The sequence below is a fragment of the Strix uralensis genome, chromosome 2, assembly GCF_047716275.1.
Source record: "Strix uralensis isolate ZFMK-TIS-50842 chromosome 2, bStrUra1, whole genome shotgun sequence".
In the NCBI taxonomy this organism is placed as follows: Eukaryota; Metazoa; Chordata; class Aves; order Strigiformes; family Strigidae; genus Strix; species Strix uralensis.
Genome location: NC_133973.1, coordinates 69,398,256 through 69,470,344, shown reverse-complemented (window position 1 = coordinate 69,470,344; position 72,089 = coordinate 69,398,256). Strand labels below are relative to the sequence as shown.

At 41.8% G+C, this 72,089-nt stretch overlaps 1 protein-coding gene across 2 annotated transcripts; it reads left to right on the top strand.

Annotated features, from left to right (window-relative positions):
- Positions 1 to 43,424: 43,424 nt before the first annotated feature.
- EDAR (ectodysplasin A receptor) lies at positions 43,425 to 68,720 on the top strand. Of its 2 annotated transcripts, none has more exons than XM_074860967.1 (11): positions 43,425 to 43,487; positions 44,196 to 44,318; positions 45,426 to 45,607; positions 50,738 to 50,823; positions 61,153 to 61,239; positions 62,386 to 62,514; positions 62,603 to 62,677; positions 62,978 to 63,050; positions 63,775 to 63,934; positions 66,850 to 66,910; positions 68,311 to 68,720. In XM_074860967.1, the coding sequence occupies exons 1-11, from the start codon at positions 43,437 to 43,439 to the stop codon at positions 68,628 to 68,630; spliced, it is 1,347 nt and encodes a 448-aa protein (XP_074717068.1). In that variant the 5' UTR covers positions 43,425 to 43,436; the 3' UTR covers positions 68,631 to 68,720. The 2 variants fall into 2 exon arrangements, with proteins under 2 accessions (XP_074717068.1, XP_074717067.1); XM_074860966.1 differs by having other exon boundaries at positions 43,437 to 43,487; positions 62,389 to 62,514.
- Positions 68,721 to 72,089: the final 3,369 nt, after the last annotated feature.

The window sequence follows — 72,089 nt, the reverse complement described above, 5'->3', positions numbered from 1 at the left end:
GAGTCATTTGTGAGGAGCTGGGGGTAGATCAGCCTTTCCATTCACTCCTGTTAAAGGTATCCCATTTCTCCCTCTGGTTATTCTCCAAACCAGGCCTTTGCTTCCTTCTGGTGCCCTCCTGACCCTCAAGAGACACTATATTTTTATGATGCATCCAGAAGATAACAGGTGCCCCTTTTCACTCAACAGCTCCTGGAGCAGCAGCTCTTGCTGGGGAAAACCCTTCCTTCCTCATATGTAAAAATGTTCTGGCCAGTGTGTCATTATGGCAGGGAGTTGTTTGCAAAAAAAGAGACACTTTCTTGCCATGTATATTCCAAGAAGGTAAATCCCTGTAAAGGATAAGATAATACTGAACAAGGATGGAATTGTGACATTTATGACTGTCGACCTTGGCAAGTATTATTGACCTGTGCCGATGGTAACCCTGTGGACAAAGTGCTTGGCCATACTTTTCCCAGAAAACTAAGAACCTGGCTTCGTACAGCAGAAGACTAGGACCTCCAAATATTATTTGGAGGCCAAGTAACTTGTTCTTTTGTTTGATTTATCACTCATCCAATTCTATAACAAACGAACTGAGATCCTGGGCCCACGCAGTCAATGGCAGAGCTCCCACAAGGGTGGTGTGCCCAGCTCTTGCTGGCACTGTGGTAACATTCAATGATCAAACACTGCTTCCTGAACCTTGTTAGCTTTGCACACATTTCTTCTGACTTGACGTAGCTCAGATCTTTCAGTTTCTTCCCACCAGGGAAATTAGAACAAAAGTAGAGAGGAAGTTATTTTCAGATTCAGAAGGAGTCCATTAGAAACAAAGGGATAAAAGATAAACAAAGCTATTTTAAAGCATTATCTGCTATTGTCTTTTGAAGAAGTTAAAGCTTTGCCAGTGGGTTTTCAAATCTGTGGAGATAGAGTCAGGGCCATATCCTCCTGATCTGACACTAACAAGTGCTGGTTTTGAACTGTCAGAAGTGGCATTCTGTGAAGTTAATCCACAATGCTTGAGCTGAATCACCCGCCATGAATCTCGCAACAGGTTTTACATTACCACATCACCATAACATCTGACCATCTGCAGTGCAAAATCAATAGCAAAGTCCCTGGTGGATTTTCATAGAGTTTCTGGCATTTATTCTTTTTTCAGACTCAGTTCTGCAGAGCTGAGCTTTTTTTGGATTCGGTGCCTTAAATTCTGCTCATTTCCTTTTTGGGAGGGGATGGCTGGTAAGATTTTATGTGGCAGAAGGGACTGCCAGAGCTGTGTCAGTTTTATAGCAGAAAGGCTCCTTCAGGAGGTTGATGTTGCCTCGTTCCGTGCTCCACAAGACACCTCTTCAGCAGTTGGTGGTATCTCAGCTGACCCTTGCCTGACTTGCTGTGCACACAAAGCTAGAAAGGTCTTGAACAGACTATCCAGGGGCCTGCTCTGATAATAAACATGTGCGGGGTAAACTGTGTTTTGGGAATGTTACTTAGGCATGGTCAATGGCCACTAGGGAGATGGGGAGGAAAACTAAAAGAGTTTGTAACGCTTAGCTTGACTACAATTGTGTCATCCTGAAATACTGACAGACCTGAGACCCTTTTCATCTTAAAGGCCAAGATCAACCTAGTTGCAAACATCCATCATCCAAACCTTCCCAACCAATCTTCAGTGAGATGTTTGCTTCCCTACTGGAGCCTGGCGTAGAAAGATACATGAGCTCCAGTTTCTCACTGTCTTTGTCTCTGCTGTGCAAATGCTGATGAATGTACATCCCCTGCAGATCATGTTAATGAGCCTCTGGATCATTAGTCTTTATGGCCAGGACATAGTGCTGCAAAACTTGGCTGAATCCAAGTCCAAGCCAGTTCTTTGGTAAGAAGGAACCCTGGAAAGTTTTGCTTTTTTCCCCACCTCCCCTGGAGGTTGTGTTGTATATGAAGCTCTGTTAGACCAGCCTTTATCCTCTGTTCAGCAATGTAACAAGCTGGGGACCAAAGCAGAAACATATGGCCAAGTACTGAGAGAGCTTTTAATTCTGACAGTGCATCCATCTCTTCCTTCAGACATATCACAAAGGAAAACTACTGAAATGACAGTTTAGCAACATACAATTATTTGCAGATTGTCAAGATTTTTCTTTTCATTTTAAGCAAGAACCATTTTAATAGTTTGGGATTAGATACTTATCATTACCCAGGCTAGAAGGATGAATTCCAGTGATATGCTCTATTTTTCTCTCACAACTGTATACACACTCTACTGCTTGGGAGAAGGACCAGGGAGGGAAAGAGATCTGTATACTAATAGCTGACAAATCGAGGGTTTATAGAAATTGGCTTCTGTCACTGAAAAGAAGGAGACGAAAAGGCCCTGTGTATCCAGATTCCACATCTTGGAAGAGAAAAACTGGGACTGCAAAAGTATGTGGAACAGACGAGATCAAAGGCTAAAAATGGCAGAATCTGTTAAACTACCTGGTGCTGGTTTATAGCCTGCTATAGTTAGGAACTATGAAACAGACGGCATCCTCAAACATGGAACTTAAATTTACCTCTTGTAACAAAAAGGAGTTTGAAATTACCATCCTAAAGTAAAGTTTCTCTTCCTATCAGAGTCAATAAAAAAAATTTGCAATAGACCTCAAAAGAACACAGTTTAGTCAGTGCTGAGCACAGTTTAATACCATCCCTGAAGGGCAACTGTAAAAGAAAAAAATCCAATCAACAACAAACCAAAACCCAAACCTCAAGAAAAGGCTGGGGATGTGTTCTCTTTTTGTCACTTGAGATTTTGCCATGTCTTCTCTTGAGGGGTAGCTGGCGATAATGGGTCCCCCAAGTTAGATGTGTTTGTATTTCCAAAAATAGGAGAGAATGATCCGTGGGCTGCCACCTGCCCAGTGGCCCATGACAGGGGGGCAAGTGAAGCAGCACCACCTTCAGCTGGCCACCCCCTTTCTTTCTGAGTCTTTTCCACCTGCACAGCAGGCATGGCTCAATGGCTGGCGGACTCGCCTCCAAGATGCAGGAGTTTACAGGTTCCACGTGAGCCGAGGCTGACGTGAAGTCTGGCAGTCTGAAACTGGATTCATGAAGCGTTCAGTTGTGCCGGCTGCAGGAGGGCAGTAATTTCCAAGAGAGAGGCAGAGCACACAGCTGAGGGCACTAACTATCTCAGCTGTCACTGTTTTATCCATCACCAAGTTTGAGTGTCAGCACCCTCCAAGAGAGACAAAAGCAGAACCAAGTATCCAAGCATTGTGGGATGCAGATTTATTTCATTACATTCAAATACTTCCCTGTGATGAGACTTGTCTCTTTAAATTTTCCATACAGAAAAAGCATGTGCTAACATATTGCCAATTGGAGGGGTATATTTTCGTGTGCATGTATAGATCGAGTTGGTTTCTTTGGGATGTAAAATACAAAGGCAAAAGCCATTGTTCTTTCCTTGCTCTGAATTTTCAAAATTACCAGTTCTCATAAGCAGACCAAAACAGATAACAGATGGCACTGGCTAGCAACAAGGAAACCTAGATGCAAATACAGTACGGTGTATGAAGAACATCTCTGATGTGGCAGGGTTATGTTTTCTATCATGGTTTCTAACCGGTTGTGAGAAAAATCCTACACTAGCAGTTTGTGGTATTTAATTGGATGTGAAAGGTGCAAATAATGCAGCTGGTGACCAAATGACAAAATCGGTAATAAATAAATAAATAAGCAAACAAACAAAACAAACATAGAGACACTTGATCCACTTCTCATTGAAGTCAACAGGAGACTCTCCAGTAATGTCAGCAGCTATTGAAATGGGATCTGCTTGTTCATTTCTGATTTTCATCCAAGGTCCAGATGTACACAGGCTATGCTACAAAAGAGAAATAAAAGGTTCTTGTCCGTGAATGCTTTCCTGGCCCAAGAAAGGAGCCACTGCTTTTCACAGATGTGAAAGTTGGGCACCATGTGGGGTCACTCAGAGAAGGCAGCAGGTCCAGCACATTAGCCACATGGGCCCCAAGCTCTCCCCAACCTGGTGATCTTTACAATGAACTGGGAGTCACAGCTGGGCTGCACTACAGGGATTTGTCCATAGCTGTGCAGCGTAGGTCTCTCAGAGCTTGTACAAGGTTGTTTTTAATTTAGCTTAGGTGGAAGTCAGACTAAACAGATATCTCTGGTGTGAGTATCTCTGCATGGGGAAACACCAGGAGCACTTTGAGGAGGCAGTGAATGGTGCCCTCGGGGGTTCAGCACATGGGTGAGGCACGTCCACATGTAGATGAGACATCTGGTTGCAGTTTGATGAGTGTACACATTTTCCACTCGCTCCTGCCCACAATGTCACCTCTGCCACAGCTTTTAAATTCCAGCCTCCAGAGCAGGGAAAGACAGCACAGGTTAAAAGAAACTAAAATCTTCTCTTTCTAAAAGCTTCTCTTTCCACCAAGAGTGAATCCCTTCTTGTAGTGAATGGATATTGTATCCACCTCCAGGAATGAACCATAGCGGTCTGAGCAGCTGGAAAGTTGAGGTCTGATGTCTTGGTCAGGTGAGACTACAATTGCATTCTTTCTCCCTGCAGAAATGGATGCTTGCCAAATCTTCATCGTAATACAGAGCAGTTGCTTCTTGTGCTGCAGAGCTCAAAGATATTAGGCCTTCTACGTAAGGCAACAGACAGACAAATGCACTCAAAACGACAGAGTGATTTCCAATATTTACTCTCTTGGCCTCTATCCTCAGTGCTTGTACAGGCAGATCCATGACAGTGAGCACAGCCTTACCTTATTGGTAGAAGGATCTGGTTAAACGCTCACTGTTTTTTCTAGAAAATGAGTATGTTGATGTGGTGCCAGTCAAATACTGGCAGAAATTCGAGAGAGCCTGTGTAGCTCACTCATTCACTGATGCTCTGTTTGTAAGCCATGTGCCCGTCCCACACCTTTGCTGGTAAAATACCTTTTCTCTAGCCCTTCTTCCATACAATACTGAATCTATGCCTATAGAGAGCATCAGAGCATCAACAGTTTCCTTCATTATGAGAGAAATGTATAAAATCCATTTTTCTTTGAAGTACTTCTTAACACTCCTTTTGCATTCAAGTAAAGCTGTCACTGAGTTCACTGAAGTTTGTCCACGCAAGGAGCAAAGGCTCTGTCCCCTTGGGAGTACGCAAGCCATTTTCTAGTAATTTGTCTGCTAAGATGACAGATTTCCTTATTATAGCACTGAAAACAGGAACTTCACTGTCTTCTAACAGAAGTGACTTTACATATTTTATGAAGCTAAGCCAAAGGCACTGCTCTTGTTAGCAGGAGTTGGTGGCTGTTTAGTTGGTCTGGACATGAGAATTATCTACTTCCCCTTCCTCTTTTTTGTTTTTGTTAATGAAGGCTTTATACCTGACTAAAATACATAGCTATATTTTTCCCTTCAGGTCATGTTATCGGAAGCTTTGAGTTGGGGGTGGGGGTAAAAAAGTTCACTTTCTGAGTAAGATTAAAGCAATTAAAGGCTAAGGCTCATATTTAATTTTCCCTTGTAGATGCAATTTTTCATGCAGTGACAGCATCAAAACCTTTTCAAGTTTTATAGCTATTTCACATTTGGCAGAAACAACAGGAAACCATCTGTAGCAAAGCAGGATTGTTGTAAGCATAATATTCAGTAATGAAAAAAAGATTAAAAGAAAACACTGTTATCTTTACGTGATAGCTTTGAAGACACAAGGAGCAGGATGCTTGCATTTGCCCATCTATCTACTAACATTATAAAAACTTTCTAGATGAGGCAGCCATGTAGAAAGTTGATTATTTCAGCAGAAGGAAGAAGTCCAATAGAAAATTTGACTTTTGGTTTCTCGTTGAGATTTCCATAATGACTGTACAGATGCTTGTGCAGAGGAGGCTGCATATGGCTGTTTTCTGTATATTGTGACTTCCATGGCAGAGCTTATAAGCACACACACAGTTTCAAATAAGCAAGTTGTCTCACAGAAGGACTGTAAGCTACTCATGTTCTTAAGCTTTAACTCCATGCTTGAAAGTGTTTTCTGGATCAGGGAAATAAAAATATATTGTGGGAATTCAGAGGCTCGTATTGCCCTCTGTTTCCTATGGCAAAGTGTATTTGTTCTTGTTTTGTTGTGTTTTATGTACTGGAAGGGAGACCTCCAGACTGAAAGAGTGCATACTCGGTTGCAGGTGAAGAATACTTGTTGCTGAAACCTAGTTTGTTAATCGGGGTGTCACATCCCAAGGCTGCAGTTTTAGGGGTGCTCATGGTAGCCACTGTGTACCCCTGAAGACCATGGTCAGTCCTGTAAAGTTTTTACAGTACTATAAGTATGCTCAAGTTTATGGTCATGCCAAAATGCTCATCAGTACGCCTGTTCAACGAAGGGAAAGAACCATTTTTTCAGGTGTGCTCTAAAATTTAGCTTGGACTCTTTTCTCAAAATACATTGAAATTTTGACTAGTGAATGAGAAAGAAATCAACCTGTCTGTAATTTCTTTGTCACTGACAGTGTTTCACATATTAATAATCAGACCTAGTTTTAAGATAGGATTTTGCTGTGCAAAAGTCAAAATATGTCAGGGAACTGCAATATCTTCTTGTTATTAATGTCTTAAATTATAGCTAGACACCCTGTTTTTCCAGTTTTCAAGGCAAGTTATGAAGGCTTTTTTTCAAGTGCTGAGCTGATGAGACATTAAAGGTTTCTTTTTCAAATAGTTTGGCTGTTGGGTTGCTCCTTTCACTCACACCTGCCCCTTGACTTAGAAATTGTCTCCGCCTCTTCAGCATCAAACACTGAATTTACATAGGCACAAAGAAAGTGTGGAAGGCCAACAGCTCGCGTCGTCATTAAGATGGGAATGCAAGAAGAACAAAGCAGCACAATGGTAAGAGAAATATCACAATAGCCTACCTTTCTGCTAGGCTGACTAACCAGGGCTTTCCCACAGGAGGGAACGGTGCTGAGGATACCGCAGGATTAGCAGATGCATGTAGGGCTGCTGGCAATGACTAAGCCGGTAACAGTGAGCGAGTTGAAGTTCTAGACATGAGTCAGGTTTTGAACTTGTTGTGGTTTGTAGCGGCTCAAAAGGCTTTTATACGGCATCACTGTACGAGTCTGCAACTGCAAAGTGATGGTTTTACAGCTGGTAGAGCCACTGTCTGCTTTGGAAGGGAATGCTTGCTTTCAGCAAAATGTTGTAGTCGAGCTCAACTCCACATGTTGCTTACCCACAGCAACAGCCTTGGTTGTGCCTCTCACTTACATTATTTTAATGCCTTTCCAAAATACTCTGGCTTAATTCAGTAAGTTCTTCCTAATTATACAAGCATCCCTTAAGAATTTCAGAGATGCACATAAATGTGGCAAAGCTATTTCTTAAAAAATATGTGAGAAAAATAAGAAAAAAGTGGTGGAATGATATATGTGTTTACCACCTAAAGTGAGTAATTTTTTGTATGTGCGCATGGCTTTTCTCTCTGGAATTCTAAAACACAGAAACAAAGAAAATGAGAGAGAAGTGTGGTGTCTGGATTTGTTTTGATCCTTCAGGACTTTCTGTTCATCCCTTTTAAAACAAGTTCGGTGGAAAGACTTGAGCAGAAAGACTTGAGATGCTCCCTCAGTCCTGATGTCGTGGGTGTTTTTGCTGTTTCTTTTAACAAACTGCTGATGTGATTTTATTTGCTGTTGCTATGCCTATGATGGAACTGGACAAAAATTTAAAGAAAAGGTACAATTGCTGCACGAGCTACCAAAACTGTATTAGTTTAATCAAAATGAACGAGAGAAAGGCATCTGCTTTTTCACTTGCAAAGCCGAGTGCAAAGGCAAGCGCTAACAGCTCAAGTTCCCCAGAAATATATACAGAAGCAAAGCTGCTATCTGTGGTATTTTCCCTATCATTACTGATGCTAGCTGGATTAATTTAACAAGCATTGCACACAGACCTTTGCTTAGCTTTATAGACATGCCCATTTTTGCAGAACAGGTGAAAATTCATAAACAGTTCGTTTAACTTTGCAATAGTTTTCATCTGGAGCTTTCACTCTTTTTCGTATATACAGATGAAACACTTTTCCTTAATTACAGAAGAGCAATTAGCGATGGGTGTGTGGAAAGTGGTAGAATATTATGCACTCTCTGAATCTGATTCGGGAGCTCTCTGAGGTGAGAAGCAGATACTTTCTGTTAGATCATCTTCATAGACTTAATCCCATGGAGGAACTTGGATGCCTAGCAGACAGCAGACCTGTCACTTCACAAGCTAAGTCTAAAAATTAGATCCTAAGAAAGCTTGTTCGCCTGCCCCTTCACCCCAGAGGTACCTACATTCCTTAACACCCACGTTTGCATCCACTGAGTTCCTTGCATGCCTGAACGTGTGCTTCTGGACATGCTTTACCTGGCCTGGCCTGTGATGGGTGAACAGATCCACACGCCACGCATTAAGTCCTGTCAATGAGAATGGCTGTACTGTTATGTTTAGCCCATGCTTAGGGAACTCAGGTGGGAAATCTGGACTCAATGTGCTCATCAGCCTGGGGAGACTTTGGCTGTTTCTCTAACAACAGTGCCCCCAGCCTCAGGTCTTGTGCATTCTGGAAGAGGTGTCCGTCTGTCCATCCCTCTTTTTTTGACTGTTACATTTTCCTAGGCATAACTGACTACTTGGACAGCAAAAGAAAAATAATGCTGCTGCGTGGTGGCTAGGGTACTTACTAGGGTGTATGGAGATGTGGGGTCTGGGGAATACTCAATATAAGATATTTAAATTTTCATCAGAGTAAGAACTGGAGCCCAGTTTCCAAACTCTGTCCCAGGTGGTGCCTCAGTCATTACGTTTGGGAGTCATGTGTTTGAATGAAAAAGAGAAAAAAGCTGTCTCATGCAAAGCAGAAGAGCATCAACAGGAGGGAGCCAGACAGCCCTGTAAGGGAGCCCCTGTAGCTGTGCTGTTCAGCTGGGGACTCGGGGTTGCCCCCTCTCCATGGAGCCCGCCCAGCCTGCCCCCAGCCACCGAGGGGAAAGATTTCCAAAACTATGTTCAAAGAAAGGAGGATGCTTTCTGCAGGCAGGCAGAGAGGTTTGTCCTTGCATCACCCCATGGATGATGGGGTTATTAACCGCAAAGATACGGAGCAATGGTAGGAGGGGTTCGGTAGGCTGGATTTTGGGGGAAGCGTGGAGGACTGGATGGCAAAGCCTTGCCAGGGTGATGGCCAAGGAATATCTGCTGGCTTTTGAGGATCTCTGTTTTGAGGTGCCTCTCTTTCCCCAGGCTCTGACTGTAGCAACGATGCTGCCAACTCCTGTGGCTTCCATGGAGCACTGGGTCCATCATGACACTGCTCCTGTTGTGAATCTGGCCTGATCCCTGATGAAGCAAGGAGCTTTCTTAGGAAAAATGTGCTAGAGATTAGCCCAGGCTGGTTTAAATCAGGGATGGCTAAGAGGCGAGTAGCTCCAGGAGCACCAGCATGGCTGACAGTTGATTTCTGATAGATTGGTGTCTTGTGGCTGATTGCCAGCTCCAACTATAAGCTCTCCCCGCTGGAACATTTGCAAAGACCCTGCTGCCATGTGTGTTTATCGGTGGCTCACAGGGCAGCTTCCTCCTGCTGCAAGGTTTTGCTCCAGAATACATTGCTACAGCTACAAGTGTGTTTTTTCCGCCGCTTACACAGGGTGCACCAGGCGCCCTGGCCTGGCCACCTGCACCATGAAACCTCTGGGGACTGGGTTTCTCCCTGCGCCGTGCTGGTGGGCAGGACTACTGGGGAGGGGGGCTGGGGACTGCACAGGTAAGCTTGGGGGATGGGTGGGAAATTACATCATGGCCACACAAGCACCATTTGCTTTGGAATCCAATTAAAATTGGGGTAAATACACCCAGTTAAAAAATAAAAAAAAAAAAAAAAAAGGCAAGCAGCCCTCCTGCAAATATCCAATAACCCCATGGATTTGGCACTCTCTTGAGAGGCAGGAATTGGAAGTTCAGCTCCCTGTTCCAAATTAAGCAGAGGGAGTATTTGATGTCCCATTTTACTCAAAGTGTGTCATCCTACGCCACTAATAAATTGATCTGTGGAAACCATATAGTTCTCTGAAATGTGCTTACCATACACTGTGTGCAAGCCTTTAGTGCTTACTAAGAAGAGTAGCAATGCTTTTTAATCTGTTCAAGAACAGCTATTCAGAGTGCAAGCAGAGAGCACAGCTGAGATTTAAGAGCAAGATACTGCAGAGGCAAACTTCAGTGAAGGGGTAATAGGTGGTATGAATGTCGTCGTCTGAGGTTTTCATTTCCAGGCTTTCGACTGGCTTTGAAGTAAAAATGGTCTATAGGAATAATAATATTTTTTGAACACTGAAGATAGACTTCAAAAAAATACTTTTATTGTAGACTATTTGGGTTTTTTTAGGAGACACTGCTAACTATGCTAATACACTTTTCACTTTTCTCTTAGTAGGCCCACTGATTTCAGCTGCTGATGCTTCTCCATAAGCAGGGACAGTACGATCTGGTCTTTAAGTTTTGAATACTAAAGTTAGTCCCTTTTGGACAACTTTATCTTATTAGGCACATAAATGAGGAAGAGCCCTTTTGTAGCTCTGTATCCACCCTTGGCTTCTTCTTACAAGAAGAATAAATGTGTGGGAGATAAACAGGACCTCAGGGATTCAGGTGAGGAGCTTTATATATGTAACAGTCTGAGCAAGGAAAATGTACAGAACTGGCTCCATGCGAACAGGCAAACTCAGTCGTTGTTTCCTTGAGGCTTTAAACTTACATCACTGTGAGGTGCCAAGAGACAGGGCAGTCTTATGGGTTTTTTTTTTACAGACTTGTATACCCAGTATGTCATGACAGGACAACAAAAATGAAACGGTTTTGACCGAAATATAATGTATGTGGGTTTGGGTCACTTTTCACTACATGTCATAGTGCAGAAGAAAAGTAACACACACAGCTTATTAGTAACAAACAAAAATACTACCCTTTCTATTGCACACTGGTGGGTCGAGCTTTGACGTAATTAAACATAACATAAAAATAACTCTTCTGTCAATACCATCATTTATCATGAAAGGACGAGCTCTCTGTAATGCATGGTTTTAATTAACTGTCACTTGCTGTTGAAGTTGAGATGCAGTATACACATTTGGCACTTAGGCGAGTACATGAGTTTTTGAAGATGTCTTAAAAGGCAGAGCCATGACAGCCAAAAACCGACTCTGAAAGCAACCTGAGCACACATGTGAACACAAGCACTTGCTATCCATCGAAAGCTTTGTCCTTTAAACAAGTTTTCTGCTTGCATCCTTTTTTGGAGAAGAATTAGTTTTCGCTGTTCACCATTTAAAGTACATCACTAAAACATGCCCTCAGGTCTCTGAACAGTGTGACATTTTAGACAAGCTGTAAAAGAAATGCAGTTGCTCAGTAGCTGTTGTGCACTTGATAGTTGTATCTTCCAGAAATGCCTTTCCTATAACCCTTTACTTACTTCATGTAAACAGTCATAGAAATAAATAATTTTCTAGTATAGGCTTTTGCTGCAGAATACATTGCTACAGCTACAACTGTGATTATTACAGAGGGCAACACATTTAGTCAGGATAAGCCTTCTCCTAAGAGCTACCCCAGACCAGGCCTGGGGGACTCCAAGGGACCACCTGGACCAGGCAGGCTGTCCTCAGCTCTTTGAGAGGAGAGGGTATGCCAGGAGGCAGGAAGGGGCTCTTCTCACAAGCCTCACAAGTCATAAACATGACTGTGTTGTTACATTTCACTTTGCAAGATGATCTTGACATTACCCATTGCTTTGCAGTCAGAGGCTGATTATGCATGATGCCACATTGCCTTGGTGGCAATGGGCCCCAAGCAGGTGAGGGTGAGTTGCCTGGGATTTCGCTCCAGGTGGGATTATCCTGATGCAGAGGCAGCATGTGCCCAGCATGTGTTTGCCACCTTCAGTTTATGGGGGAGTTGAACGGCTACGGAGAACGGTTGCATGAAGGGAGCAGGTAGAGCAGAGGATCAGCATTGCAGCACACTTAAGGGTCAGAGAAAAGGATGCTCAAATGTTGTTTGGGCTCCCAGGTGTATGACGAGCAGCAGGGACATGAGCAGTGGCTTCAGGAACAACACGGGGTGCAGGCAGGGGGAAGGGATACCTGCTGCTTTCCACCAATGGGCTGCCCCAGCTGGAGCAGAGTGAGGAAAGGCAGCAAGGCGGGTAATGCAGAGTTAAAGAGAAGGAGTCATCGGCACCACAAAGCGCGCCTGTTGAGGAAGAAGCTGAATTAATGCAAGACAAAGGTCTGAATGGGGACAAAAATAGCAAACATTTGGAGAACAGGGAGAAAGGTGACGTCTCTTTTGGGGCTGGAGAAGGAATTGCTGGGGAATTCAGGGCATTTGCTGCCTAATTCATTGCTGGTGCTCTCATTTGGCCAAGAGGCCCTGATAATGCCTGTAACTGCTTCTCGAAAATTGCAAGTTATTTTTAACAGGCAGGAAGCAATGGAGTGACTGCCTAGAGCCACATATTTCTGTTTTCCTCTCTTGCAGCTCCCTGTGAGATAGGGCAAAATGAACTGGCCTTGCTTATGCTTCTTTTTTTTGCAAAGCTGTGCTCCGTTTATTGTATTTGACTTTGGGTTCAAGCAGCATTCTGTAGCATGCTGTCAAGAGCTGAAATGTCAGAATGAAATACTGAATGATATTTCCTCAGATGCTTGGTGTTGGAAATTATGGAGGCTCCAGGCTAAGTGTCCGCAACGGATTCCCATGATTGCTGCTGTGGAGCCATGCTCCATTTTTCAATACATTGGTCATGGGTTGATGAAACTGATTTATCTGAGAACTTCCTGCTGGCACCAGATAGAAAACATCATCACCCAAAGAAAAAAAAAAAAAACAACCAAACAACAAAACACCCCACAGAAAAAAAAAAAAAGTATAAATGGTAAATCTTTCAAATGTGAAAATAGAACAAGATACCTGTGGCCAAGCTGAGACTGATGCAGCAGCTTCACAGGCAGTTGTGTCAGCTCAGTTCAGCTTGACTGTAGATGTTTCTCCTCCCATCCTAGTGGGTAGATGTTGAACATGTTGTACAGGCTTTCTTACCACTCTCCCTTTTGCCCTATTTTAAATCTGCTGCAAACTTAACATGCTTTATTCAGATTTGTAATGGCATGAGGTTTATGTGCTAGCTGGGACATGCAAGTACCTGGAGTCCTAGAAATGCTTATAATTTACATTCTTAATAAAACATAATTTAAAATCCTAAATATAGAAAGTGCTCTGTAACTGAAATGGATTAAACCAGCTCCTTTTTCCCAGATCTTACATCCCAAACATCCTTGTGAGCCCAGAAATTTTGGAAGAAGCCCTGTAAAGATCTGGCTCTGAACTGCTTGAAAAAGGAGAATCACAAAACCAAATCTAGAGCTTTCTTCTGGGTTAAATCCAGAACATGCTAATGGGTCCTCCCCAATGGCAGGGACAATCTATGATGCTAGAAAACAGCCCTTAAGGATCCTCAGTTTTGCTGCTAATCCCGTATTGCTTTCTGGCCCCAGGATCAAAGATAGGCATTATGAAATGCTCGAGGACAAGTTTTTCTGACTTTAAGTTTTATATTAACCACCTATACTGTCATTTTTTCTTCCTTCTTTTCTCTCTCAGTGTGATTTCAGAATATCTCCTCACAAACGCTTTTGAGTGCCATGGATTAATGCAACATTATTCCAAATGCCAGTGTAATTCTTCACCCTGGAAAATGCTCCTTAACTGGTTCTGCACCACGAATGGCATCCTTACGCCCTGACTTTTATTGGGCCTTTGAGAGATAGGACAATATAGACAATAAATATCTTTGCAAATTGCTGGGCATTATTCTGTCTTTATGACGGACATTTTCTGCCTGTGTCACTTCAAAGCCTTTGGTAATGAGCGCAACACCTGCTAATGCAGGAGTTTCAGCAGCCTGAGCTCTGGGATATTCAATTGTGTTTCTCTATGTTCTGACACTGTCCCGAGCACTCTCTTCTTTCCCTCCTATTGTTTACTTCGTATATGTCAGTGCTGTATGGCTTTGCCTTCCATCAGACGGGTTCAGTGTAAAATAAGTCCTTACTACCAAGGTTTTTCTTCCAGAGAAATTTAAGCGGCTGAGGAAAAGTGTCTAACCACAGCTTGCTTAGGGAGAGTGTGGTTATGCCTAAAAGGAGGAAACCGGGATTATCTCAGAAAACATGGGGACAACATGAGCTGATACTGCAGTCCTTCTCATCATATCCCACCAAGTCAAAAACCTCCTTTCAGTCCTTCACAGCAGTCCGCATTCTACCTCTTCCCTGGCAGTGCTGGTGGCTTAGGCATCCCGCCCAGCGCTGGGTCCCACAGCCTGGCTGCTGAAGGCGAGGGGAGGCTGTGCCCAAACACATATGACCATACAGGCGGCCAAACCTGTGTCATACTTGTGCCCCATGCCGCAGACTGTCAGCCGTCACCGGATTTTTCCTGGGCACACCCCCACGCACTCCATCATGTCTGTCTGTTTTTCCCTCCACCCACTACCTGCATCAGGGGGTTGATTTTTTTTCTTTTTTTTTTTCCCACCTCAAAGTGATAGCAATTCCTGGTGCATTTATCTTAGATGATGTGGTCGTTGTAAGATGAAGTACCTGCAGCAGCCAGTCTGCGGTTGATTTGAACGCAGGCGAGTCTCGACAATGAGCTTAAAGGAGAGTGTCAGGTATAAATCTTGTCTTCAAACAGCCAGGGTGCATTCCAGACTTCAGAGACACCTCTTTGTGTGGAAGGCTTTTTTTTTTTATGCCTCCTTTTTCTTTTTCTTGGACCTGGAAGAGGATGAAAGTGGCGGGGTGTGTGCATTCGTTTAGGCTGATAATGAGAGTGGGGCTCACGGGCATGGTAATTTGGCAGCCTCTTCACTTCCTGTAACAGTTTTAAAAAAAAATCATCCAAGGGCTGCTTAAAGACAAACATTTTTTGTTTAACTACTGGTGGTTCATTTTCTGAACAACCATGCAATTAATCTTATTTGTATTAAAGAGGCAGGCTGCTTTTTGTAAGCTTTTCTGAGTTATAATTAATGAAGATCAAAAATGTTACAGAGACATTTAACTTTTCATAGGTGCAACTACACAACATCTGCAGCAATTAGAGAAGCAAAAGAAAAAGGCATTGTGTTGGGTTTTTTCCCTTCAAAGTGTCTTTGTTAAGCCTCTTTCCTGTGCACGATTCTTTAGCACTCTATCTATGGACATAATTTTTGGTGAGGAGACTAATCAATACTAAAACCACAGATTTTTTTTTTTTTTTAATTGCATTGAGAGATAAACACATTGTTCAAAAATATTATCAGCTAGGTCAGACTTGCAAGGACTGAGCCCATGAAGCTAAGTGCAGAACTACCTTGCTCCTTGAAGGACCAGACCCAAACAAGAGTGTTTACTGCTTGCATAGTAGCTTTCAAGCAAATGGATGTGTGTGTTAAAACTTCAAAAGCATCACAGCAGTTTCATGATTTTACATGTAAAAAATCCTGGATGTCTTTGCCACTAGGAATTCTGTAGCACAGATTATCTTTTATCTGTGCTGCTTAAAATAAATAATTGTTTTGTAATAAGTAGCAGCTTATTTATCTCTGGATGATTAAATAAAGAACAACTCTGGAATGTATCACTTGAAGACATATGACGAGAAACATGCATAGTTTTACCTTGGCATTAGCTGCCTCCCACTCCACCAATGGTTCAGCTACTCTAGAAAAAGGAAAATCTGGTTTTCACTGGCCTGAAATCAAAATATGGATGGCTCCAAGTGTGTCACTCAGATTCACAAAACAACTGCACGCTTTGCCTTGACATCCAAACAACGGGTACATCAATTCATTATGCTGGGGATTGCTCATTTCATATGCACGTGGCATTTTGCTAATGCTTTGCAAAGAGAAGCTGCAGCTACATCATTCCTATTAGTATCAGAACTGCCCTGGCATTGCAAAGGCAAAGTTAGCACTGTCATCTGTGTGATCTGGGATAAGTCTGATCTCAAACATTGTTTGAGGAGCAAGCTATCATGTTATGATCCCAAAACCAACAAGGGCACCATCTGATGCATACTAAACCACATTAAGAATGAAAGAGGAATTAATCTTTGTCCTTTGTGGGATGCAAGTGTCATGTGGGAGGTGACATACAAAGAAGTTACAACCTGGGGACGTCCACCACACCATATCTGTACCCGAGAAAAGTTTGTACTACCTGATGCTGAGTCCCTCTGTCTCCAGTAACAATAAACTCCGCTTCTAGAAAGTTGGAGGCAAAAATGAGCAAGGGGTGCAGGGCAGCGCTGAGTACCCTGTTGCTGTGCCCCAGCAGCCTGAGCCCCAGGGAGAGAGTTGTCTGGTGCCCTTGTGACCAGGGGGTCCTTGCATTTAACCCATGCTTGATGTCTGAAGATAGATACATTCAGTTTGGAGAAATGTTTGCAAAACTGAATGATGAAAAGTTGCACATGCTGATTACATCATATTTATTTCTGTTTACATTGTGACTCATAACTTTCCTAAGTATATGCAAGCAAAAAAAGTTTAACAATTTCTTCTATTTAAATGAAAAGTCTTCCACCATATACAAGAGACATCTGGTCTTTAAAGCTCTCCCTCTAATCCCTCTCCCGGTCAAAACCCAACAGGTTCCTTGTGGGAAAAGAAGGGATGTCAGGATGCTGATGTGCGAGTGTTTCCCTCAGAGTAGGACTGGTGGTTTGAGTGAGATCGTTTGGCTTTGTGCAGAGACCGGCTGCAGCAGGGTCACACAGTGGCCTGCTTGAGGGTGTTGGGAGAACTAACAGCAACATGCTACCTAAGTCATAAAAAAACCAGGCACAAGCAAATGTCAACAGCTTCACCTTTTTTTCTTAATTGCGAAACTGTTATACATTAAAAAATCCACACTTTCAGTACCAAAATCTGTAAGTTCTTTGAGTGATTTCCAGGTTTTTATGTTTTAACTGAGGTGCACCCCTCCCACAGTCCCCCTCAGTTACTCATCTTCCCAAGCAGTCTTTCATCTTCTTATCTTTCAGACTGTAAGATCTTTGAGGAAGAGACAGTCTTTATTTGTGTACTGTACAACACCCAGCATATTTAACGCTAAACTCAAATGTTTGCCTACACTGTAAAATAGTTGCCAATGTGGTTTAAGAGGGTGTCAAGGGTGTTAATTTCTAACTGTTAAGAAGGGAGTGAGAAACAGTGTGAACATACTGTAGTTTTTGTTCAAAATGGAATGACAGAATATGGAGCCACCTGAAGATTTCAGAGAGCCCCAAGTACAGCATTGGTCAGTACACGGTTGAGGTTGCTCGTGCAATGACAGTTTTGCTCCTTAACTTCTTTCTGCCCCATGCATCTTGCACATTAATTGTAGACACCATCATGAAAAAGTTTTGATAAGGACATTCTCAGAAGAGTCGGAGAGATCTAAGAAGCTATAGCCACCGTACTCATACTTAACAGGCTCCATTTGCTCAGGGAAATGAGGCATTTTGGGGTTTGTCTTTGCCTCTCCAGCCTGTCCCCTTTTACCCAACAGACCTACTGTGCAAGGCCTCAGACTTTTTTATCCTGCTCTCAAAATGCAGGCCTGCTTTAAAGTCAGAGGAACAGTGTTTTTGATGTCTTTTATTTATTATACCATAAAAATCATGCACGTATGTTCAGTTTATAGATAAAAATACAGCTTGTTTGACTCTGTGGCACTTTGTCAAATGATGTGATTCTTTTCTCTGGTGACCTGCAAGATCAAAGATGAGGTCTTCCAGTGTCTCTTTTCTTCTGCTTGTGATTTTAAATGAGTAAAAGATCCTTCTGAAGAGCTGTATTCATTTTCTTGCTCATGTGTGGCTACTGACATTTAAGATGTGCTATGTAAAATGTCCATGTGAGGCTGGCAGGTCTGACACAGGACCTGGAGGGGACCTGCAGTCTTTTGGAGTGGCGCACTGGGGTCAGGCAGGGTGCCATAGGACATCTCAGATGGCACCAGGCACCTGTGTGTGGACAGTTGTGTTGAGCCCTCGCTGAGTCCAGCAACTAGAAAAATTGTTTAGCTAACAGCTCCAGAAAGCTCCTGATCATCTCCCTGGTCATGAGATGACTTCTTTTTCCCTAAGGACATCATGCATTTCTTCTTTCTTGCTCCCATGGTGGTTCCCAACTTTCCAAGTGACCACAACTTTTACACTTACTACTGCATATAGCTGATTCCTAGCCTGAATGAATATGATCACTTTACAACACCCTTGTAGGGTTTCAAAATTATGTAGATACTTTGACATCACAAATATGAACTGATTATTAACTCTTAACAAACTTTTAAGAAAATCGCAGTGAGAAGAGAACACCAGAAAATTGTCTAAGGGACAAGATCAAAGCAGGGTTTTTTTGAGTTCTAGCTCCAAAAACATTGAACATCCAAAAAGTGAGCTCACTCTATTTTAAAAAATTATTATAGATTTCCTATGCCTTGTGCAGCTTACCAAAGAAGCCTGGAACAAGATCAGGCCTGTGACATTACTGAACAAGTAATACAAGATTTACTTCAGCACATACTACAACTGCTAGATAAAGAAATTGCACCTAACTGGTAATGCAATATCCTTTTTTCAAGCCTGACCTATTGCAGTGGCTAGAGATTTAATCTAAAACTTTGTCCAAACCTTCAACTCAGTGTTATCATGGAGAGGAAGATCACTGGGAATTTCAGAAAAACTTGATCTCTTCTTTTAGTCAAAACCCTCTTCTCTCTGTATCCATTTCTTTAATAAAGACACATGACAAAGTGAAGATAAAGTGTATCTGCATCTGAGGCAGGTCACAGATTTGTCTCTTACAGTGGTATTAGGCTGGTGAGAATCAACATACAATATTGCTTGTGAGGAATAATTACATCTAAAAGTCTAGCAGAGAATTACACCTCCTGCATGCCTTCATGCCCTTGACCCCAGATTTCCAGTAGTTATAGAAACCCTCTTTGTCCCCATTATATTGAAACCAGGAAAAGCAAATTTGAGTGTGTGGTGGCATTGATCTGTAATAATGAAGTGTTTGTAAAAAACACTGTTTACTTTACCTTGCACTCAAAGCTAGAGGCTATAACACAAGGGCTGTCTTGAAACAGCATTCCCGATGCCACTGAGCCTTGGAGAGCCCGTGTTCTTGGGAACTGCCATCAGAAGTCAGAGAGGAGCTGTCATGCCAGTGATTCAATGTCTTTTCTAAATATAAGTTTAGGCTGGCTGGTAGTTCAGAGGAAGTTGTACGAGGGATGAAGTCTGGCACATCTGAGGACTGTCTGTATGTTGGTCTCAGCACCTTAAGTGTGTCAAGATGAGGACCGGTCTCATTAGCCTCATGTCCGCCACTGCAGAGTTCTCCAGGCCAGTTTTGCAGAGGACTTCGCATTAATGTTAATAAAAGTTACACATTTTCGGCCAGTAATTTGTTCACACACACGCGCAAACTCTGCCAACACTGTTTCTAAGCAGATGAAACTGTTTATAAATTCAATTCTAATTTGGAAAAGAGTTTTAGACAATAAAACAGAGAAAAGGCTTTGGAAAATGAAAACTGATTCAAATGTAGGATTTGCTAAGTGAATATGTTTATGGTACTTTACTTGAAAAAATTTCTTATTTATTCTAAGGGAAGCTAAAATCTTTCCCAAAACACCTTTAGCCAGGTCTTTCTCATATGTGCCATTTCACCCCATCTGAACTCAGTCTTCAGTTTGACCGGTAAAGCTCCCTGGAAGTATCCCTTCCAGTTGTGCCAGGAAAGCTATAGCTGTCCCAGAGGCACAGACTGGAGTGGTACCAGCAAGCCATCCCCAACCCCAAAGCAGTCATGCTTGGTCCAAAGGCTGAGGAAATTTTCCTCTCCCAGAGGAAAGGAGTGCTTGGCTCTGTGGCTTCCCATCCTTTCTAAATGGAAAGCTACTTTCTTGTCTCACCCCAAAGCAAAAAGAAAGGAGGAAAGCAGCCCAAATCACACCACCATAGCTTTAGGACTTAGAGTGTAGCAATCCCAATGTTTGTAGTGTCAGACACAGTACAAGACACCTGAGAGTGGCGAGGTGTCCCACAGGGTGTGCCTGATGAAGAACCCTGCAAGGTGTCCCAGAGAGAGTCTCCAACCCCCCTGAGCTGGCTGGGTTGAGCAGGAGGATGAACCGCAGAGAATTGCTTACCTGCTCCCTGGCATGTTTGGGATATGGTTCTCAGGGGGGGAAATATGGGCTTCCTCAGGATTACTGCTCAGTGCCATAATGGATGTCTAATTATAGGTCTTGCAGTGAAAGAAGCAGCCCCACGGAAATCTTAAGCTACTAGAATTTAAGCAGAGATGTTATTTCTAGGATATTATTCCCACAGGCCAAAGTACAATTACAGTGGCATTTTATGTTTCCTCACCAAAAAAAAAGTTAAATGAGCAAAGTATACTGTTTTAAATTAATCCTTTTATCAAGGAGTCACTTAGATACAGTGTTTCACCTTCTGCTTCCACCTTGTAACGCCACTGATGTCTGGGAAAGTCTCTGGTTTGAATCTTCGCATGGCACAGGGTAAAGGGACAGAGCAGGTACAGCTTGGCAAGCTTCATCATGCAAGCTTGGGTATCTTCTTTGAAATCACCAGAAAACCTGATCCTGTATACCAAACAAACAAAGAAGTTCTGTGCTATCCAGTACTCCTCCAAAACAGCCAAGGGAAAATAATGTTGCTCCCTCTACGTATAGGAGAACAAGTTCTTAAAAGTCAGAGGTCTCCTTTGTTCCTAATGGGAGCCTAGAAATATGGCTAGCTACACCTAGCCACTTTAAGGTGAGATACTGCAATACAACTCTTTGCACACATCCTAATAATGACCAAGAAAAAGGTTTTCACAGGTTGTCCACAACTGATCTCTCTCCAAAAGATAAGCCATATGAGGAAAAGATTGGGAAAAAGGTCTCAGATCTCCAAGTAGGTGAGAAGCCATTTTGCCCTCTCTAAAGTACCGCTTCCCTGGGCAAAGTGACAGAAAGATGGATGCAGTTTGAAAGCTTGGAGCTGATATGGAAACAGTCTTTGCTGGGGAGTGCGTACTTTTCCAACTTGAAAATAAAAATGGGCAGAGTACAACAGGATTAGGAGTGTTTGCAAGCTGTGCCTTGGGAATGGGCAGTGGAAGAGAGGCAGAATTAACCCAACAGAACTGAGGGCCATGCCTTTATTTGTTTACTGATGTGTCTGCCTGGGATATTTTCAAAGTCAGGTCACTGTTTAGAGGATTCTTTGAGTTTACTCAGGATATCATTTTAAGTGCCAAAGGCCAAAGTTTGTACGTGTCTGACACATTGTGTTTTACTACTGAGAAACAGCATGCAGTCGGATGGTGAAAGGTCATTAAAACAGATGGAAGACAATAGATAGGACTGTATTTTCAGTCTTATTCATATAATAGCTTCAGTCCCAAAACACATGGAAGGATTTTACAAAAGCATATACAAGTTGTACATAAGAGCAGGCTTGTTCATACCAGCACGCGACTCTCTTGATGACACAGGGTAGAAAACACAGCACTGTCTTCAGTGGTACCTTCCATTTCCATTTGGAGCATGTGAGTTTGGAGCATGTGAACAGAGGAGTAATGTTTTAAGTGTTACAGGAAAATATCAGCTGGTGAAATGTAGTTTCAAGAATGGGCTCTGGACTGTGCAACATGGAGGTGGCTCAGGTATTTAATCTGGAAAGATCAGTGGGACTTTCATTGCATGGCCACTCTGCAGGGAGTGAGGTGGTCCTTTGAGGTCCTGTGCTCCCCAAACTCTAGCTTGATAACACTCCCTTTTCCAAGCACCAAGGATCCTTCCCTGACCACAGTTTAAACAGGATGCCTGTTTACTGATCTTAAATAGCACCGTCAGCAGCTTGATGCTTCAAAGATCTTTGCTAGGTTTCTGGCTGGGCGCCAGCACCCTGAAGGAAGGGTGCCCACCTCACTTGGCATGGCAGATGGTGTTTCTCTTTGTCTTGCCTCCAGTCATCGGTGCCAAACCTGTCCCTTTGGTGAAGCCCAGGATCCTTCCTAATGCTGTGCCTGCTGACCGCACACCACACATACAATAGCCTTTGCAAACACAATTAATTTTCTCTGAAACGTACAGCAGCCTGGGGAGTAGCTCCATCTTCAGCAGAGAAAACCTGTTCCCTGAGATGCAGGTATATGGGAACAAAGAATGGATGTGGGCACTTTAATTACCAAGCCAGGTAGACTGTTGCAGAACTATCCCAACCCCCAGTTCTCTGAACACATTTAAAGGATGAAAGTGAGTGATTCATGAGCAAAAGAGGGATCTAGTCATAACCTAATATCCCAGTCTTAGAGTAAGCTGAGTATTGTTCTTAAAGCCTGTTGGCTTTCCAAAGATTTCAATTTGTGTGACAGGATGCTAGATGTATTGCCCAAATGGTCTGTCAAATCTATCACAGTGACAAGGAAATATTGTGCTCTCCTCCTTCCCTCTGAAATTCCTTGAATACCTGTGCCAGCAGTTCAGCTGATAATGCAAAGAGGGATGAAAGCAGACAGCCTTGTCTAGAAGAAGTGACTTTTCAAATGGGCTGTGACAGGCTCCCTTCATCTTTCTGTAACATGTCATTTTGATGCAAGCAACAAGACTACAAATAAGCCCTTTGGTACTGCAAAGGCTACAACAGTTTTCATATTTTCACTAATTGTGAACTATTACTTAATTGTTAATGTGCTAGTGACTATTCTATTACTCAGAATATATACAATGTTGTATTTCAGGCTCTGAGATAGGATTTGGCTATTTTCAAGAAAACTTCAAGGTTTCTGATCAGGCTGCTAAGTATGGGTTTATGTTAGGTTAGGTCTGTGGTGCTTGTAGTGGCATTGTTTTGATAGGGAAATTATACGACTCCTTCCTTTGAGCACAGTGAACACACACCGTTTTCATCTACATGATCCTCTTTTATTAATTCTGTCAACTACCATATTGAGTGCGTTCTTTGTGTGTCATGGCTCAAATCCAGATGCCGCCAGGATCACTGAGAACTTCACCGCAGACTTCTGTGGGATTTCACCTGCACAGCTGTGCCTGATGCTCCACCTCGGGGAGGGAGCAGTCTTGTTCTTCCCCAAATCCCAGGTTTTTCCTTTGAACCAGGGTTGTTCAGACAACCCGTGTTCTCTCTTGAGTGTCTCAGCCCCCATCTAGCATAAGGACAGTGGTCTTGACCCCCTGCAGGTCTGGAGGAAGGGACCTCAGTGACCACCCTACCCAACCCACCAGATGGAAATGTGTGCCGTCATGCAGAAAGCATGGGACTGTATGCAGAGATGCAGCCGTGTCCCTCAGTGCCTCCCAACAAACACTGCCGGACATGACAGGTTTTTGATCTCTAATACAACAGAAAAATCTCTAAAGGACAGGGAAAAAAGCCTACCTAGAAAACAAGACAGGGCTGACTGAGTTTGTTTTACTTAAGGCAGGCAAGCACCATGCAAAGTGTGACCAGAAGCTACTGCATGCACACCATGGAGTTAGCACAGCAGAAGAAATATATCCGTGTGTGGCAACACTGGCCTCAGCACAGAGGCTGATGTATGCCTTGGGCTTTGCCTCTCCTGGCTTAGCCCCAACATATATTAAAGTAACCTGAAGGCTGCTTTAACTTGTATCCAACTACAAGGGCTCAGTGGACCACTGAGGTGCACGGGCAGGGTGTAGGAATGGTTACAGGTTTTTCCAAGTTATTTGAAGCATCTATGGCAACTTGTCAGACTGATCAATAGGAAGATAACTGAAATCTACTCAGCTGCACATGAGCTCACCCTTCTGAGACAGGTCCAAGGCTTTACAAAAATAAGCATGTTTACATAAGAGAGCAAATGTTTCCCATATTTGCTGCTTCCAAACCGATCTACAGCAGTCAGTCTATCAGGGGAATCATTTTTCTGTGTTTCAGCCCCTCCCTTTAAAGCATGCTCCTACTATGCAACAGGGCAAACAAATTCTGCTAAACTACTTACATGTGCAGGCCACGCTCCAGCCTCTGTTACTGCAGTGTGCTTTCAGGATAACCTCCCTTCCCTGCAAGATGGCTTAATGGATAACCTTCAGTAATGTGGGGCCAAGAACAGGAACAGGAGCCGCACTGCACAATGGGGTTGGCATACTGTGTTTGAGCTACCTAAGAATATGAATCTGAGGTTTGCCTATGCCTCCTATAGTTAGAAAAGTAGTGTTAGTCCTTTCTGACACTGTAGAGCAATTTCTAATATACCTATGGACAGATGCTGTCTTTCCCAATGAGAGGAGACTCCTGTTTTCCAGCTGCAGCAGTCAGTGAGTTTCATACCCATACATCTCAGATAGAGTTGCAGATACAAGTGCTGCCAACATGCAGGACTTAAGCACAGGACGTCAGTGGCAAGTATGTGAAGCACGAAAGAACAATTACATTTGCGGCCCTCAGACTGCTTTCTTAGCTACACAGTGATGTAACTCTTAGGCTGTTCCAGGTTTCTTCATGCTGGATGTAAAGCTAGTTAAATAAACAGACTGAGAATGCTCTAGCAGCTATGTTCAGAAGAAGCTTTACAGGTTTAATGTGCTCTAACTTCATGGGTTTAGTTCATTCCCCCTCTCCAGTTCCTCTCCCAGACTCCCCCCATGTTTACGAGTCTTTAGTGTTATTTTAGCTTCTCGCTCTTGCATTCATCATAATCTGTGAAAATCAGAGTTGACATGATGACAAAAGTTGTCACATTGAATACATTGTTTACTCGGCTTGAACAGTTATTTTCATAGTCTCTCTGGAGAAAGTTTCTTATTCAAACTTGCCAGAGATACTCAACAAGTTTAACTAGAAACTTGGCATTTCCTCTTCCAAAAATTCTTCGAATGATATTTTCCAGCAACAGACTAATTGACAACATCTTGTTTCACAGAGGCACACATCCTTCTGCATTAGATTTTCTCAACACATTCGCACCTGGAGTTTGGGATCAGCAGTTCGGCACAGCATTGCACAGCCAGTAAATGGCTCACATAGGAGGCACACTGATCAATCCTCTAAATTAAAGTTTGTGTAAACATAGGATAAAAATCCTGCCAAATCATGACAAGAGTGGTTCTTCACACCCAGACTGAGATTTCTCCAGCGCTCTGCGCTGTACATTTTACATACTGAATCTCTCACCAATTTAATTTTCCCCAAGGCTTTCATATTGTTCTAAGGGAAACAACAGCTAAGATCTTTTCCAAACCAGTGGAACGAGACATCATGTTTGACAGGACAGGCCTAAAATTTATGTTTTGCTTGCTTCATGCTTAGACTTGATTTTACCAAAACAGCTTCTCCAAGGGGGGATAGTCCCTTGTTATTTGTATCCACTAAACACTGCAGTCACCTGTGTGATCCAGGACCGTCTGTGTCTGGGTTATTTCCATATCAATACCCACAGACATTTTAACCTGGAGGATGGGTAGACTACTTTACATTTTATTTGTGACCAATAAGGAATATCCAACCCCCTTAGAAATAATACCTCCCACAAATTTAGGCTATGTAGATTCACTAGCACCATAAAATACTTTAGGATATATGCCTTTGGCCTCCAGAAACGATGCACCAGTTTACAAAATCGCTGAAGCAATCAATATTAGATGCCTATAGGGTTGCAAAACAATACTTCTAGGTATAACCAACTGGTAAAAATCAGTGTGATTTGCAATCTACAGCATACTTAAAGTAGAAGGAAGTGAGGAGACATGGTAGTCCAGTGGCAGCAGCCATGATTTCAGGGTGGTCAAGAGATCTTGCCACAAAAAAGGAGCTGAATTCTCCATCATAGAAACATGTTTATTTAGATTAAGAAAAATTTAAGGCAAGATCACCGCTAACATCTCACCCAACTCTACAGCATGCAAAAGAAATGGCTAGAGAAGGTTAGCAGCTGGCTGTTCTGCCAGCCACCAGGGAGCAAACAAAGCTGTTTATAAAAGAAAAGGAAAAAAATCCCAAACTTTGTCATTCTACAAAGTCTCACCTATTCTGTTTCTAATTTGTATAATGTTTTAGGCTTTAAGGAGTAAACAATGTATTTCTGCTTCTGGCTCTTAAAAGAGCTATTCGATTTACCTTTCTCAGCTCAAAGACAGCGGGTTTACTGTGTGCCCTGCCTTGCCTCCTGCCTCCTCCCGGTGCCTGGACACTGAGCTGTGTGCAGGCAGCAGCACCAGCTCCTTCTGAGCCCACACGGTGCCCAGGAGCGCTGTAGCACCCAGCATTGGTGTCGTATCCTAGTTGGGCTGTTTATCTTGCTAAGCCACCCATGCTCTATCTATGCCATCCTTCTTCCCCTCCCCACTGCTGTAAATGTCTGTCCCTTCAGAGTTCACACACCAGATGTGGAGGCATTACTTTGCTGAGTGTAAGGGGTTTTTTCCAACTTGCCCTGCTGAAGCAACACAGACACATTTTTAATGTAAAATGTAACTAATTAAAATATATCAAGCTGATTTGGGAGGTAGATCTCACAATCTGTCTTGTTCAGGAGGGGAAGTTACCCCATTAACTAAACCTAAGCAGCATCTCAAGGTCCTCCAGAAAGTATTGAGGGAATTATTACTAGTATAAGCTAGTTTTGTGTGAACTAATCCAGCCAAAGAGCAGGCTTCCTCCATTTCAGATGAACCCAGAAGACTACATCTGGCTTTGATGTTCATACTAGCTTTCTATTCAGGATAAACTCAAAATGATGTGGTCCCATAGCAACAGCTAGGATTGAGAATAGCTGACAGATCTCAGACACACAGCCTTTCACCCCCCTCCCTATTTCTCCAAAAGCATTCAGTTAGCACTGGTTTGCTCATGTGATAGTGTCAGCAGAGCTTTGACCTGTTTGTTAGACTCCTTTCAAAGCAGATACTTGACTCCAGCAATTGCTTTCTCTGGGTGCAAACTCAAGCAAGCAACAACACACCTAAAAGACACTCCAGTCTATTTTTAATGCACTGTCTTTTGAGGAGACTAAAAGGAAGTTAAAAATCAAAAAGCATATTTTCATCATCCAGCTCTTTTCTCCTTGGGGCTTGATATTACTTCAACCTGTAAGACGGGGTCCTTTAAAACTTCACTACCTGTAGCAATGTGGAAATTTCACTCTCTGAATGCCCTGACTTTCTGTTTAGTAGGGGTCACATAGAGTTAATGATGGGAAAATTTTAGGGTTTGTATGAAGTCAAAGCTTCCCATGTTTCTTCTAAGTTGTTGATCTTCAAAGTACAGAGGAACTGGCTCTGCAGGAGCAGACACTGCTTTATACAAAACAAAGCTTCTGAGAAGTTCACTGTCTCCACACAAAAGCCATCCTTCAGTCTTCCATGCAGAAAAAAATACAGGCAACACTAAGCCACTGCAAGTGTACTCCAAAGAGACAAGATGTAAGCTTCATTGTAGCATCTTCTAGGCTCTACACATTACGCATCACTCTGCTTTGCTTTTATGCTTCAGGATGGCAGTTAAACACAATTAGTGATTTCCATTTTTCTACGGGCCACTTAAGGAATTAACAACCTAATTTTAATGTGGTTGATCAAAGAGCGGTTGAATATCTGCAATGTATATTTGCTGAGGTCTATAGTTTTGTGTTGTTTTATTAAAATAAACATTATCTATTAAGGCATCCTCCAGTAGTTTGAGCTCAGGGTTGGTCATCAAGTGACATACAAGATACTCAGAGAGGTTAACGGACAAAGGGGAGCAATTTCTTCACTCTGTTTAAAGCAGAACTGTTCTTGCCAGCCCTCACAACTGGATTCTCTCCTGACCACACAAGTGTGTTTGCCCGTAATACATTCAGTCCTCAGAAAGAGACGTTAGAATTTGAGGATGAAAGCAGATTTTTGTAGCAGAAATATTGCAAAGATGTTCTGCCAGAAAATTCTTTTTAAGCAACTTGAGCATCCAACTCAAAATAGCAGCTCATGGTGCTGGAGTCATTGCTTTCATCCAGCACCACAGTGAAAAGATTTGAGCTGGCATGGCTCAGCAGTCTGCAGGAGATATGATGACAGCTTTCTGAGGGTGCAGATTGCTTTTGTTCTCCAGATGAAAACACTCTTACCATGGCAGTCTCAACATCCCCTTCACCAACCTGGCAAAGCAAGGAGCATGGAGAATGAGAATGTGTTGCTATGGCATCATTGGAAAAACAACAAATTTGGTAGAGTTTACTCCAGCAGAATGAAAACCCCAGGGCTGTTGTTAGGCACAAAAGGAATGTATTTGCTGGAGCATAAATAGCAACATTGCAAAACTGATATATGTCTTACAAATGCAAGATATTTATTCGCATCTTGCTAGAAATGCCAACACAGATTATGGGGAAGGAGGGAGAAGAGCAAGTCAAAAAACTTAACAGCTTCAAACATGTAGTAGCTTAATAGATGAGATTTTATGGTCTCTAGTAGATCCCTAGCTGATTGTGGGACTTTTATTCTCTCCACAACCTCATGTGGGGATGTGTGAAAAAGAGCTTATAAACTCTTCAGTTGAATGCTCTATCCAGGAGGCCTTCATAAATATATTTTGTTCAGTTTTAGACGTTCACCTCAAGAAAGATAGGGGCAAGCTGGAGAAAATCCAGGTAGAAGCACAAACAGCCAGTGCTCTAGAAATAGTGGCTTAGTGGTGCAAGACTGGATGAGTTAGGACTGTTTTGCATAAAATATGACTAAGTTGAGACATGAGGTCAGACTCAAATACCTAGGAGACTACTGCAGAGCAGAAGGAAATAATCTGTTCTTCACATCCATGCTGGGTAAAACAAACAGCAACAGCTTCAAGTGAATGAAAAGAGACGTAGATTAGACATTCAGAGAATCTGCCTAATACCAAGAATGTCAAAGCACTGGAATAAATAGATGAGGGAAAATTGGGTAATCTCTGTCACTGGAGGTTCCTGAGACCCAGTTAGATAAATGTTTGTTGGGGTGACGGAGAATGATTTTGCCTTAGTGTGATACAGAAGGATAGATTAGATAACTTCTTGAGGTCCCATCTGGTCCTTTTATTTTGATGATTTAATTATTTGATAACTGATAAGTATATAATAAACACAGATCTCAGATTCATCATTTTTTTTCTAACAGAATACATTTTACTGTACTGATAGATTGAATTGGCAAAGGTCTATATAATTCTTTGTAGAATCTAATGGCTTTATAGTCGTGGTTTTGGTACTAGGTGTGCCTTGCAAGTACATAGACTTTTAAAGAAAGTAGAGCTGAGAAGATGCAAGAACCTTGTTTTAATGAGATTAATTTAATGTAGCTCTGAGATTTGTTTCAGTATAAGCTTTATTCTATTAATGTTACCTCATCATGGAAATCAGTCCTTCAAAACGAGGGAGATGAAGTATAGGAAAAACAACCATGCTGGTCTTGCAAAAGGAATTTTTATGTTAAAATACTTGGCCACAAATGTTGCGCACATAGACACAAACTAGAAAGCTGTCAGATGTGATAGAAATGAAATCTAGGGAGAATTAATTTTTTTCATGTTTAGTAATAAACTGCATGAAGGCCATAAGATCGAGATGTGATATCCAAACCAGTAAGCATCTATGATCCAAGTTTTCCAATAAAAGTTCATGTGAACTGAAGAAGTGTTTGCAGTATTATCTGAATTGCAGGCAAGTTTAATCCAAGGAGAGCCTTCAGCCTCTTATTGCTGCAATTACAGTGAGTTCTTAAGCACTAAAAAAGTAAAACAAAATACTTGAATTTACAGCTGTAAGCTATTCTTCTTCTTTCTTATAATCCTGATAAACATGAATTATCCATTAATTACCAAAATTATTTTTAATCTTCTTAGAATTATCTTAGCTAGTTTTAGCCAGGACTCCTTTCTGCCTTGCGCTTCTCTTCTGCCCACAAGCTGAGTGGAGTGAAATATCTCCAACCAGACATGTAGTATTTCCCCTCTGTCAGGGACTTACTGCACTGCTTTCCAACAGCACATCACCCCTGTCCAGAGCCCGATGTATGTGACTTCACCCCTCATCCTCCTGTGGACATTCTGTAGTTTATCAGCTGCATGGGACCTAGTGAGGTCATTTCTTTGAGTGCCTCCTCAGCCTCCTCCTCCTGCTTCAGAAGTCTCTTCCTTATAAAGTCCAGATGTGCTCCACCAACCTGTGGCAAGGTAAATTTGCATTCTTGGCCATAAAGCTCTTGGACAAAGCCATCCGTGACATGTCCGGCCCTGAAAAAAAAGCAAACAAAAAACCCCAAAGCAAAGCAAAACAAAACAAAACCCACAAAGCACAGTGAGAACCTCCTCCTCCACAAGCTCCAAAATCCAGAGACTGATGAGTCAGCACGAACTTCCAGTAAGTTCTGCCTCTTCCTAGCCTAGAGGGATCCTAAATAGCTCTAACACTTCTACCCAGCTCTGCTCCAAAACCTGTTTGAATGTACCCAAACAGGGACAAGAACAATGACCTGGACTAGCTAAAGCCATCATACATGGGTACAGTCCTGGCACAGATATTGAATATGTACTTTACATTTCTCTACAGCCTGAAACAAGACACAGATAAACACCTCTCTCCTCTCAGAGGGTACAGCTGTGCAACTGCAAAACCACTATGAGGGCCTCAGTGAGAGCAAATTAAGGCCTCAGTGAGAGAGGATTTACTTTAGCATGGGGAATGGGTTGCAGACAGCTCTCTCCCGAAGCACACATCCTGGGCAGCCCCAGTCCATTTGCCAGTGCAGGCTCTTCTCAGCTAAGCTGCTCCTCCATGTGCTAGGGCGAGGGCTTCGCTCAGAAAGGCACAACCTGCCCAATTGCCTTCTCTGCTGTGGTGAAATTCCTGTGTTTCACCTATGGTAGCTGCTCTGTGTGTATGTACCCCTCAGCTATCCAGCTCCTGGGTTCAGGCCAGAACACCTCTATGTCTTCCTTCAGGGTGGTGTGTACCCAAGGTTTTGTCCTACCAACTAATTCTTCGCTCTAATTCTTGTCACCATCCCAAGGCCCTTGGCACGGCGCTGCAGAGCTTTGCTGGGGCAAATGCAAGCAGCTCTCTCTGTACTGCCACAGGACAGACATCCCTGCCCTCTGTCAAGCAGTCTTCTCCCATGCCTTCAAGTAGGAGCTTGAGCCTCATCACAAGGATGGTTTAAGGCTCATCCTCTTCCCCATCCCACCGCTCGGCACAGGATGGCTCCAGTTCTGCTTCCTGAGGCCTCAGCAAGCCATGCCATTCCCTCATATTGTGATTGCCTCCAATCATGGAGGCCCTCTGCCATTTTCTGTGGTCATGTAACCCAGACCGCACAAGGCAACTGTCCCTGCACATTGCCATGGAGAAACCAGCAGATGGGATCCCACCAAAGGGAAACCACAGACTGTGCTCAGATCTGCTGCCTTCCAGTTACATCATGTTCCCCACTCCTCTCCTCACCCTTGGTGCCCTTTCTCTAGCCCAGGGGTCCTGATCCTGATGCCAGTCCTCCATGCCTCCTCCAGCTCTGTGCCTTGACTTTTTCCCTGGTTTCTGGTTTCACCCAGCTTCATCCCTCTTCCCCAGCTGCCCTTCAGTTTTCATTTCTCTTCTAACCAGAGAACAGGGAGCCCTGTCCCACCCAAACCCTGGTATACAGGTGTGGCAGCACCTTGTGGGGTTTAATGCTTAGGCGGTGCTCAGAATAATTAAGGGGCCAAATGGATTCCTCCCACAGCTTGGCGGCCCCAGGAGAGCAGGGATGTGCACACATTACCCCTGCAATCCTGCACACAGAGTTCTGACTCCACACGGCTCCTGTTTTCATGTCATTCCAAGCAGCCTTTGACGGATACAGGTTTGCAGCATGCAGACAGGACCTTTGCCATGTCAAAATGCCTCTAAGCAGCAACCACCCATGTTGGCAAGCTATTAAGTTTCTATAGAATTTTGACAAGCCTCCAGATGAACATCAAACCATCCCAAATCTCCTGAGGGGCTAAGAATTAAAAAAAAAAAAAAAAAAAAAAAAGAGAAAGAAAAAGAAAAAACCCAAAAAACTGACTTCACATGTCATTATTCCCTGCAGCTTTGTAGCTAATTTAGAATCTGTTGATCCTGGTGCCAATAAAGTTTGTCTTTAAACTACCTCTGTAATCAGACTTGGTTTCATTCTCAGGTTAATGTTGGCTGTTTAGCTTGCAAGTCAGTAATCTAACAGCACGTATAGGAGAGATATTCACCATATATATCTGCCTGTGCATATTTGTTCCATTAAGCAGAACCTCGCATGGCAGCTAAATACGTCTCTGGAAAAACTTGCTTTCTCAGAAGGAGCAGGTGAGTGCAGCATTAATGTATGTGCTAATGCACTGCCCCCCAGTGGAGTCGGGGTCAGGTTTAGGAGATAGAGCTTTGCAAACCTTCACTTGTAGGGTGAGTAAAGAAAACACTCATGGGTCATACATTAAACCAAAACATTAAATTAACCATTGGTAGGGCAGTGTTAAATCTATTCAAAGGTGTTTTATGGAGAGGATAATCTGCATCTGATTGTAATTTTGCAGTACAAACCATTGCTGCCTCAGAATACCTACCTCCTTTCTCAGCAAGTACTGCAGTCAGAGGGAGCAGAAGGTCTTCAGCAGCTCTGGATGACACTTCACCTTTTAGAGCTGCTAACAGGAGCTATAGGAAGTTCTCAGTTTTAAAGTATAGCCGAATCCAAAATGTGTCAAGGCTGATTAGATGTTACACATAACTATTAGAGCAGCTGGAAGAAGCTGTATTTATTCACTGAAACAGCCCTTATCATCCAGTAGGAAAATGTGTCACCTTCTGGTTTATTTGAGCATATTAAATGTTTCTGGGGATAACTTTAAACAATTTTTTTTTACTGCTGCATTTCCTTCTCTCACTGGCTCCTTGTCTTCCAGAATTCTTAGGACTGTCATTGCTTTCCAGAGGTCCCTTTTCTATCCTCATTTCATTTTTCCTACAGTAACACAAAATATTGTAAAAATTGTGGTTTGATTCACAGTTACAGTCACTATTTTGGCATGTTCGACGACTCTTGTATCAAACAGCAGCTTTAGATGAATATAAATTTTAAAAGTGCACACAACTGAATATCTAGATGGTAGAAATCAAGACCATAAGCCCATGATGTTCACCATTGCGTCAATCCTATTCTGGTGTTTTCCTTGTCATTTTTCCCACAGTGTTCTGCCATGTTTCTGTCACATCACCTCTGTGCCAGGACAGGGTAATGCTTCTGAAATTTTCTTGTGCTTGTGTCACTGCAATGGGATGAGGCAATAAATGTGCATAGGGATAGTAAAAATACCTTTTCCTGCTCACACTAGTTTGGTTGTAGCATTATAAAAGGCATCTGAATCAGTTAAATGAACAGTTGGGGGGGGGGGGGGCATGGGCAGAAGAAGAAATATAAAGCCAATGTGAAATACAGTGTATTTGCAGAGAACATGTAAGCTAGGCCTAGGAGTACTCAAGGCAGAAGCAGGCAGCAGCCCTCCCCAGGTGACTGGGAGAGGCAGTCATGAACACCCTTGTAGTGCAGGTGGGAAAAGCAGTGTCTCACACAGCACAAGCAGAAGGAGTTTAGCTTTGTTTCTGTATATATATTTTCCTAATACCCTACACTCTTGTCTTCGAGGGCATTAGTTTGCCACCCTGAACTCCCCCCTTTGCCTGTGCCTTCAGGGGTGCTTGCTGTCAGGTCAGCAGGTGGCAAAGCCTGACCCTCAGACATTGCAGGGTGGCCAGCAGCGTGGGCAATGGTTTCCAGTTACCCCAGTTCCCAGGCCACAGGCATCTAGGTTAAGGCACCAGCAGGACCCATGGGAGGCAGCCCCACACCTGCCCTGAGGTGGCCATCCTGGCAGGAGACTTACTTAGCTCCCTGCGGCAAGCAGCCCCTGGACACCACTGGCCCCTTCTCTCAAGATGGGTGCTAGTAACCTGCTCCCTCTCCTACTCAGCCTCTGCAAGCTCCTCTCCCTCACTGGACACCTCTCACAGCCAGGGAGGATTTGGGCAGGTTAGACCAGCAGTCATTCATCCTTACACCCTGCCTTGCTGCTTGCTTCACATGGTCTCAGCAGCCCACTGTTGGGCTTGCAGGGGGGGAGTTGGGTTTTGTAACACTTTTGGCTGGTAGTACCCTAATCCTGAAAATATTCTCCCCTCCCCATCTGCACTTGGGGTCAATAGTACCAATTGTTTTGTTAGTGGTTTTTGCACAAGAAATGCACTTATGTCTTCTGTAAAATCATAGAAAAAATAGAGACATTGTACAAATTAGATGTGCAATACAATACGACCTTGGTAGGTAATACCAGGCTCCTAAGTTATCCTTGACAGGAAGCTTTAATTCCTAAATAGAGTAGGTACCACGGACTGTCTGGAGCTATGGATGGGTCATGTCAGAAGAGCAATTACTGGACTGAAGGCTCCCACCTGGTCTCTCAAAACCAGTCTTATTTTAAGTGTCCTGGGCTGCAAGTTGCAATCAGAATTGGCTGACCATGCCAAGCTGGAAGGCAATATCTGTGCTGAAATGGCCAAGGTGCAGTCACAAGTGGTTACTCACACAAGCTTATATCTTGCGTGGCACTGCTGGTGGTGGTGTCTCAAAGTTCTCATGATGTGAGTGATGGTAGTGGTGGTGGAAGAAGCAGCATGGAGAGAGAAGTGATGTCTTTTATTAGACCAGATGATAGACCTAGGAAAAATAAACATCTCAGGCCTAGTTCCTTCAGCAGGCCCAGAAAGCAGCAGTAAAAGCCATGTTAACTGCAAGGTAGAAGCAATCACTCTTGAATCAATCTTGCTATGCTAATCAATCCCACCACATGAGAGAAGAAGGGTGGTTAACACCTGTGGAGCATGGGGGGGCGTTACCTGGGAGTGAAGTGACAGGCTGCAAGCTCTTGCACAGGGGAAAAAATGAGTGGGGGAAGAAAGAAAAAAAAGGTCATTAGCACCTGTGTTATATTTTTAAATACATTATTGCATTTCTGGTATTTTGTAATTAACCCAAGATAATTGCAAGCTCTTGGCTTGCACATTTCCAGCCCAGAGGATAACCAGTTTTTAAAACTAGTTTGCTCCCTTGAAAGGCTCAGCTTGACATAGCCTACTAACGTATTTATCAGATAAGGTACCAGTAGGCTTAATGTGCTTCTTAATTAGGAATGTAAACAAGTTCATTAAAAAAATGAGGGCCTCAGAGAAATTATGAAGAGATTTTATGATTATCAACTCGAAAGAGAAAGTATTCCAACAGAGAAAGCCATTTCTTTCTCCTTCCTTAGGACCAGAGGCAACCTACTTTCTGATTCTAAGCCTACACATCACATTAAGCACAGAGATCTCCCTCCACTGGGACATTATATGAGATTTGGGAGATCATCTAAGATTTGGGACATCCAGGCTAAACAGAGATGTCAGGGACAGTCAACCTCTCTGAGGGCACATGGCAAATAGATGCATTTGCGTACACATATATGTCTGTAAACACACAATTTTTATAGGCATGTCCATATAGTGGGCTGTGACTTCAGCCAAGATGGTGGTTGTTCCTCCTCTTGCCTGTATGCGTGGTGGTTGGCATAAATAGCAGCCCCAGCAGGTCGTAGCTCGCAACTACCCACAGATATGGAGGACTTGGTTGCTCAGGCATGTTCCTCTGCCTGGCTTTGGATCGGGAGCTGCGTTTTGGCCTCTAGGCCCCATCCCCTTGCTGTTCCCCTGGGGTGACCCACGCCCACAAGATGGGTGGTTGGATGGGGCACATGTGGGGCTGCTCCCATGTATCACCCCGCATCCCCCTGCTCGGGACACAGGGGCCCGCAAGACTGGTGCTGTGGGTGCCCCATGCTGTGCCCCCCAGCCACCTCTCCCCTCAGGCACCCCCCGGCAAGGCGCCCGCTCACTGTGTGGCCCCTGTTCCCGGCAGAGAGCTTCCCCTCCCCATTCTCCCTCTCCCAGCTCTTCCCAACAATGGTGGCCCGGGCAGCTTGGGATGTAGTTTTGAATTTAAATGCGGCCAGCCTTTAGTTTATAAAAATAATAAATCCCCTTCAAACAGAGTTATGTAAAAAGTAGAATAATAAAAAAACTAATGTTTGTTGGCAGTGTCTGTATCCCTTTGTCTGTAAGACGGAGGCCTGTTGACAAACAAGAGGCTTTTCTGGGACTCTAAAATCAAGTACCCAAGTATAAATGGCCACCACTTAATACTGACTTCATTACATTTGCCAAACACAGTGAAACTGCCTCACCGTTGCTTAATGCACTTGTGCAAGGAAAGAAAATTCGTGGCCAGGACCCTCCCAATGACACCCTGCCCCATGCAGTGACCTGCTCAGGGGAGGTTCACCCTTCAAAGGTACTACTGTGCTCTACTGCAGCCCCCTCCTGCAGCACCCCAGCTGCTACTCACTGTGGCTGTTAAGATGCAGTAATTCAGATGGTTTCATATAAACTGTGGAAAAACAGAACAGTGTGTTGGCTTCTCTAACAATTTTCTGGCTTTTAGCTAAGAAATGCAAATGTGCTGCAAAGAGCAGACATAATTTATTGGTGGTCACCATGGGATTTCTATTCTATTTACAATTTCAATAAATACTGTTGATGGTCACTGAAGGATTTCACCTCAATTTCTTCCTGTAAAGTATTTCTAAATTTCTCCACCTCTGTCCTGTCCGTCAACCATTCTTGTATTAAAAAGATGTCAGTCTCTGCACTGTGCTAAAAATCCTCTGCTTCTCAAATACTGTGAGATTTGAAGGTACCCTGCAGCTCACAAGATCAGACCCTGAGAAACGGAAGCAAAGTGTGAGCTCAAATCCTTATCGATCTTAGTAACGCAAGCCAAGACTCAGGCTGTTCTTATTAGGTTATCTGTCATCTAGAAAGCATAAAGCCCAGTAAAAAGGAAAAGATGTTAGAAAAACATCATTGTTGCTTTGGTGGTTTGTGTTTTTAATTTTCTGCTTTGAATGGAAAGTAATACTTTTCTTAGGAACTAAGGAGAGCTTCTGAATCTGAAATGAGTTGGTTTTGTACCAGCAATTTTACCTCATCCATGGAAGCCAAATGCCAAAACCCAGTTTCCTCTCACTTAGGTATGGGCAGATGGGGAAATTTCTTAGGAAGCAGTGATGGAGAAAGCACCGAGCTGATATGGCACTGGGATGACCCATTAGTCGGTTAATGACTGTACTGTTCCTTGGTAATTCTTGCCTTAGAATTATTAAGCTGGGGAGTCTAACATGTTCATTTGCAATTTTTCATGGTGATGTAAGACCCATCTTCCAACTATTTCCATGGAAAACTCGGGTGCCCTCCAGCAGCTGCGAGCTGGCAACAGGGCAAGCTCACCTGGGCAGCGGAGCAGGAGCTCTCAGGGGCGAATGGGGTGCAGCCCTGACATGCCTCCAGCATGCTGCTCCCACCGCCACCATTGCCAGCGCTTCTTGAAAGAAAAGCCCAAGCCCTCCTAAAACAAACAAGTAAGCAAGCAAACCAGAAGGAATATGTCAGTTGTAGCACTTCCTGGCAGACATTAGGAGGGGCTGAAAATAACAGGGAAGACTTCATGTAAATCACCTTAGAAAAATTTTAATTTTGGAGAGATGGAAAGAGAGCCTCTTCCACTGAGGAAAATCCTTATGGGGACGGGCCAAAAGGCTCAAGATTTTTTTTGCCCATTAGAAATATGATTTTTTTAATTGTGCGTCAGAACAAATCCCAGATTTTTTTTTTTTTAATTATAGAAAACAAAAGAGATCATGTGACTTAGCCTAAGGGTCAGGGCAGCCTTTTGACTGGGAGAGGTACAAGTCCCTGCTCACATTTTTGCCCTAATGGGTATTTTCTTGTCTGTATAAAGCAGCACCAACCACAGAAGTCTCTATGGCAGGAGGTCATGAGCATTTTTTTCCCTACAGCATCACTTCCCCACCAAAATATCAACCTTTCTAGCAGGAACATCACTGAAGTGGATGTGTGGTGATGGCAGGTTGTGAGATCAACAAATTACCATTTTCCTGCCCAAAAAGCCATCCCGTGCTCACTCCTCTCTCACCTCCCTGAGCAGCTCAGGTTGCTGAGGCAGCAGGGAGGGAGGTTTGCCTCTGAGCCGTGTGCCCTGGGAGGGCTTTGGGGTGGGGATGGAGACCACCATGCTCTTCTGGCAGCCCTGACCCAGGGGGCTGGGTTTTGGAGGGATGCTGCAGGCAGATAAGACCAACGTCAGCTTAGAGGATGGCTGAATCGGGGCCATGCCAGTAGCAAGGGGGCCGGGGGGCAGCTGGCTCGACACCAGCCAGCTCTGGGTGCCCTGGGGCCAGGCAGAGAGACCCCCGGATCCCCTCAGCCCCCGTGCCTCGTTAGTGCCCCCATTTCCACAGAAACCCATGCCAGATGCACAAAGTGTGTTAGAAAGAGCCTTTCCTTCTTTCTTAATTTTGCTTTGTTCCTGCATCGTAGCCTCTTTTTTTTTTTTTTCCCTGAAAACCTTTTCAGAAAGCTGATGGCCCATCTACATGAGAGCCAACACATGTCTTTACATAAAGTGAGAAAGCAGGTTCAAATACAGACTTCCAGATGTATTTTCCAGATAAGCAAGTCTGTAAGAGATGGATAGCTCTTCACTAGACTTGATTGCTCCTACATCCTCAGCATGCAGTGCCCCCATTAACAAATTAAAGAATCTTTTATGTCCCCTCTTGTCAACCTGGCTCCCACTGGTAAAAATCTTGTTTCTGTGCCCAAGCAATGAATTATTTTTCTGATGGAGTTGCCAGATCACAGGGGCAATTAAATTTTTATGTGTAGCTTGAGCTGTTCTCACTTCCTTTTGATGTTCCAGGTAAAAGGAAGAATGGAGTTGTATCATTTTAGCACTTTTTACATCTCTCTCTGAGATAATTCTTAAGGTATTTGCAAGGTCAAACCATTAAAAAACAGATATGGGAAACAGTGTAGTTTGTGTTGTCCTACAATGTAATATTGTTCTGTGCAATATTTTTTCACAATACAAACTGCAACCGAGGCTACAAAACAGTTTTCTTCATCAGCTCTGTGTTTCCATTTGCTTATACTTTTCTAAATTTATTCTCTCCCTGAGCTTGCACTGCCATCATTGTGATTCAGGGATGGGCTCAGAGAACCCTCTTTCCTCCTGAAAGAAAAACTCAAACCACATCTTTTTTCACAAGGCTCCAAGACTGAACTCTTCTGCTGAACTCTGAAACCTGTGAGGCCCCGCAGTGAGGTCTATATGCTTATCTTGGTTAAGAAGGATTTAGCAGCATCTGGAGCATACAGAGATTATCTACTGAGCCCATGCAAAAAACTGCAATAATCTGTGGAAAAGATGGTTTGTGACGTTCCTCTCATAAACCCTGGGAACTGCAGGCAAGTGCTGGGTTTGTTGGTAGCACCTGTGAAGTACATGCGACCTGTCCATCTTTATTTATATGAAAGCATTTGTCTTGCGTTCTGCTGTTGTTAGTAGTAGAGATCTTGGTTGTGGAATCGTGAGTGATACCAATTTGCCAGCTACTCAGGAATTGCATTCATAACCACAGACCTGCTAACCAAACTGCTTCTTAGAAAACCCTGCAAGAGAAATGCATATTTTGAAATATCAAAATGGTGAAGTTGTCTGAGACAACAGGTGTGCCTTTCCCTCTTGCAAAGTCAGGTTTTGTGTCCTTGAAGTATAACTACATCAGTGATGAAACTAAAGAAATGCAGAGACACCACCTCTCTACAACATTAAAATATACATATTTCCATTCTTTAATCCATGTGTTTGTTTTCCTCCATTTTTCAACTGTATTTTAAAAACTAAAAAGTCTAGGATAGGAAAATATCTTTTGCACTGCATTAATTACTGAAGCCACAGAATTAAAATAGCAGCTAAGGTCATCCATCGAAAGCTGTGAGCTTTAGCTTAGACCACCAGCTGTGGTAACCTCATTGTTTGCACATTTCCTATATTTACTCCATTTACTCATGGATACTGTAAATATCATGGCACTGCTACCTTATCATGCAAGTAAATTATCAAATTCAAAGGCTGACTACCATGAATGATGCTTTTTCTCCTTTGGACAGCATTTTCTGCCTGGTGATTTATTTATTTATTTGTATCTGCCAGTTCTTGGTAAGAAACCGCAAAGAATATATAGAAGGACCTTTCATCTGGGAGGAGAAATATTTGAATAATAGAGTCCCAGGTATCTCTTTTCCTATTCCCCCAGGCCAAATTCGTGCTTCACAGTCTACAGGAGAGAAGCTGAGACAAGGAGTCTCTAGCATTTCTTGCTACGATTGCCACTGGGAAAATAGTCTTCCTTTTCCTGTCAGTTTATGTGTATATTCTTAACAGCTATTAACGAATATGCCTCAAAAGGCAAATGTGGCTGTAATTAGCAACCCCCTCTAGTCATGACGAGGCTTGCTGCATGTTGCACACCTGATCCACAAAGACACAGGTCTGCATTTTACATCTCCTCTCCAGAGACACCCACATGGCCTAAACAAAAACACAAATCAGAATCTGCGGAAGGGTCGGTGGATGTGCTGCCAGAGATCCCAAATTGCTTAGGAGTGATGGCATGGTCCCAACAAAAATACACCTCCAGCTCCTTCCCAGTCGCCATTGCATGCCATCCCACAGGAGAGTCATTTGCTTTAGACAAAGCACAGCAGAATACAAAGGAAAGGTGTAGCATCTGTTAACTCATTAAGAACTAATTTCTTTTCATGATTAGGGGCCTTAATAACTGGTCACTCTTCTTCCTGCTTCTTGGCAGAAGCTGGCTGATTGTCCCAGCTTTGCATGTCTTCACAGATGTCAGATAGAGACAAAAGTGATTATAGCACTAATCCTTTGTTGTGTGGATGGGATTAATGCATGATACACAATAGGGTGCAGGTATAAATTAGCATGCCTGAAAATTGACAGCAAGCCCAAGAGCAGCCTGGCATATCTTGGTAGATCCCTTCAGGTATCACCCCAGCTGAGGAGCTACCTATGGCCTACTGCCAGAAGCCTCCTGCATCTGCCTTCCCCCACTCCTGCGTTATAAAATTAAAGTAAACATTTTGGGTTTTAACACCAAAGGAGGAAAAAAACCCCAAACTCAACAACAGAAAATAATACGGGGATGAATAATTAAATTTAACTTTTTGGTATTCCAATTTGGGGAAAAAGTCTCCCCTGCTGTTCTGATCAGGCCATATTCAGCACTTTGAATTGACTTCTTGCAGTTAGAAAAGTATTTCCCATATGCTTGATGTATTGCTGTGTATAATGATGGAATGCAGGGAAAAAATGTGTGTTTACATACAAGACATACCCCCACATGCATGTTTATATTAAGAGACTGAAAAATATTTTATGTATGTATGTATAACTTGACACTTTCAACAATTTATGTAAATAAATGCCAAATGGATGAAGAAGATTGGATTATACATTAATGGGCTCCACTTCTTCATTTCCATTTTTGAAATCTGGCTATGATTGCATACAAGTACCTCAAACAGCAAACATCTGGGTAGTTTGAAAGCAACTGAAGCATGCTTTTAGTGTAAGACATATTCTTACTGTAAAGTTACAGATTCAAGCTTTAGTAGTGAAATTTTTGGTCCTGAGCCACCTCAGACACGATTTGTAATAAATACGATCATTTTGCAGTATCAGTGAGGACACAGCCTTAATAATATTCATATTTAAAGTATAACAAGCTCTTTTATAATTAGGGTTCAGTTTAACAGACATATGCATTAAGACTATATCCTTGGAACTTTTCCAAGCACTGCACTGTCATAGCCAAAGCCTTTGTCCAACTTACATGTTTGACAGTTTATACAATTGCATGACTATTTTCCATCTCTTACCTCCAGATTTAGGACAATCTATCTCTGATTCTCTTTTGTTTCTAGGTTTCAAAGTTCAATTTCCTGCAGAAACAAATATACTCATAATTCAGGTTGTCCACCCACCCACTCAGTTACCTGTCTCAGCTAGCCCAATTGCTGGAAGGAACGTATAAAGCAAGTTTATAGTTTGATGCTGGAGTGATATAATCTTTGCTTAATCTACTTAGTGTTTAAAAATGTAAATGTTAGCAGCTATCTCAAATACTAGAGCGCTGCTCTCATGTAGGTTGTATGCCTGAATGTGACACAAAGCAGTAATTGTACTCTTCTGGGAGACTAAAAGCCTTGCAGTGTCTGAGACCTGGAAAATTTAAGAGAGTAGTTTACATCTGCTAGGACCAAAGTGTTGCAACTGTATCTCAAACATTTGCAATTTGAAGCTGTAAAATCCCTAGGGCACATTATGTGCTGTAACAATACCATTAAATATGTTGTATCATGCTAATGAAACAATTTGTGCCTCCTTTTCATGTTTCTTTTTTCTCCCTTAGAAAGAAATCTAGTACATGAATATGTAACATTAGCTCTTACTCAAAATTACTCATTTGAAGAAATGAAATAAATTAGCACTTGTGTTTATAACAGAGATTGCAGTCTTTCTTTTCCCCAGCCATTGTAATAGCACTTCAAATATAGTTTGGCTTCTTCCTTGGGTTTAACCTCTTAAATCTGCAGTTTTCTTACGAAGAACAAGAAGCAGCTGATGCTTCCTACAGAAGGCAGTTCTGGGCTTTGTCAGTGGATCCGCAGGAGCCAGCAAGGAAGGTGCAGCCCTGGCGTGCTGCCTGCCCACGCTGCTTGCTGTCAGTTCACTCCCTGGCTCTGCTTTTGGCTGCTCCATCTAGATCTTTCCTAGACAAATCTGATCTAGTGGGGTCAAGCACTAAGCAGAGTGGACACAAGCCAGGATACTGATCCCCAGCCCTCTTTCATTTAGCAGTTGAGACGTAGCCCTCGATTCCTCCATGGGAGGATTTCTCAGCAAACCGAGAAGTGCCAGGGCTCAGACCTGGTTCCTCATCTTTCACAGATTTTTATAAATGTTGCAAGACCAGACTCCTTCATGCCATCGGTCTTCTCAAAGACAGGAAAGAGATGTGCTGCAAGGGTGTGTAGTGCGTGTGTGTGTGCACGTGCACATCTCCCCCTCTCTTTGTTTAGACCTCTGGGCATCGCTCCCATGTAACCTTTGTTCTGCTTATGAGCCTTTCTGTTCTTATTTTGGCAACACACACAAATATTTACTCATGTTCATAAACAATCACCGGTTCTATCTTTTCAGGTAAAATATCAAGAGAGCATGGCTCACCTGGGTGAACGTAAATGGACTCACGTGTTCCCTTTCCTGGTGGTAGGTATTTATGCATGTATATGTCTCTCCAGTGTGCAAAGATAACTGGGTTCTGCTTGGGTCTTTGCAAATATCTGTGAGTTGTCCTGCAACAGCTACAGATGACTTAGGGACTGAACCCCAATGCAGCAATCAGTTTCCATTCAATAAAACACCTGGGCACATGCTGCTTAAACTGAGGCTGCTAGGGAGGAGAGGGAAGGAGAAGGACACAGGATGGACAGGGACAGAAGGTGCTGGAAGAGCTGATTAGCCTGGGTGTCACATGAAGCACAGCCCTATCCTGATTGAGGCCTCAGGCAGCACATTATCTCAGGTTGTTATAATTGTCCCTTGCAGTCACATTTATGAAGGCTCGTTAGAGCTGGGAAGTGTGAGGGTGCAAACTCAAGCATTTGCTCTGCAGGAGAGCGTGAGAATTAGTAGGTCAGAAATCACAGCCTTCAGTATTCTGAGGAGTAGCTGTGCCAACAAGCACGAACGTCAGTGCTCTGAGAAACTCTTAGAAGGACCAGGTTGCTGAAAACTGTATCTGTCTCCATCCCATGCAGTGGCACCACTTCTGTTTCTGAGCTTTAAGGGTGTTTCATGCTGCAATGTTGGCCCCACTGCATTCTGAGCCACAGCAGCTGGGCAAGGGGAGGGGGTGAGGCATGGGGAATGAAGGTGGTGGAAGTGACAGTGCTCTGGGATGCTCTCTGGTGACAGGTCTCCCTGGTGTACTCCGCCAGTGCCGAATACTCCAACTGCGGCGAGAATGAATATTACAACCAGACCACCGGCATGTGCCACGACTGCCCCAAGTGCGAGCCGGGTGAAGAGCCTTACATGGTAATTTCAGCTTCTTCTGCTGGCAGTGGGACACATATTGAACACCAAATGCAAAAAATAAATGCTTTGTTACATGATGGTAATATATGGATAAGAGAAAATGGGGAAGGACAGAGATGCTTAAGCAGGAGCACTCACGCCTGCGAGTGTGTTGTGAGGAGTGAGGCACTGTGCATGCACACCAGCAAATGACATCCCAGGAGCAGCCTGTTAAAAGTGATATTGTAAAAGTTGTAAGGTAAAAGTTTCGCACACAGTCTCTGCCAGTCCATTTTCATTTCAATAGTTATTTAAAATCTGATGCTGCTGTTCCAGCATGGTGTGATAAATCGGTTAGTCTGGCATGCTTGCTGGCCCCCCACACCGAGAATTTAATTTTGCTCTCCTGCTAAGATATTTTGGCACTAGAGGAACTTGGATGCTTCTGCAACATTTTAAATTATGGTTCCTAAGTAACCATTTGATTTACAGCAGATAATTGTTGCTTATTAAAAAAATAAATTACTGAAATCCTGTTTGGTTTTAATGGGATAAACATCCTATTGCAAGAATTTCACACAGTTGGTAGTCCTGAACAAGTAAGTTTGAATAATAACCAGTTGGTTTTAGTTTTATTTAATCTAAACATAATGTTCAGCTGGGACATGTGAGTTCAGAGGTTACGAAATCTCATCCAAACATTGCCTTTTGTGATGTTCCCTCTGGGCTCTCCTAGCATGAAAGCAAGACTGCTGATATCCCTGCTGCAGCCGTGTTTCCCCTGTAATCTTCTCTACTTGTCAATTTTCAGTTCACTTTCTATCTGAGCAGAAACTGAAATTCACTTCCATGACTTGCTGGAATATGATATAAATAGCTATGGGGGGGTCACTTTCAAGGAGTACGATGCTCCGGTTCCCCTTTTCCCTCTCCAGCATACAGTGTGCTGCATCCTTATATCCCTCCATGGCCTTTTTTAGGACAGACACTAAGGGACTAAATGACGGACTTTTTTCCCTTGGTATGACGTTGTGCCACAAAGCCACGGGCCAGGCTATGAACATTCCCTTTTGCTAGAAGCTGGTGTGCAGCGCAAGCCTGCTTGTCACTGACTTTGTGTTGTTGCAGACGTGTGGATACGGCACCAAAGATGAGGATTATGGCTGCATCCCCTGCCCTTCGGAGAAGTTTTCCAGAGGAGGTTACCAGATATGCAGGCGGCACAAAGACTGTGAGGGGTTTTTTCGAGCCACAGTCATGACACCTGGTGATCAGGAGAATGATGCAGAGTGTGGTCCTTGTCTCCCAGGGTAAGGACTTAACCACAGACCTTTGCCCAAGGCACTGCAAAATACTTTTTAAAGGTCAAAATCTCTGACATACTCTCTTCATGTCCTAGCTGACTATAGATACAATACTAATGAATCATGCTTTCAGTCTCTGCTAGAACAAGACACTTAAATGTTTCTAAAGCATCAGTGAATTTAGTAAATCAGATGTCGCTAATCTTACCGAAATCTCACTGAAGAAACAACTGTTGGGAACAATTAGAAAAACTGAAACTTCTCCTCTTACTAGAAGTACCCAAGCACAGGTGTGCAGTGCCATTTTAGATGCTCTCAGAAATCCAGCTTGGCCTCCATCTGCAGCTTCAGAGGGCCACCTTGTAAATCTTGCTCCATGAAGATGCCTTGAATACTCTGTAGGCTCCATGCTGGCACTACAGTGTGTTTAGAAACATAAAATGTCTCCTCTACAGATGTGACCAGCTGTCAGTTTTGTCAGTAGTTGACAGCTTTAACTAACACAGCTGTTAGGTGAGATTTACCAAGGCATTTTAGTCTCTCAGGGTCCTTTCTAGCCACCAGAAAGGGGTCTAAAGAGCTGCTAATGTGGTGTATGTGCTGTTGTTCAGAGTCAAAACAAGTTCCAGGTCTGGCTGAAGGGGCTGTTTATTCAGTCCATCTTTTTAACCCTCTCTTCTGCTCAGTATAACTCTGATAGTAATGGTGAGAAAGCAATTGCTATATTGAATATGTTAGCAATATATTCTTGACTATATACAGAATCACAGAATCATTCAGGTTGGAAAAGACCCTTGGAATCATCGAGTCCAACCATCAGCCCTACTCTACAAGTTCTCCCCTACACCATATCCCCCGACATCACATCCAAACGACCCTTAAACACATCCAGGGATGGTGACTCCACCACCTCCATGGGCAGCCTATTCCACTGTCTAACCACTCTTTCTGTGAAAAATTTTTTCCTAATGTCCAGTCTAAACCTCCCCTGTTGCAGTTTAAAGCCATTCCCTCTTGTTCTGTCACTAATCACCTGTGAGAAGAGACCAGGGCCAACCTCTCTACAATGTCCTTTCAGGTAGTTGTAGAGAGTGAAGAGGTCTCCCCTTGTCTGCAAACCCAAGCATATATTTGCTGCTCAACTTATTTTTTTTTTTGTAGGGTGAGTAAATACTGTAAAACACAACCTCACTTTACATACCTTTTCACTTTCTGCCAGTGTGCCTCTTTGGTTGAGAGAGTAATTCCTACTGACATTTGGCTTTTGTGCAGCTTGCAGACAATGTATAACCCACACTGCTTATAGTGCAGGAAGCCCTGTTAAAGGGGCCCTGCAAGCTTCCAGGTTTATTCTATCAGTGAGTCTGTGTGAAATTTTCACAGTTTACAAATAAAAGGAAGGACTTGCTTAGCTGCCAACCAAGCAGACTGATGATGTGATTTGCAAAGAGCTCCCTCTTGACTTCCCCTCATACATCATAAAGAGCAAGAAAGTTAAACAGTGGCCACAGTCGGTGTTTTGCAATTTTGTCAGGACTAATGAGGTCACCCAGGTGGGAGCGGGGTGCTAGCTGAAAATAATCAGCTTGCACAGCTGGTGCTTGGGGAGTAATCTCAAAATACAGTGTTTGCACAGGTGTAACCTGTAGCAGAAACTGGCCTACCAGAGTCTGGCTGTGTGCCACTGTGTGTGACTCTTAGGTCCTGGGACAGTTTGGCAAAGCCAGAAGTAAAGGAGAGACACTCTCTTACTCTGAGCTTGAAGAGATGAAATTCTCAAGATAAAGCAGATATGGGCTAAAACAAGCTCTGAAGCTGCTTTGAGTCCTCATGCTACTTAGAGACCCCAGAGGTTGCTCCCGGGTGATGGTGGGGGAAGAGCATCAGAGCAGAGAGCTGGCAAGCAGCTCCAACTGACCGGCCACCCTTTCTCATTTCCCTCAGTGGCCCAGGGACAGCCAGGCATGTGGGTGAGTGGCAGTTGGCAGAGTGCTCCCTGGCTCTGGCAGTTAAACCTCAAAGAGTCCCTGAGTCAATGGGAGGGAAAAATTAATGTTTCCATTTTCAGAGGAATGTGCTTCTGTAACAACACGCTGCAGACCTTCCCAAAGTAACAGCCCACATGCTGTAATCTATAGGGGCATTTCATCCCTTAGCTATTTTTCACCAACTCAGTAAAGCAGCTTGAGGAAAAGATGAGCATGTGACACTGACCAAAAGATTTTAGACAAAACACCATTGAACTGGCAGCCTTTTCCCAGTGGCTACAAGCGCCTTTCTCTATCATTTGCTTTCAGATAGGTGCTAGATAATTATATATTTGTCCTACTTTTTTGGCAATTACTGATGATTAGTTTTAGGGAAGGAGAACTTTGGTACCAGAGCATGGGCCATCCACTGCTTCTCTGTGTCCGGATTCCCTTCCATATAAAATAGGAATAACGCTAGTTGTCAAGCTCAAGGTTGCGAGACTGTGACCAGGGGGAATTTAAAGGCTTAGTTCCAAAGCTGTGATCCTCAAAACCAAAGTTCAGCTGCCAGTGAACTCTGGAGGTACCTAGTCCTAACCTCCTGGGACACTGCAGGCTTCATCCTCTGCTCCTGCCCAGAAGGTCTTCCATCATGGTAAATAAGACAGGTCAAGAATGTGGAAATTAGGTGCAACTCAGATTATTTCCCTTAATGGGATGATCCATTAGGTGTTCCTGGAGTGTCACTGAGATCACAGCCAACTAGGAGCAGCCACAGCGGGTCACAGCAAGGGTCTCTCTAGCCTGGTCATTAATCTTCAGTAGCATCCATAAGTGGAAACCCACAAATGAGTAAGAACAACCCAAGTATACATGATACATACCCCTCATGCTGTCCCAGCACTTATTTTCAGCTCGGAGCAAGTCTCTGGTCTTGAAAAGGTGTCATTTTCTTTTAAAATGTAGTCAGAGATGCCTCCACTACTGACACTTCCCCTTTTTATGTGTTTGTTCATGGTTGCAGCAAATCCAGGTTCAATTCTCTTCTCTGAGGTGTTTTAAAAGAAGGAATGAGCTCTTCCCTCTGCTTTATGAATGAAAAGGTTTAGCCAGTGAATTTATAACAAAATAAAGTCCCTTCCTGCAGTTCTGGATAAGGCAGCAGATGCCTTCACCGATGTGCTCATTACCTCCCTGTTGTCTCTCTGCAGACTGTCCCCTGCTGAGAACAGGCCCCATCCCCTGGTCCCAGGTGCCCTGGTCCCTGGAGGAGGGTAGGCCTAAATCTGGGGCCAAGTCTCTGAGTGTGACATGACACCACCAAGGTTAGCCCAAGATAAACCGCCATGGTCTTAAACAGGAAAACACTGAAGTCCATTTTTCAGTCTAGCCTTTACTCTTGGATTTTGCCTGTAATACTTCAAAATCTGAGCCTGGCAGATGCTAAGGAAAGAGAAATAATGAGGCTTGTAGTGGAAGAGTAACACCATGAAAATACATTATTTTATTACTGGGCCACTTCTTCTCCCCAGTTAGTGATATAAAGGGATCAGATATTTCCAACATCGCCTTTAGTATTTGGTGCATTGCAAAGTAGCCAGAAACACAAATCTGTTGCTGGTACTTCATAAGGGTGAAACATTAATGTTTGCAGCTGCAGAACTTCCTACTTATGTGGGTGAACAGTTGCTTACCATGAGCATCCTCTTCAGTTTTCTTTACACATCCTCCACCATTCTGCATTGTGGCGAAAACCAAGAAATATTCTACCAGCTTGATTTAATTAACTGTCAGAAGGGTTGTTTATCTTTCCTAAACCACTGTGGCTATTAGACTGTGGATTCTAACTGTCCTGTATTTTTCTTTATACATGTATCTTTGGCCTGCCATTCTTTTTTTTTTTTTTTTTTTTTCGTGGTTTGGTAGTCATTTCCTGCTTATTTATTAACTGCTTCACAATCTAACGTTATGCAGGCCCCCATAAGAGAGGAAAGATGAAGTTTCATTCCTGAGAGAAGAGTAGAGTGGCAGATGGGGTACAAGAGACATTTGAAGGGAAGAGTGAGAATGAATCTTTCAAAACCAGTAAGAAAGAAAGGAAGAACCATGTTCAGTTTACCTGTCCTCTGAGGTACCTCCAGCCCCTGTCCTCCCCATTGCATCTCTGCGTACTCTGTTTCCTGGACCCTTATTTGTAGGCTGGGTCATTCATTAGTGACCAACTGATTCTGATGGACACTTTCAGCAGTAATTGCCTAACAATGCATACATTTCCCAGAAAAAAAAACCATGCTGCACATCCATAGACAGGTACATGAGAGCAGAAAACAGATTCCCCATTGCATAAAGTGTTTATTATGTTGAGTACCTGTCTACATAGAATGGGTTATGAGTTTATTAATTTCTTTGTTAAAATTTGTAGTCATTTACAAGTGATTTGTAAAAACATATCCATAACATCAACTGTGTATGATTTTGATGTAATTTACTCGTTAGGTTGCCTGTGGATCCAATTTTTACATAACCAATTACCTTATTTCAACACTAACTTTATTAGCAGCCCAGAAGTTCAAATCATGAAAACCTTTCCTTCATGCTGTAATTCCACTATCAAGGACCTACTTATAAACTACACGAGGAAGTAAAAAAACCTCAACCCTGTAAAACCTAATCTGGCTTTCCCTCTAAGGGTGGTGTTTTCCTGTGTTTTTTATTCTGATTTGGATCAGATTTGGTTCTAACGTTAAGGAGATTATTCTTATGTTGTTTGTGAAGAAAATGAGCCAACCACATCCAACTGGTGGTCTTCTCTGAGAAATTACTGCTTCAAAAAATAACGTTCCCTTATTTTTAAAAATCTTATTTCAGGGCATTCTGTAAACTGTAGCTTGAACTCAGCAGAGAGAAAAATGTTGTTTTAGGCAATGATACTACTTCTTGTCATGTAAGCTTGATGGTTGATTAATTGCCTTTTAGGAGGAAAGGAAGAAGAGAAACACTGTCTCTATTCAGGCAGTTTAAAAAAAAAAGAATAATCTTTGCATCAAATTGCTTATAAAATTTTTTTTAAATGATTTTATCTCAGTGTAATTGGTTACTTTTGAACCCTGCTCAGTTGTAGCATATTAATTTACACTGTTTTGCCTTATCTTGCCCTTCATTTCAGTTACTACATGCTGGAAAACAGACCTCGCAACATATATGGGATGGTTTGCTACTCGTGCTTGCTGGCGCCTCCTAACACCAAGGAATGTAAGTGTTCTGCAATTTCGATTCTTTTCATCTGGTTTTGACTTGGAATCATCTGGAAGCTCAATATGAAGTCTTTCAGCAATGATTATTATGTTCAAACAATAAGTCCGTCTCCAGTAAAGCAATTGCTGTTTCCAGCTAGCCTTGCCAACAAAAAGAGCAAATGCTGAGCATTTGGGGAGAGATCAGAACCTTTGATTTTAGGACCTGCTATTGTTCAGTTGTGCTTCAGTTTTCATCTCTTAAGACATCCCATACAGGACTTATTATGGTTACTTAACCAGTAGGTACAGGAAGTCACAAATCTGTATGTTTTTGTAATTCAGTTTCAGTTCAGCTATGAAGAAAACATGGGACACTATGTAGATCCTAGTAAAGGTGCATCACACCTTTTCATATCCTTTGGTTTCGGACAGATACAAGTATTGATGTTGGTGTGTGGTAGTCAGCACTGATAAGAGAGATAATTCTGTAGATTTCATTGGCAAAAGAAGCTGTAGTTTGCTAACTGAAAAATAATGTATGTGTGCGTGTGTGACATCCTAGCAGTACCTGTTTGTTTGCATGCCACGTGTGTGCAATGGCTTACCCATCCTCATGCCATGGAGAGGGGGGACAGCCATGTACCAGCACTGTAGGTAACCTCCCAGAAGACTGTTTTCTCCTTTAGGGGGTAAAGCAAGTGAGAAAAAGAAAAGGAAAAATAAGGTTCTCTCTGAATGACCAAATTACTTCAACACCCTGTCAGAGAGCCTGAAGCAGATCATGAGAAAAAGCTTAAAAAACCCTCCAAACTACAGAAATGGGCAGTCCCCCAGAGAAACCTGGTGCACCTAAAACCAAAATCCTGTCCATGTTCTGTTCTTTTAAAAGTCTTTATCATGAAAAAGAATTGCAATATTTTGCCTGCTTGATCTGACAGCAAAGGTTGACACAAAAGTTGCCAAGCATTTATTTGTGTACATAAATAGCAGTTACTGAGTTCAGATGCTGCTGAACCGTGTGCCATTGGTGCTCTGCGAGCCCCTTCAAAGGAGGATAGGTCATCAACAGCTACCACCTTTCTTAAAGTGCAAGAGCTCTGATGATCTGGGGGATAATTATCACCTCACAGAGCTCCTGGTGAGCAGCAACAACCCGGGGGAAGACATCTCCCTGAACTGTCTGCATACAAATTGGCTGCTCCATACAGCTGCTCACCCCACTTGGCTGCAGAAACCCAACGGTCCTGAAATGTGCATTTCTGCCTGAGGAAGTGGGAGTGGGTGAGGGCAGGGTGAGCGTAATTTTGGTGAGATAATGTCTGTATTAGGGCATGAGGTAATGGTGCTAGGCAAGACCCAAATGTAAGGTCTTGGAAGAAGGTGGAGAGGTAGGTGAAAACATGAGATTACGAGTCTCAGTGGGAAATGAGGGTACATGGTAAGAGGAAAGGATGCAGACACACCTTCTCCTACATGCATGTGCTGGCTGGCTGCCCTGTTGGTGGGAATACATGCATGCCTGCTGCTAGCCGATAGCCAGAAATTAATCCCTTCCTCAGCTCTGACGGTCTGTCTCAAACACGTGCTGAAATGTGTTTTTAGTAGTATCAAACATGTTGTAGCTTACTGATTTGTCAAGGAAATACCAGAAGATCTTACGGCTATTAATCAATTCAAAAAACAAATCTTTGTCTTTTAAAAGATATCTGGCAGATACAATATATAATGTGCTTAGTTCTGAAAGGAAGAATGAATTACACAACTGATTAACCACATGCAATTTTTAACTTGACAAGCACAAGAATAAATATGTATTATATTTGGGAGGAATTTAGGCAGGTGCATAAACTGACAAATTGACTGGGTACTAAGGTAGGAGAAAACATTAATTCTAGAAAGAGTAAACATTACCATTTTAATCAAGTCTATGAAACCAACCATTTAATTACAAGTGTTCAAAAAGTGGGAAAGCTTCTTAAAATCGAAATCCCTCAAATCACTAAACTCAGGTAATTTGGTTTATAATGTGTAAACCTCTGGACACTATTTGGAATGGTAGCTCCCTAATCCACAGGCAATAATTTGTACTCCAGATGGAAAATCATCCTTGCTACAGGAACCCTCTTGAAAGGCTCACTGTTGTTGTGGCAGCCAGCATAAAATTTGGTATTAGCAAATGATCAAAAGTAAATACTTTTTATCATATTTCACTATCATCAGATTATACCAGTCAGAGCAAAGAAAGGGTGTCATGTCAGCATTGCACAACTACATAATTTTTTGAGGTTTGCAAATTCCGAACTGAGCACATACCCTTGATGTGAGTATGCAGTTTCTATCATAGGAAGGATAGTAGCTCTTTGGTAGGAATGGTTCCTCTATGCAGAACAAGTTCTGTTTAATGGTGCTCTGGCTGTCATGGTGGAGGACCCAGAAGGCCTTAGAGAACTCCAAATGGCCCCAGGCATTCTCCGTTCCTTTCTTGAGACTTCCAAATAACATTAAACAGTGTTCAGGAGCTGAAATTTTGCCAGGGTGCCTCTCCCCGAGCACTGCCTTTTCTTCAAACACTGCTGCATACAACACACCTCTGGAGAAAGGTGACCCAATGGGTTGCAAGGAAACAAAGGTGGCAAATTACTTAAAAATAGGAAAGTGGGAATGACAAGCTCTGGATTTACACTTCTAGATAGAAAAATGAGGACAGATAAATCCCATTTCAGGCCTTCATTAGGTTTGAGACAGGATTGGAGGGCAGTGGTGCTCTCTTTAACTGGAAAAATACCTTGCTGGGGAAGTGCCTGGCTTGCAAGTTACAGAGGGCCAGGAGAGTTAAGTAGGGGGTGTGTGCTGCCACATGGAAACCTGCTCAGAGAATTTGCCTGATGAGACATTTTAGCTCGCAGAAAAGTATTTGGGTTTGATCAAAGGGTAAACAAATAGTTTTCAACTCCAAGAGCCTGCTGTGCAACTTTCCTCTCCACAGTCAATAAACCTTGAAATGACTGAGGAAGCAAGATTAACACCCCGTGTCTCAGCATCTGGAAATTTTAGAGTAAAAAGGACTGGAAATGAGAAAGAAATTCCCTGATGGGCCTGTGTCACTTTTTTTGGGTTTTTTCTCTCAAGGGACTTGAGACATAAATAGCACAAAATAGCATGGAAAAGAGGGGGAAGAGAGGGAGACATTTCACTGAAGTCAGAGATTTAATTGAGGCAAATGTAATACCAGGTTATAGTGTTGAAAATCCCTCTCTGGACTGAGGGATGGGAGCAACAGTGTTCTGCAGTCTGGGAGGAATACCAGGCTTCAGCGGCAGCTTGTGGGCAATGAGCACCTATGGGGAAGGGGCTGTGCATACGTGAGCATAAGAAGTGTGTGTTGTATAGCAGGAAAGCTTTTTCTTACTGGGAAAAGGGTAAACATCACTGTAAAGACTGCATTTTTTCATATCTTGTGCACTGTGAAACACCTATGTAAGACTTCTGGGCTCTCAGCATGCAGCTCCCTCAAGTCTGCTGTGTAGGAGCCTCAGGACCAGTCTGCTAAGCACAGAGAAACATAATGCCAAAACAGCAAAGATGTGAGACCTTCAGCTGTGCATGAAGCAGATCATGAGCCATCAGTGACCCTTGCTGGCAGTAAACTGGGACATGATACCTCTGTGATAAATAGTAGCACTGCAAAAAGTAGGGGAGGCAGGTTTTCTATGCACATCAAATAATGACGGTAATGAGCACCAAACCACTTTAAGATGCGGCTTCCCACAGATAATGGTGCTGGATTTTCTGTCGACACCCCTGGAACTGGAGTCACTTGAGGCCTCTGTCTACATAGAGTGTTTTTGTTGTGTTTTTTTTCTTTTATCCAGTGTAAAAATATATGCAAAAGATAGATGATTTAAACCTACATGGAGTTTCTCTGGTACAGAGGTACAGTTACTGCTGGAAGAGATTTTGTCTTTTAGCAGCTGCAATTCTCTATCAGTTTATACATATTAACTCCTCTCTTCTCTTCAAACTTTTGTATTTGCCATTCCAGTTCAAAAATGATGGAGGAAAATGAAATCAAACCCCACTACAAAAGCCTGAAGAACATTTACTTTGAAGTTGTATTTACACAATTACATCTAATATGTAAATCCTTGTCCACTCACAAATTATTGATCTAGAGAACTTCAGCAACTGACTGAGAGTTTTCTTTTTTCGTCTGTTTATATTCATACATGTGCATGGGCACAAAATACTGTTATTTCCCCTTACCTTTTTTGCTGGTTGTATATATGAAAACAAATGCAATAATCAATCTGTGTAAGTTCTTATGTCTAACACCTACCGATGATAGCTTAGGAAAATTAAAAAAAAAAAAAAAAAAAAAAAAAAAAAGGAAAAACAACAAAGGAAAACAAATAGTTATTTTTTTAATTACCAGAGAATGAATAGCATCTAGAAACATAAAAGAGTATTTTTATTGTTGTATCATTAGAACCTGAAAAACAACTAAACAGATGAGAAAGAACAATTGACTAATGGGCTGATGGCTTCATGTAACGAGCTGTAATCAGGGGGTCACTTCCATACCCATGTACTGAAGACTGAGACCTCAGCCTCTTTAATTGAAATGCTTAACACAAACAAGCCTAATGCCAAAACCACTTGTATTAGTGAAAAATAATTATTTCAAAGATTTTTATTTTAACTCTCTGTTCTTTGTAATATCACTAATTTTCTTTCCTTGCCAGTTTTGTCCTTTTGAAATATGATCAACATCAGGACTTTTTTTCCTTCTGTTTCACATTATGCTTACAAATGAATAGGCTTGTTAGCTGGAGCTAACAAACTTTTCTCTTTTTTCCTTTTTTTGAGTTGTTTGATCTCTGAACACCCCATTCCTCTTCACATGTGGGATGGGAGAAATGTTAAAGGCGGTGCTTTATTGTTCACTGGTGGTATGGCCCAATTCTCATCCCCTTAGGGTTTGCCTATATTAGGAAAGGACAAATTTGGTCAGCCTCAGCCATAAACCTTCAATGGGAGAGATCTGAGAAGCAAATATGGGGTTTGTTGTCTTCAGCTGCTGGGAAAACTGGGCCCAGGTGTCACTCAGGAGGGCATCTGGTCCCAGTGCAGTTCTGAAAGAAAACCCCAACGACTTTGATGTTTTCACCTGTACCAGAGCTGCAGCTCCCACAGAGAGCACCACCCACCCATGGGAGACACTGCAGGTTTCTGCAGCATCACTCTGTCCAGGCTCACGAGCTGCAAAACCTGCAGAGGTGTGCAGCTTTCCACCACCTGTACAGGCTGGCCACCAAGGCACAGGGGAAATGGGAGGGTGGCTGTTTGCGGGTCCAGTCTCTTCCTTCCCATGCTCTGAAGTCACCGTAGTAAGGTTTAAACAGCAATTATCCCCTTCATGTTGCACAGAGGAAGAGGTGTAAACACTGAATTCCTGGACAACGTAGGCTTAGTTCCTGAAGCATGTGCCTGTGACCTTCCAGTACTGTTCAATGATTACAGCTCCCAGTGAATCCTAAACAAAACTTCACCAGAAGCAAATAAATCGTCAGACTAAGGCCACATGGCCTATAATCATCACCACTTCCCTGCCCTGGCAAAATGAGAGAGAAATAAAATAGTTAAAGACATTACAGAGAGCACAACAGCATAAAATATTTCCTTTTGCGTGTCTAAACAGTAGCGGTTACTTACAGTGAGAATGACCAGATTGAAAATAAAAGTCTGGGGGAACTAGGCTATCCCCATTTTTAGAAGGTTCAATCTCAGGAATTAATTTACTTCATGCTCTTCCTGGTTTAATAACTACTTACACTAACTGAAGTACCTACCTGTGGCTCCAGGAAACATTATAATAACTTGTCTCATACTATCCTTTATGTCCTCTGAAAACAAAAGACAGTAAAATAAAGAGCAGTCAGGCAATCCTCCATTGTCTAAGATATGCTCTGTTGTTAGTGATTTGCAATATTTTCAGAGTTGGTTAATGTTTGATTACTGAAGTCACATGTAAGATGCTTTAGAGAGTGGCTTGGCTTTGACTGCCGCTTCAGCTTCCATGACTTCAAGTGCACAGGGTTTCCACATGAAGTGTTGTTTCCTTAAGTTTGAAACCAAACCTTTCGTGTAAGTACCTGAATACAGATTTATATTAATTTGAAAATTTTGACCTCTGCTTTCTACATATATAGGTCTTTATTTATGACTAGGTTTAGTTATAATGCAGTTTTTGATTACTTTGTCAGCCATAAATTGTCTACCTTTATTGAATTTCAACTCAATATGATTTATGTTTCATCTCATATTCCAGGCTGCTAGTTATTTATTTGTGTGTGTGCTTTATCTTAGTTTGCTCCTGTAAAACAGTCCCAGTGATGGCACTTGCAGCTCGGCTGGCAGTAATGAGTATGCGTTGCCATTCATAAATGGACCATGGCTGTGAGAAGAGGGATGCATCGGGAGAAAGCAAGATGCACCCAATGGCAAAAAATAGATACATATACACACAAAGACATTTTTAAAACGCTTCTTATTTCAAGATCACTCTGACAGTCTGTTGTATACACACTTTGGGTATTTTTACAGTATGTTATTAAGTATTAAATAAACTTCAAAAAAAGCTGTTGCTAGCTATGCGCAGCAGTCCTTTGCATGGACCAGTAAGCTGACACCCACAGCAACATATGTCAGGAGCACATATGGTCTCCTACTGCACCAGATTTTATTCACTCACAAACACTTGCAAGGGGGCATGTTGGTAAAACCTCCCCTCCCTGTGCCCTCCTCCTCTCACAAATCTGGTAGGTTTTTTTGTTACTTCTTATCGTAAGTCTGTCTCAAGAGACATGAACAACTGTAATAGTCCTGTTACATAAAGCACAAAGGTTATCTGAAACCAACAAAAAATTATTTTGTTGTCCAGCATTTGTTCACTATGAGGACAAAAGGCTGACGGCATGGCAATTTAAGTTAAAGCCATCTTTTGAGTTAAAAACCCCACAAACATTCAAATGTGAATACAAATTCAATTGTTCTTTTAAGCAGTAAGTATGGGGGTTTTAATGAAACTGTATTTAGACTTCAAGGACGTTATACCTAAATTATAATTTTTGAATAAAAACATTTATAATGCAAGAACTGACCAACCTTCAGTGATAAACTTTTTTCCTAATGTCTTTATCACATTCCTACAATATTACTTACAGGTGTCTAGGAATATAAACCACGCTTTTGTACAGCTATATTACAACCATCAGTCTTTTTTTGTACTTAAAATAGAGCTGTTTCCATATGTTGTGCTGTAGCACCTTAGGATGTCTCTGCCTGAGCTATATGTAAGTCTTTATCAATTATGTGTCATCTATATTGGGACCAGAATTAATAATGTGATTGGGATGCAAAACTGGATGTGCGCAGGAACAACTCACATTGCAGTCATGGTGTAGTGCTGGACTGGGAAAAGGTGGCAGCTACGAGTTCTGTTCACAAAAAAATCATATGAACTGAACTTCTGCAGAAGCTGGCATTTTTGGTTCCTCTTGTAGTGCAGGTGCATGAACTGGCACTTTCTTCTAAGCCACATCTAAAGAAAAAATCTTGGCTCATAATGAATATGCCAAATTATTAAATTTGATAATAAGCTTAAAATATGCACAATGACTAACTTCCACCTAGGCATATGTAAAAGGCCATCACGTTCTAGCACCAGCCTTGATTTTGCCATCACAGGCACTACAGAACAAATGAGGTGGCCCCATTCCCATGCAAAGAAAATTCTGCACATAGACTCTGGAGCTGAAGGTGCTCACTCTTGTGCACGGGAGAGACTTTGTGTGTGTGCGTGTGTGTGTGTGTGTGTGTGCACATGGCGTGGGCAACATACTGTATCCTGATGTGGGCTAGAGCTAGGTGAAGCATGACAGTGATGCTGAGTGAAGGATCAATGACCTTCCTCCTTACCGTTCCCGTGCTGCTGCATGACTTCCCACCTTGGAAGGCTCTACTTCCTTTCACAGACAGCTGAAAAGCATGAGGTTAACAATACCAAACGATTGAAAGATGGATTAGGCACAAATACTTCAGTGACTACATGTTCCAGATGAAGGAAAAGAGAGAGAGCGGAGGGTTTGATAAAACTTGCTTCTGGAGGAGGCAAGCTGAAGCTTGTTAGATAAACTCCACGCAGACAAAGCAGCGTGGCTTGCCTGTGTTAACTGAAAGGCAGTGTAAGAAAAGCTGTTGTTGACTTGTTGCAGCTTGCAAGGAAGGACTGTGCAGAGTTACAATCAGCTGTAATTGGATTTGCCATGGGGACTGCAAGAATAGGCGTAAGCCTGGTAGCTGTGGACATGAAGGAAAGTATTAGACTACACCATTGGCCATTTACTGAATTTCCACTGTTGTCCATCCATGATGAGTAAATACAGAGGTTGAGACCAAGGATGATTCACTTCAGTTCTGTGAAGAATTGCTGAAAATTTAACGAATTACCTGTCTTTAATCTCCACTACATCCAGATGACATCTTCATCTACTGATATCTAGATGGTCTACTGCTGTATTGCAGTTTCTGGAGCTCATAACTAATTCTTCTTAGAAGGAAGTCTGTCCAGAGAAGGGAACCAGAGGCAAGACTTGCATAATCTGCCTGTCATTTACATAATATGAAAAGCATCTGAATTAACAAATTAGTATATTTAAAAGTTATGAAAACACTTCTTCAGTCTGGAAAAAAACCCCAATTATAATAAATGAATCCATTTCCTTCCAACAAATGAGGTTTGAAAGAAGTTTTACCATTGTTAAAGAAAATGTCTTTTGGAGACATCTGCAACTCATATTTTGTGGCCACTTTAAATGTACATTTCTCATTCACTACATGCAGCCATGCTTTATGTTAGGTAATACTTTTTTTTCTTTTTAGAAAACATTTCTCTTAATTTAAAAAGCATGTATATTGCTTTGTTTTTAACCATGGAACATTTCTCAGACCACTTAATTTCCTGTCAAGTTTACCTGGTGGCTTTAATTTCTCATTGGCATGGTTAGTTCTCAGCTGCTCTAGTTGCCAACTAGCTTGTGGAGCCGTGTGCTGTGTGCACCTTGCCAGATGACTGGGACAGTCTTTTGCCTTTAGGTCTGCTGAATTTAATTATCGCTGGACTTTTTCCATAGACAGCTAATACAAAGCAGGATGGATTTCATACCCTCCTCCAAGTCAGAAGATGTTTTTCAGTGTCTGTTGATAGTAGCTGTTTGCATTACCTGCTTATTAAAGTTTATTTGAGAATTATTTATTTGATATTAAAGCTTATTTGAGAATGAAGAGAATGTTTTCTCCCAACCCTAATGTTTTTATTCTGTTTTGGAGTGCTATGCCAACACCATCCTGTATGAAAGCATTCACATCAACAAACTTATTCCCAATAATATGCAGCATTGTCTGGTGTTGTCAAAATATGTTAATTTATTACTTGGTTTATTGATTTGAAAACTTGGTGTATGACACCATCTGGAAGATTAACTTTTAAACTTAACTGTAGAATTTAGACATGGAAAGCACTATTGGACAATCTCACTCCTCTGCCGGCCTGAAGTATTCCTTTAAATTCTTCACTTCACTGTTTTTGTGGATTTCCCTTCTCCCCAGAATATAGATTTGGACTGACAGGGGGAATGATAAGAAACGTACTGCCTAGCTAGATTGCAGGAAATTCTAATATTCCCTTTTATGATCGTACGGCTCCATGGAACATAAAAGCATTCAATACTATTATTTGTTACCTTTTCTAGGCTGTCCTGTGGGGTCATGAGGGCTTGCTTACCATCAGAGTTTCACAGTGATCCTGCTAGTGAAGGATGCTTGTGAGAAGCACTAATTTTATGAATCTACCAGCTGGGACTTGGGGTCTGCAGTTGCAAATAATGGAGTGGGGGTTGTAAACAGTTTGAGTCATCAGCTGGATCCTGGAAAACTTTCTGCTATTCAGGACAGATCTGTAATATGGGAATCTATGTATAACAGTTGGCCCTGCCTGTGTCTGAAGACGCTTGGGCTTCTTCTAAGTTCATAACCATTCAGGAGCTCTGACTTCTTCCACTCCCTCTAGATGCTATGCAAAAATGTAGCCTGTAACACAATTTTCAATGTGCCAGAAATGCATATTGGGATTAGTGACGTTTCAAAAAGTGACAAGTTCATGGGTTCTTTGCTAATAAATGGGAAACACAATCAAGCTGAGTAAAGGCTCTGTTTATTTGGGCCAAGATATTCCTTTGACTGGACAAAGTAACTGTAGAAGTTTATGGCATTTCTGCTTATATTGCAGGTGCAGGGGCTACCTCTGGCATTTCAGCCATTTTTCCAAGTACCTCTGGTACAAGCACTTTCTCACCTTACCAGCATGCTCACAAAGGTAAGAAAGTATTTACAGATTCAATTTAGCAGCTGTTTGTTTTGAAAATGGCATCAATAAAGTGCAATGAAACTGAATATACCTATTGTGAATTTCATGCCACTATTTTCACATTTCTAAAAATGTTATTAAAAATAATTCAGAATGAATTTTTATTGGTTAATCAACACCACTGTTTTAGTCAGATGGACATAAAATGGATTTGAACTGTACTTAGTAATGCCAGCAATAAATTCAGCTCATTATTTGTAGCCATACAGAAGTGGCACTATGCTACAGCAAAGCTTAGCTTAGACTGGTGAAGATAATTCAATCCACAAATATGGCCAGTCTCTTCTTGAGCTAACATAAACAGTTCTCCAGCACAGTTATTAGGTTTTAAAAATATGTGAACCTGAGAAGACACAACAGGAAAAATTCGGTTAATGAGGTACTGACAATGCTGATCTTCCTGGTATTGTCTGGAAACATGATCATGAGGATCATGTTTTCAGAAAAATTGAGTTTTCATGCATTTTAGCATATCTGAATTTTCTGCATCCTTTTGTGGCTTTTCAGCTCTGGTCTTTTGCATCCAAATTCTGCTTCTGAATACCTTTTCACATACCTTATTTTAAATTCACCTTCTAGCCATGCTGCGTTTTAAGTCTCTGTTAGAAAAACATCAGTTCTTCTACATGTGCATTGTGTTCTCCGTTTTACTGCAAGGCTTTTGAGGCAGCCATAGTTATCAACAGCCATTTTATCTCCTATCCCATGTGTTTATTGATTTTTTTTTCTTTTCAATGCTGTTTCCCAGAATACTGTGTTAGGAAATCTGCTACTCTTGCTTACATACAGCTTCCTATATTATTAGTAGATAATATAATTTCCTACATCTTTGTATCTGATGGATCATGTCATCAAATATTTTTAATGAATACTGTTAACTGGTTAGTGCAGCATAAATGTCATGATTTTGAAAAACTGTTAATTAGTTTGTCTTTGAGATGTAACACTAAGTTTTTCGATGCTTAACAAGTAACCAAGGCTCAGATCAATTAAATGAGTATGCAAAATGTAAGTTTAGAGCATACCACAAACTGTTAACTATTCTCTGATCCTAAGAGTTGCTCCTTCATGAAAACACTTTTTTGTTTATTCCAGCAGATCTTTCTGGACAAGGACATCTGGCTACAGCTCTTATAATTGCAATGTCTACCATTTTCATAATGGCTATTGCCATTGTCCTCATCATCATGTTTTACATTGTGAAAACAAAACCTTCTGCTCAAGGTAATTGTTCAGCACATGAAATTTTAACTGCAAATTATATTTTTAGATAGCTTCTGAGAATAATTAGTGTTATATTTTTATATTCTAGCCTGTTGCAAGAGCCACTCGGTAAAAAATGTTGAAGCTCAGGCTAACACACAAGAAGAGAAGAAAGAAGTACAAGGTATAAGTTGCTTTAGTTTTGCTTTTTCTGTCCAAGACAATGGGCTTAATTACTCTTAATGCATTTCTCTTAATTACAATTTCTCCTTTGAATTGTATAAAATCAACATCAGTTTACTAAAGAATTGTGTATAATAGTTTTTGTACTTCCAGAATGTCACTTAATCCTCCAATAGCAATTAAAGAGGTGACAGAGAGATTTATGTTTGCAGCAAGGTTGCCAGCAGAACCAGCTCCTGAGACAAAACACTGCTTTGGAAACTCATTGCCAATTTAAATTTCTCTAATTGTTGATCTACAGATAATGTTGTGATATTCTCTGAGAAAGAAGAGTTTGAAAAACTTACAGCAACTCCAGCTAAGGCTGTTAAAAGGTGGGTAAAAGATAAACATAGTTCTTGTTTGACTGAAGTGGGGGAGGGACATAGTCACCATTCATCCTGGTACAGAGGAATACAAGAAAAACAAATTAGATGGATATGCTAGTAGTTTGCTGCACCGGGGAAAATACCAGATGCCTTAGTAGGCTTTTCCCCCTCTGGTTTCTAAGAGAGAATGGCAGATGTTACCAAAGAGAAACCTGTGTCCTCCCCACTCCCTCTGTGACCAGTTCATCAGTTCTTGGGGCTCCGTCTCCCCTTTTGAGAGGTCCATTTTTGGGACCTAAGTGCTGCTCTCACATACATGCCCTTAGTAAGATTCCTCTTCACTTTTAGGTGGGAGGAGTAAAAATAGCTGCTCCAGGTCTTAAGGAAACTCCTTGTCCATAGCATCATCTGAGTGGCATGGTGTGACAGTTTTCCTCACCTTGTGTCTGCCTGGTAGCCAAACCTGGCTGCGTAACACAATTAAGGTGAGATAAACACTGCCCTCAGTTGGAAAATCCCTCTATAAAAGAATTCTTGCAAGCTGTGCAGGACTGTGTGACTTGGTGAGCATCATACATACACCCTGGACAGGTGATTGCAGTTACATTCACAGGATTTCAGAGGAAAGGAATTTTAAAAAACGGAAGACACTTTAGAATAGCAAAAAGGAGATGGTTGGAGTCAACCCATGAGAGGCTTCACTAAGATAACCATATCCTTCATTTTACAGTGAAAATGATGCATCCTCTGAGAATGAACGACTTTTAAGCCGTAGTATGGATAGTGATGAAGAAGCTGCAGTTGACAAGCAAGGGACTCCAGAGAGATGCTTGTTATCTTTAGTGCATTTGGCCAGAGAGAAATCTTCTACAAGCAATAAATCAACTGGGGTAAGGCTATTTCAAAATTTAAAAATTGAGAGCATTTTTGTGTTGTTTTTTTTTAAGAAAACAATATGCAAATTATCACCCCCTAAAATGCATTATAGCGCAGACTAGACTAATTTACAAGAGCTTCTTCAGACAAATTTATTGTAGAATCTCCTTTGCATAGCAACATATATATGCATATATGCTGTTCAGGGCTGAAAAAGCAAATTTCCTACATGAGTAATAACTTTGGTTTTTTGAGTATTACATTTTATAGTCTAAAGAAAGACAAAAACAAATAGCAGCAAACCCCCAGTATAGCTAATGCTAATATAACCAACCCGATGCTACATTTACCACAGAAAATCCAAGACAGAAACATAACGTAGCAGCATGGCTGGATTCATACAACAGCATAACATCTGAGTACCTTGACCCAGTAGCATCGGTATTTCCATGGCACAGACTTTTCAATAATATCCGGTGTTGTGTTGGTTTTTGTGTATAATTTTGAAAAACACAGATGTGGTTTGAAGGTCACTCCTGTGCTCTGAAGGACAGTGTAAATCCACTGTTTGTTTTGCTTTGCTTCTTCATGCTGAGCGTGTACTGCTCAGGGCATTTTATCTCACTTGGAGTATTTCAAGGCGTAGTTAAGGCCACACCTCACCCACACAACTTAGTTTATATGAACATGAAACTATCCTTAAAAAAGAAGGTGTCTCCTCAGATATTTTTAATGGTTTTAGTACTTCAAAAATAATTTTTAAATGGCAATAACTAGGACAAAATTGCATCATTAATATCAAACATCAGCTATCTTTTAAGAATAAAAAGGTTTGAAAATGCATCTTTTCATGTTTGCATGTTTTAAATTGTTGGGATGGTTCAGCTCAACCTTTCTAAAATAGCCAAAATTTTTGCTGAGACCAGACACACGAAGTCTCAACACAAGAGATGTTTTTGTAGTTGTAGACAGTTAGGACTATCTGAAATAACTTACTACTCACATTTTAAAATTCAGTTTTCTGAGGTCTCTCTAAATATTTATCATACTTCTGTATGCACTGGCTTGAAATTGGATAATACAAGTTGGCTAGGCATAAGAAGTGGCTTACCTTCTAAAGGCCATATGTAATAGATACGTTCTCCAGAACGATCTAGAAACTCGTAAGCACACCAAACACATGAACTATTTCCTCAAGACCTTCTGTTCTAACATACTGCTCATGGACTGAAGTCTGCTGACAAGGCTGAAGACAAACTTTTCAAATAAAAGTGCAGATTGCATCAAGATCCTCTGCTCCATACCTAGTATTTCACAATTAAGCCAATTGCCAGAAGTTAGAAAATCAGTAATTTGCTTCAGGCTGGAGATTAAGTAACATTTCTAGTACAAGAAAGAGTATTAAGTAGCTATTGGACAAGGGTAAAGAAAGTTAGAGGTTTGCTCTTAACCAAGTCTGCCCCTTCCTAGTTAAAACAAAAACCATTACACAATGAGCTACCACACGGAGGATCATCAGGCTCAACTTTACCGGTTTGCTTTCAGCATAAACTCTACAAATCTCCCTCTGGTGAAAAGGGGGAAAACTGCATAAATCTTTATGGGCATGGAATTATTTAACCACCCTCCTTGCCCTAAAAATGAGAGATGAAAATAAACATCCAATAGTTTGCTTAGGGGGAGTTTTAATAAACCCCATTAAAAGAAAATTTCCTGTTTATAAATTTCTAAAACAGCTAATTCAAGCCTACAATAGCAACACAACTGATTAAGCACATGTAAATTATATCAAGAATATGTGAACAATGAGTGTTTGCCTTGCGTTGCCCTGCGATATGACACAGTTGCACAGCATCTGTGCCTGCGAGACAGGCTTCGGGTGGGGCAGCCACTTTGTGGCCTCCAGCTGCAAGTATGTTAATCCAAGTCATTGATGTGCCTTGCCCTTCAGAGCCCAAATCAAATGAGGAAAATCTTTCCACAAAACAAAATACAGAAAGCAGAGCTTTTTTTTTCTAGTCTGGTTTGCAGTGAAAAGTGGCAAATTTGTGGAGATACTGCTAGAGTCCTATCAAAAAGGCATCTTTTCAGAAAGCTCAGTTCTAATGAGAGCTGGCAGAGGGATGACAATTCCACTCCTTAAGAACTCATGACATTTTGACATTTGTTTTCACTCCACATTGAATCCAAAGCCAAACCTTGACAATGTGTTTGCCAAATAAAACTATATCAAAATGTCCATTTTCAGCCTGGAAAATGTCAGGTTTTCAGTCTGAGTTTCTTTCTTGTCAAAAATTACTAGAGCACCCTGGGCCTCAAATTTTCACTGTCCAAAGCTTCACTGATTTTTTTTTTCCTATCTGTAAAATGTTTCAGATTCAACAAGGCAATATATCATGGAAGAAAATACAGTTAATTAGTAATGCACTAAGCAGTTCTACATCAAATGACAGAAAGGAAGATTCCCCTCCTCTACAATCCTCTTAGATTACTGGAAGAAGGCAATTTTAGTCTGAATTTAATTCCCTGCGGCCAGTTCTGTCCTGGTTTACCTGGACATCCCTGCATTAATTGTCTGGCTGCATGCGTGGTATTGGATTTGTCCTCATTGTCAGAAGTTTGCTTGGCTCTGAAAGAGAAATAAAACATATGAACACTTGGAGCAGAAAAGTAATTGATCTAAAGATCAAAGACTAGAAGATGGAGAGAAAGATATCTAGCAGTGGAAAGTGAAATCAGAAATAGGTTTATGCTTCACGGAATAATTGTTGTGTCCTTTTCTTTGAGTCTTCAAAAGGGACCCTTGAGGACATTATGTGATAACCCCTAGCGCCATGAAGTGAAGATCTCCCACAGGTTTTTCACTGCTGTCTGCTAATTGTTTATACCCGTGACTGAAAAAATAATTAAATAAACCTCTCTCATTTAGATTCAGAGTCGAAGGAAAAAGATACTTGACGTGTATGCTAACGTATGTGACGTTGCAGAAGGTGAGTGTACATAACTTGCACCTATACTAACAGCACAAAATTAGATTGCAAGCATTCGCTATAAAATAAGAAAGGCCTCTGCCTTCCTATGGAAAGTAGAAAGTCCGAACCCAGAAAAGACACTCTCTAGGCAGATTTGTGCTCACTTGCCAGGAAGGCCCGTGATGCCCTGACCCCAAAGCTGCCCAGGGCTAGAGCACGCCACGGCTTCTCTCCAGGTGTGTGCATGGGCTTCCTTCCTATGGAGAGCAGGAAGGGTCATGTTGGGTTGTATGGGGACACGTACACAGACCAAGTTGCAGAGAAGCACGCTCTTATTCCCCATCTAGAGGAAACCTGTTTGATTTGTTTAGTCCCTTGGATAACAGATAGAAAGGTAGTTCCAAATATGAAAGTGTGATTTGGGGAGGGTCAGGACTGAGGCTAAGACACAAGTCTTGACCTACTCTGCTTCTCTAAATCCTGTCCACTGCTCACAACAAAAAGTAGAGTTTCTGAGTTTTAAGTGTTTTAACCCTCTTTAGCACTTGACTTACCTGGACTGTTTTGGCAGAAGTGACATGAATTAATCTCCCTGCAGAACAGGAGACATGACTGCGTTTACTTCCCTACACACAGACACACACCTTGTGTGTGTGTGTGTATGAGTTTTCTGTGGTTCAGGGAGCTCTATCTCTCACCAAATTACTGGTGTTGATTATGAAGCAGGAAAACTACAGAAACAAAAGACTAGTTTTGGAAAAATGCTGTCGCTGGTTCTCTCCTCTGTTCTGTGAGCATGAATATATAGGAAAAATGTCCAGGAAAAAAAATAGCTTTTTCCCCACAGGATGAATGTTAAATCCTCTCTAGAGATTCAGTGATAGTAATGACAATCGAGCAGTTGCAGGGACTTTTATGCTTGGAAGCATCTGGTGTCATTGCTTCACCTCACTCCTCACATTCCTACAAGGGTAACTTTCAATTACAGAGATGTTACAGCAGCTGCTAGTGACAGACTCAGGGAAGGGTCAAAGCTGTCTCTCGAGCTCAAACACTGTGCCTGATGTGCAGAGGTGTGTTAATGGAGCTGCTCACTAGGGATTTGATTGCAATATACTTTTTCTAACAGCCAGTAAATTGTTGAAGGAAGGGGCAGTGCCATGGGAATTCATACAACCCATCTAATACTTCTTTCCCAGACAACTTTTTATCCTAATTATTGTACCCTACTGTCACTAGGAAGAATTAATTTGGTAATATACAGTAATAACTTTGGAGCTAGACATAGCTATCATGGACTATCACTTAAGGATTTTAGCTGCACTTATTGCTAACAGTATATACTGTAGTACTTTAATAACTTGAATAGGCAAGACTTGTGCACAGAGCCATCTCACAATAAACACCTCACTTTGCAGGTCTGAGTCCTACAGAGCTGCCATTTGATTGCCTGGAGAAGACCAGCCGAATGCTCAGCTCGACCTACAACACAGAAAAAGCCATAGTGAAAACGTGGCGCCATCTTGCCGAGAGCTTTGGACTGAAGAGAGATGAGATAGGTGGTATGACAGATGGCATGCAGCTATTTGATCGCATCAGCACAGCAGGTTACAGCATCCCAGAACTGCTAACCAAACTGGTGCAAATCGAGCGGTTGGATGCTGTCGAATCCTTGTGTGCAGATATTCTGGAGTGGGCACAAGCAATGCCTGCTCCTGAACCAGCAGGGACATCCTGACATGCCTGCCTGGGACCCGCGCTTCCACATCACCTGCAAGAACAAGGATTCCAGCAAGCACCATGTCAAAGACTTTGGACAAAACACTGATGTTTCTTCTACATAATCGCTCCCAATAACCAACGGGAAGCATTTCTCTGACTTTTTTAAAAAAAAAGTGAAGTTACACATCTACCAAAACAAGAGCAGAACTCTCCCAAGAAGCTTGGTATCAAACATGTCATTAAACAAAATGATCATGTTGAACAGTTACTGATAATAAGTGAACACACAAACATCCATTTTGCAGTCTGTGTATTAGTGCAGATATCCCTGCTGATACCTTTCGTGCCTGGCCTTCAAGAAAGCCATTGAGCTGCTCTCTGAAAATATGCCTATCTCTTAGGTTTAATATGCCTATCAACGGTTTATTAGTTACAGTCAAAAGCAGGACCACAGCTACAGTATCAACTAATACACATTAGGCACATACATTTCTATCGGCTCTAACACATTTAATATGTAACCAGTTTTATTTTCTATACTTACTATGGGTTTGTTGAATCTAGAAGTATGTGCATCGGTGTACATACACAGTCCTCAGATTAGCTAACTATACTATATGAAAAAAGTCGACATAATTTACAGATTGAAGTGCTTCAAAACACTGTACATAATGCACAGAAATGCACTCGGTCCATACTGACATTTCAGAAATTGTAAATTCAAACTGCTGACTTGCTGAGGACGAGATGGTTAGCAAGTGGGCAGTAAAAGTTGGCAGTCACTCCTTGTAAATTGAGAGCAACATGTTCTTCTCTTTTTTGCCATTACAAAAAAAGAAACAATGAAAACAGCTTGTCCACTACCATGGAAAATGTATTTTTCCAGTAATGACATCTATATATCAAATTATATTGCAAGCAGAGGCATTTCAGTGGTACACATTTGACGAGCAAGAAGAGTAGATTTCTTTAGAGACATTTGAAATGCAGAGAAAAAGGTTTTTTTAAATGCTATGCTCTTGTAAACGTAGACCATGAGTACAGAATCCACAGGTGAAAACCAACTCCTCTGGAAGGTAAAGCATTATTGTGAGTTTGTCTACAACAAAAATTGACCTTATTTTTTTCCTCTTAAATAACCTCTGATTTTCACAGTTAAAAGTTCTCTAAAACTTGTTCAGACTGCAAATCAGTTGCTGTTACCAAACCTATTTGCTTAATTTATAGCTAAAATGAGCAATGACGCATTTCAACAAGTGCAACCACTAAATTAAGAGATATGTCAGTTACAAAGCCATACTTTTTAAATTCCAAAATGCATAACTGAACAAAATGCTATAAAAATATTAACCATTACCCTGAAGTTAACAACCGGTTAATTCCATCACTTAGTAACTAGATCTTATCTATGATAGTATCATAATTGTGCAGAACATTTAGTATCACCCTCTAACATTTATATTTTGTACCTTTTCAGCACTTGATTTGTATAGCAGAGGAAGTACATGCTGCAACATAAAACCTATCCCTCTCATTATTCTTCTTCCACCATTTCTTTCATAACACCCTCTTCATTAATTTGCAGATGCCAAATTTGATGAGAATTTTTACTTTTCTTTTAATGAAGCAGCAAGCTGCATTTATTTGAACATTTAACTAGCTAATTGATGTTTAATTTAGGGGTAAAATTCTTGCTGTCTTGAAATAAATGACAAATTCATACAGATTTCAACCGGTTTCAATAAGATTTCTAGATCTGCTGACAACTCAGTAATCTTCAACAAGATTTTCAAGACCCTGAATTTGCAGTTTAGTACTATTGCTATTAGAATAAAAAAGGGAAAGGAAAAAAAACCCATGAAGATTCTATTTTTCTTGTGCCAGTGTGTAACTACAGTGCTATTCAGTGGACTGCCTCCTGTATTTTGTCATTTAATAATACAAAACATTTATTTGTTTAAAAGAAGATACAGGAATCCTCTTTTTTATGTTTATTGGGCCATAAAAAGTTAGGGTCTTGAAATTGATGGTGCCAATGTGAACACAGACTATTTAACATTATTTTATTTAGTATACAGTATTTTTATTGTTACACAAAAGATGTACAGGAATGAAAAAAATTCCTGTAGATCTTGCCAAAGATTACTTTCTAATAATTTTGTTTAATGCTGTATATATAACTTATTATATTGTAAAGTATGAACATAAAATATGCTAATAAAAGAAAGAGGTGAAACACAGTTGTATTAGCCATTTCTTTGATTAAATCATATTGTCTTATAAATCTCTAATTAAATGAGTTAGCCAAGGGCTAGCAGGCACATTCCTGTGGTATGGGAGTGTCTAGATAACATGCATGAAAGAATCTTTGCATTCCCGTAGATACTTTTTCTGCATTACACTTCAAAAACTTTTTAATCAGAAACCATTCTTCCTTTGTCAATATAGTTTTGGTTCAGTATTTCACCTTGTAGGTACTATGAAAATGCCAAACTCCTGGCAACTCCTTGGAGAAACTATAAGTTACTATATATGTACTGAGAGCTACTACAGACTGTGAAACTGGTGAGTAATCTCACAGTAGCAATACTCTCTCATTAATGTGTTTTCATTTTGCATTCCTAAATTAGGAACCACATTATCAGAGATATTAACTGGAATTTTTCACTGCATGTCAGTATAATTATGTTCATGCAATCTTAGGCTGCAGTACTGCCAGTAGAACCGCAAGCTTCTATAAAAAACAGAGCACCCAGTTGCATTTCCCTCAGACCCTGGTGACTAAGCTAAGACTTTTGGAGTATTTCATATAGATCAAACATTTTCTAAATGGAAGAAGCACTGTCCTACTTTAAAAACAGTTTGGGATTTTGTTTATTCAGATGCATTTGTTGGTTTCAGGATGATGAATACGTTCTTGCTCCATCAATGATTAAAGGAGAGAAAGGCTTCAGAAACTGCAAAAAAAGCTTTTGAGTTTGCCAGATGGTTGGGAGGAATTCATGTTCTGAATTTCACTTTACTATCTTTTTTACTTCCTGCACTGGATGTGCAGGAGATGATAACGTAGCATGAAGCACGCTCCAACAGACATTGCTGCATCTAAACACGTGGCTGTCAGGAAGGCTTGAGCATTCTCTGCTTTAATATGCTTATGGACAGCCACCCAAAGGACAAACTTTGGCTTCTTAGGTTTAACTTGACAAAGCACAAACTCAGATCTGTGTAAAATACCTGTGACCTTCCACTGTGCAAAATAATGAAACAGAACACAGAAACATAAAAACCAAGCCACCTGAGGAGCTTCTGTGGGATGTCGTCTTTGTTTCAATTTTTCCTTTTTTTTTTTTTTTTAATTTTTCCTTCATGTGCAGTGCTTCCAGCACACTGGGATGTACCTGTGCAAACAGAGGTGCCTGCAGTGAGATTCATCTTGCACTAAAGCAGACATCTGAAACAATCAAGATGGGTTGCA

What these genes read in the sequence shown, in the direction of transcription:
- EDAR (XM_074860967.1), top strand. Translation starts at nt 43,437, where the DNA reads ATGGCTCACCTGGGTGAACGTAAATGGACTCACGTGTTCCCTTTCCTG. An exon ending in TGTGGTCCTTGTCTCCCAGG is followed by an intron (nt 45,608 to 50,737) that starts GTAAGGACTTAA and finishes CCTTCATTTCAG; the next exon opens with TTACTACATGCTGGAAAACA. An exon ending in CCAGCTAAGGCTGTTAAAAG is followed by an intron (nt 63,051 to 63,774) that starts GTGGGTAAAAGA and finishes TTCATTTTACAG; the next exon opens with TGAAAATGATGCATCCTCTG.